This window comes from Delphinus delphis, chromosome 20 (genome assembly GCF_949987515.2).
Source record: "Delphinus delphis chromosome 20, mDelDel1.2, whole genome shotgun sequence".
Classification (NCBI taxonomy): domain Eukaryota; kingdom Metazoa; phylum Chordata; class Mammalia; order Artiodactyla; family Delphinidae; genus Delphinus; species Delphinus delphis.
In genome coordinates this window covers 51,000,112-51,072,200 of record NC_082702.1, presented here as the reverse complement: position 1 = coordinate 51,072,200, position 72,089 = coordinate 51,000,112, and positions in this window count along the sequence as shown.

Below are 72,089 nucleotides of genomic sequence, written 5' to 3'. Positions count from 1 at the left end.
TCCATGAAAATCCATGCTCATTTCAAAAGTGCGAAGATCCCAGACATTGTGATAAAAAATGTCTGGTGTTCAAAGCCCGAGTTCTGTACATTCGAATGCACGTGTGTGTGTGTGTGTGTGTGTGTGTGTGTGCATACATGCATGTGCTTGCTTGTGTGTTGAAACTGCCTTGTGTCTCAGTTTTTACATTAACGAAATATTCATTACAATGCCTAGGATCAGGTAGGGTGTAAAGTAAACGGGGCCACCTATGTAAAGGTGAGTCCCATCCCTGACACTCAGAGTGGTCCACGTGGCAGTGCCAAGCCTTTCCATGAATTCAGATCCCTGCCCTGTGTCTTGACAAGCCTTAGAAATTGTGGGGAGCGATTCCAGGGCAGCATAATGCTGCTGTTCCCCATGAGGGGTCCCTTGGAACAGGGACCTAACCTCAATATCTATTGTCTCCAACACCAAACTCTTCATCTGATACTGCAGTCACCTCTGACCGTAGCATCTAGGCCTCTCTCCCCTCACCTCCTGGACCACAAGCTCATAGAAGCAGCTAAATGGTCTGCCTCTTTCTCACACTCAGCATACAGAACACAAGCAATGTGTATGCCCCGGAATCATTCATTAGGTGCTTTTTGAATGAGTGAATAATACACCACCACCTTCTCCTACCATTTAACACAGCAAGACGTATTACATTCGCTGATTTAATATCATGTCTTTCCAGGCAGCATCTATATGCTGGTTTTACCTGGTGCCGTGTCCCCAGGCTGAGCACAGTTCCTGGCACACCCTAGATGCTTAATAGATGTCTGTTTTGTGAATGAATGAAGGAAGGAAAAAATGAGTACGCCATGGAGCAGCTCAATGAATATTTGATGTTTCAGGCTAAATAAAACATTTCCCATCTGATGACTTGGGTAAACTGGGGTATATGTATCAGCTCATTAAGTCCATGGCAAAGAATCAGTCATTAAACTTGTCTCCTCATAGAATATGATTTGGGGGCTGTAATAAACCCGGAATGATGCAGGCATGAATTAAAACTTTAGTGGAGGCTTTCCGAAATAATTCCATCCATCTACATACATTCCATCCTGATTTTAAGGGCCTTTTCTGTAAAGTCTGTTTTCTTCACTCCCTATCCCCACACCTCACCCCTCCTCAGGGACAGACCTGTCAATGCCAGCATCCCTTTTCTGTAATTTTTTTTTCAAAAAAAAAAAAAAAGCATTACATGGCACATGATTCACTTCATAGACACAATCCAGGCTCTATGTTATAAAGGGGAGAAAGCACAAGGGGCTCACAGAATAAATGTCGGAACATTACCAAATGTTAGCGAGGACCTCTCATCTCGTCTGATGATGGTGAGAATATAAAATGGTAAAGTTACTTTGGAAATCTGTTTGCAGTGTCTACTAAAATTAAGCACACACTGACCCTATCACCCAAGAATTCTATCCCTGGGAATATCACCCACTAAAAAATGGGTGCATATGTCCAAAAAAGACACACAAGAATGTTTCCAGATGATTTATTCATCTTAGTCAAGAGATAGATGTACGTTCTCCGTCCAGTGGAATACGATAGAGCAGTTAAAGAGAACAAACTACTGCTACAACAGTACTGCCCATTTCCACTTAGTCTGGAAGAAACTCACAGATACTCTCTTGAGTGAAAGAACCTAGAGACAAAAGAGTACCTACTGTGTAAATCCATTGGCAGAAAGTTAAAAAAAAAACAAGCAAAATTAATCAATGATGATAGCAGTATGAATAGTGGATGGGGAGGAAGGAGGCTAAACTGAGAAGGGGAACAGGACGGCCTCCTGGAGAGCTGGAAACACTTTATATTCCTGATCTCAGTGGTGGGCACATAGGTTACCTGCATCGTCAAATCAGACACTTAAGATTTCCTGCTCTGCTGCAGCTATATTGTTTCTCATTTAAAAAACTTAATTGCAGCAAATGTCAGGGTTCTCTAACTGTACCAACATCTCTAGACCATCTTTATTCATTGGTACACTCTTCTTGTTACTTCTTTTTAGATATCAGTGACTGGCTTTGACTAGATCTCCCAGGTATTATTTTAATAGTTCTGTTGCTCTGATGGCTGTAACGTGGACCTCTCAGGTCAGAGGACAGTCACTCTAGAGCAGTGATAGCTTGAACTCAGGAACCATGTGACTCAGCTTCACGTTCTGGCTTGGCTGTGGACCTTGAGCGCGTTATCATCACCTTCTTGAGTCTCAGTCTCTTTATCTAGGAATTGGAAGCAGTATCTGTATTCATAGGGATTGGCGGATATATGGGAAAGTGGCTAGCTTGGCACAGAGTAAAGTGCGACTGATCATTGTATTAGAAGTAGTGGCTGTAGTGGCGTGGAGAGTAATTGCAGAGGTACTAACGGGGTAACTGCAGTCACACTGGCCCGGGTACGCTGTAGCCTCGCTTGCTGCGTGTTGAGCGGAAGGCATCACAGGGAGGGGTGTGTGAGTGCCCTAAGTGGTAATAATACTACTGTGGCCGTATCACGTCAGAATGGAAACCTCTGAGCTCGGCTTGGAAAAAGGAGAACCCGGCCTGCCAGACATTTACTCCTGGATCTGGAACACCCCATGCTTAGGGCATGACATCTATCCATGTTCCTGGTGGCACCCGAGCCCAAAGTAAAGCCAGATGTCCTGTGCCCCAGTCTGAACTGCAGCCTGTGGTTCCGTGGGCAGATGGCTCCCAGCATTCTCCATAATGATCCCCTCAGTGGCCTGCCATGGGGCAGTTGTGTGATGACTGTGTAAAAAAGGAAACCAGAGGTTAAACCTTGGTGGAATCCATGTCTGGTTAGATCATTTACGTTCATAATTACTTTCCGTCACCACACTGGAGCATGTCTGGTTGTTCATAATGGGAAAAGTGATTTGCTGTGGCGTCCACACGGAGAAGGCGGTGTGACTCACGGGTTCAGGCCCAGCTCAGGGAATGCAGTGTGGCCGAGTCCCTGCTTGGGCTGATTCAGTTGGTGATGTTGCCACTCTTCCTGCCAAGGTCTCCAACACTCAGAGACAAGAAAGACCATGAACTCAATCAGGACATAAAAGATAGGTTGGTATTTTTCCCAGCAAGTCTTTTCATTGTCAACAATGATGGAAGCTGTCATTGGAGTAGCACCCACTACATGCCGAGCACTTTATGTGTCGTGTGTCACTGTGACCTCACTCCTACTTCGTCTGTCTAGGTACAATCATCTTTATTTTAAGGATGATGAAATGGAGGATTATAGGAATGAAGTCAAGCTTGTAAGTGACAGAGCCAGAAATCAAATTCTTTCATGTCTTCCTGGGCTTTCCCAATGGAACCTGGCAGACTGTTCGAGAGTCTGGCTTTGCATTGGCTATGACCAACCTCTATACTCAGAATCTCCTCAAGAATGATCACCGTGCTCTCCTCAAAGGACCAGTGTCTGGATCAGGCTAGTTATCCCCCCAGTTCTGTCTGCCAGCTACCAATCCCCAACCCAAATATCACATCCATTTGGGAAGGATTGGAAGTTTAAGGTGAACCCTTGGTTTTTACAAGGGAGTTGACCACATCAAGAGCAATCCTCAAGGAAACGTGGAGTCAGAATAACTCAGCTTTTTTCAGGTTAAATCTCACACATACTTTTATTCCTAGAAGATTCCAAGAAGAAAAGAAGAGATGGGAAACCTCATATTGGCTCCATGAAAATCCATGTACACATCCCAAGTGCCGTATTGGTTGGAGATTGATGATAGAGGCCAATAAATGAAAGTAGCTATTCTTGGCTCTCATGCTTAGCACATAGGGTGTGTTCAGTGAACGACAGTAATTGTTCTTATTGTCATTCTGTCAAAGAAGGGTATTTGCTTTCATCTCCTGGAGATGAGCTGAGAGACTTCCTACAAGGATTCAGCTTCTAAACAAGACTCAAACCCCCAAGAGAGTCGCACATGCCACCGTTTTGCACAAAGGGGAGTTTCCACCATTGCCCATGGGCTGCTGGTTCTCTTGGACCAAGCTGCTGCTCACTTCGCCCATGGAATCTTGGGAGTAGTGTGTCTTTCAATCACAGGACAGAATCAAGCTCTGGATAATAGTATAGAATACCAGAAAAAAGAGACCAGAGCACAAGCATTTGCATAGGAGCAACTCACACCTCTCTTGCGATGGAGTTTATGTCTGCCTGCCCATCTGGGGCTGCCAGGAGCCACTGTGCCTAGCTGATGCAGGGGTGTTCTCCACCAGACCATCTCCAGGTGAGTCAGAAGTGCACTTACACAAACAATTTGTTTGTATAAGGTGCTGTGGTTGCCTGCAGTTGCGGCGACTGTACCTCGGGAGACACTTGGAGCAGAACAAATGGCAAGTTTGGGTGTGTTGCAGTCACATCTCCAGATTCACATCTGCTTAGAATATTTTTAGCTCAACACATTTCTTGTCACTGAAGCTGAGCGGGAGCTGTCACAAACAATTCGAGATAGGACCCGGCTGGACTCTGTTTCCAATTTTCCAGCAGCCAAAGGCCCACACTTCAGGACTAATCTGGGTGATTCTGGAAAAGATGAAGTCGTTGCACATTTCATCACTGGGAAGGCCTGCCATGTCTTGTAAGTCCTTTGATATTTACATAGATCAGGCTTTGAAAATAATGAACTCCCAGGAAATATGCAGTGGACACGCCTCCCTAAGTCACAGAGAAGAAAATGCTTAATGTTAGGGAAAGAACAGAGGTCATGGTTTTCAAAGCGCGCTCTGTTGGGAGCTGACATCTGCATCACTTCCAGGAAAAGAGGGGTCTGTTATCAAATAATGCATACATATTAGAGCCCCACCTTAGAGGTCCCCAAAGTGCATCAGCAAACAAAAAGTTCTAAAGTCCAGCAGTCATGAAACCTTGGTCTCACGATTTTCCGAAGGTTTTGCTCATGGAAAGTTTTTTTCTCAAGGAGCACCTGTTAACCTGCAGTGACTTCGAGGGGACGATCGGCCAATGCAACAGCTTCCATTGTCGCAGAGACCTAGGAAACACATTCCCTCTCGGTTTGCAAGTCCTCAGAGATGTCTCCCAAGCAGCAGTCCTACTGAATAGATTCTAGTTGGCAAGAATTATTTCACACGGGTCAGATTTTCAGGAAAGGAGCTAAGAGGCTGCAGTAGAATCACCTTCAAAAATACGAGACGTTTTGGACATTTTGTCATTGCCATCTGTCTCAGTCCAAGTAGCACGCTGTAAAAAAAACACCGCCACCTGGGTGGCTTAAGCAACAAATAGTTACTTCTCACAGTTTTGGAGGCTGGGAAGTCCAGGATCAAGGCTCTAGAAGATCTAGTGGCTGGTGAGGAACTCGCTTGCTAGTTCATAGACGACCCTCTTTTCACTGTGTCCTCACATGGTGGAAGGGGTGAGAGAGCTCTCCAGGGTCTCTTTTCCTTCCTTCTTTCCTTCCTTCCTTCCTCCCTCCCTTTCTTCCTTCCTTCTTTTCTTTCTTTTTATTGAACTATAGTTGATTTACAATGTCATGTTAGTTTCAGGTCTACAGCCAAGTGATACAGTTATGTATTTTATATATATATATATTCTTGTTCATATTCTTTTCCATTATATAGGTTATTTCAAGATATTGAATACAGTTCCCTGTGCTATACTTTAGGTCCTCATTGTTTATCTATTTTACATATAGTAGTTTGTATCTGCTGATCCCAAACTCCTAATTTATCCCTCCTCCACCACCTTTCCCCTTTGGTAACCATAAGTTTGTTTTCTGTGTCTGTGAGTCTGTTTCTGTTTTGTAAATAAGTTCATTTGTATCATATTTTACATTCCGTATATAAGTGATATCATATGATATCTTTCTCTGTCTGACTTACTTCACATAGTATGACAATCTCTAGGTCCACCCATGTTGCTGCAAATGGCATTATTTCATTCTTTTTATGGCTGAGTAATATTCCATTGTATATATGTACCACATCTTCTTTATCCATTCCTCTGTCGATGGACATTTAGGTTGTTTCCATGTCTTGGCTATTGTAAATAGTGCTGCTGTGAACATAGGGGTACATGTATCTTTTTGAATTCTAGTTTTCTCTGGATATATGCCCCAGAGTGGGATTGCTGGATCATGTGGCAACTCTATTTTTAGTTTTTTAAGGAACTTCCATCCTGTTTTCCACACTGGCTGCAGCAATTTACATTCCCATCAACAATGTAGGAGGGTTCTCTGGGGTGTCTCTTATAAGGGCAATAATCCCATTCATGGAGTCTCCACCCAAATGACCTAATCACTTCCCAAAGGCCCTGCCTCCTAATACTGTCACAATGGGGACTGGTTTCACATAGGAATTTTAGGGGGACATCCACATTCAGTCTATAACATCATCCAAGTTAATATCTCCGAAACTAAATCAAAACTCTAGGTTGGAGGCCAACCATGACCTTAATAAAGTCCTAAGCAGGACCTGGGTTACTGACCTGGATTCTGGAGTCATTAGAATAAAGTCTAAATCCTTTATAACAAAGGTGTGACCTCAGGCAACTTTCTGAGCTTCCTACAGCCTCAGGATCTTGATCTTTAAAATGAGGACAGTAATGACAGTAGCATCTGCCTGTGTGGATCTCGTGAGGATAAAATGAGACCTACAGCTGTAAACACTGGGCCTGTTAGAAGCAGTGGATAAATGCTGGATGTTAGAGCTATTTGCTGTTTCTTTTCCTTATTCTCTAGTCTTCCCGTAGTGATGAGGGCTGAAACACGTTAAATAATGAAACAACGATTTTATTCCAGGGCAGTGAGGGAGGAGGGACCCCAGGACGTAGAGTGGGTGGTGGCAGCCCTAGAAAAGAAAGGAAAGCAGGCCAAGGGGTGGGACTTGTGCTGGTTGGAGAGGGAAGCCGGAAGCAGCCTTGAGGCCTAACAGCCACGTAAGAAAGGAAAGGACGTGATTGCCGCCAAAGCAAGCTTGTCAGACACTGCCACAAAATGCCACTGGGATGAATGCTATGAAATGCTGGGCGTACCTTCAGGGAAAGGTAGAAACAGCTCCGCACTTCGGTTGCTTCATTTTTCTCTTGCAATTCTAGTTTAGAGTTTTTTTCTTTCAATAAGACTTTGCTACCATCTGGGCCTACAAGTTTTTCAAGGATACGCAGGTCTCTCCTTTATGTATATTACATGGGAGCTTGGTCTGCAAGCCTGAAAAAGTGGGTACTTACCACCTGCTCAGAATCTGTGCAGGCATGTGTGGATGCGGCACCAGACGGGACAAAGTCAGAGCTTGCCTTGCGTGTTAGTTTTGCCTTGACAAATGACCCCAAACTGGTGCCTTAAAACAAGAGCTAAAATCAGCCTGTTGGCAGGCCATGCTGTGTCTGAGGCTCTAGGGGAGAGCCCTCCCCTGCCTCTTCCAACCTCTAGGGCTAGTGGCTTCTAGGGCGATGAGGTGGTCCCTGTGCTAAGTGTCTCCACATATTAGCTCGCGGAATCCTCATGAGGCTGAGTGGGGTGGGGTTAGTGCTATTGGAAGCCCTGCTTTGCAGGTGGGAAGCGAAGGTTCAAGGATGCCGTGGCACTTGGCCACATTCATGGAACTAATTAGCGGTAGCATTAGCTCTTGAGTGCAGGTCCAGGTGCTTCTGACACCCGTGCTCTGAAACTTTGTACAGGGTCACAGCCATGCACCACGATTCTTTGGGCCCTGCAGCTGCTCACGCAGAGACCAACATTCAGTCAACTTCCAGTTAACTGAATAAAACAAGCCAGGCTGTCCTTACCTCGACAGCATTTTCTTTACACTGCTCAGAAGCCCTCCTGCTTTCTTATTTTCCCCATACCACCTCCAACAAATATTCCTCCTACCTTCCCCTTAGACCTGACCCAAAATTTACGTTTTCCAGAACATTCTTTAACTGGGGATGGGCCCTTCGAAGTCTGTAAGAGCAGCGCTATGGCAAAAAAAAAAAAAAAAAAAAAAAAAGCAGGCAAACAAAGTTTGAAAACTAGCCCCACAATCTGTCTGGCCCTGCTGGCCACAGGCCTTTCTTCCCTGGGTTCTTTCCCTCAGCCTCTGCTTTCTTCTTCCCTGCAGAAATCTCAGAATCCAAAGAAATTCATGCTTGCTCAGATGGCGTCTTTCCTATTCGTAGGATATTGACCTTCTCTATATTTAAGACGATCCCAGGACAATGTAAACATCCCCTCCCTCCCCTCCCCATCCCACTCTTATCCTGCCTGGCCTTACAAGAAGCAGGAGCTGGGGTGCATTTGCTGCTTCTGGCCCAGGAATAGAGCTCGGGCCCAGGTCTCGGAGCTGCTGCAAGAGGCTGGTACCACATTCATTTCTGGGCCTAAATGCACACCAGTGGCCGGAAAGCGGTTCTTCTTGCAAGTGCCACGTATTGCCTTGTCTCTGGAAGGGACTTTCTGCTTTATTTTTAGTTGAAAAATGACTTGTGCGCCCACCCTTTCACCACCTCCTGAGGCATTCATGCTCCTCGGCCATCAGGAGTCGGTAGACTGCCCACTCTGTGTACACAGTGTCCTGGACGCTCTGGACTAAGTAGAAAGATCTAATGGAGAAAGAGAGGCCTGTAGAGAAAGTCAGAAAGCGGTCACTATACTTGTCCTTATATCCAGTCTCACCGCTTTCCCAGGCTGTGCGCACCGACAGAACAGGGGCTGGGTGGGTAGGTGGGTTAGCCTGGGAAAGATTTCGTGGATATCAGTTATCTTTTGAAATTTGCTTAGAAAATGAAATGGGGGAAAGAAAGCGGATAAAAGTAGCTAAGCCTTCTTAACAGCCCTTGGCCTGAACACTCTCGGCCATTTTGTAGATTGAAGCCCAATGGGCCCTACACAGGTGCGACTGGAACTCTCTCTGCTCTAGAGAAGAATTCATTTAGGGAACTGACAGTACTGCCAGGGACAGAGTCACTGATTCATAATCTTTCCACTGATGTCCTGATGCATTAGTTCAAAATATTTATTGAGCATCTACTGTGTGGTATACCATATGCTAGGCCCTGAGGCCATCATATAGGTCAGGGATCTACGCGCATTTTCTGCAAAGGTCCAGAGAGTAAACGTTTTAGGCTTTGTGGGCCATGAGGTCTCTGTTGCAACTACTCAACTCTGCCATTGTCCCGGGAAAACAGCCATAGGTGGTTCATGAACAACTGGCAGAGACTGTCTTCTGATGAAGCTTTACTTATAAATACTCATCACGAGCCAGATCTGGCCATGGACCATAATTGGCAGTCCCTGAAATAGATGAGCAACATAGAGCTCATATTAATTGGAGAAGACTGTATTTTCTTATTTTTTTGTTGTGTGCCAAAGTGGGATAAACAGGGACAAGAGGGAGTCAGGACACGGGGGGGAGAACTGACAGTTTCCCAAAAGAGGAAACACTTTAGCTGGGTCTTGAAGAATGACTTACAGTTCATCAATTTAAGGGGAGAACAACATTTCAGACACAAAGAACACCGTCTGTAAGGGTCCAAATGTGTGAAAGAGCGTGTGACCTGTTCTGGGAGTGGGCCGAAGCTCTTGGTGCACTTGGAAAAATGGTAGAAAGGAAAGGGGTAAAGCAAACACATTTCTATCACGAGGCTGATACAGTCTTGCTTTTGCCTATTGCATCAAAAATGATAGAACCGTCCCAAATCCAGGAGCAGAGACCCGTGACTGCAACTACCAGGGCAACAGCCCCAATTTGGACCATAATTTAACTCTATTGTATTCCAGGTATTGAACTAAGACATTCATCCATTTTAAAATTTAATCCATTCAAGAACACTGTGAAGATGGTAGTGAGATCCATTTTACGAATAAGGAAATGAAACCATACTGATGATGCAGTTTGTGAAAATTCACATAAGGCTTCCTTGGCAGAAGTGGGATTTGAACCCGGGTCTGAGTGACTTCAAAGTTCATGCCCTTAAGCAGGAGCTCAGCTGTTCTCAAACTTAAATATGCATAATAAAAACTTGGTGGGGAGGGGTTCATTAAACGCAAATTCCTAGACCTGCCCCCTGAGGGTTTTGAATCCCTCGTGGAGGAGGGCCTGGGTATTTGCATTTTTAGCAGACACCCCCAAGTGACCTTGATGTAGGTGCTTCTTGGAGACTACACTCTGGCCAGTAAGTTACACTGCATCCTAAGCTCACATCCAAAGTAGGGTGACCAGCTGTCTCAGTCTTTACCCAGAAAGTCCCTCAGCCTAGGGAACCCGGGACAGCTGGTCACCCTACAAGTCTCACTCAGGTCCCCACATAGCATTCCCAACACAGTGCCTGGCAGGTGGTAGACCCTTGAAAAATACTTGTGGAACGAATGAATGAGTGAACACAGCTCTCAGTGGAAGCCCTGGGTTGATTGGCAGGGCTTCCCTGCAGCAAGAGATCTGCGGGCGTCTTCAAGGCCTAACTCATAGGGACAGCTTCTCCCGCTCCCCTGCGGAGTTAGTCACAGCCCCGGAAAAAGTGATGCCTCATCGTGTTCCCATTTGCGCTGACGTGTTCAGGCACCGCTTGTCCTTAATGCAAGAAGAAAGGAGAAGGAGACGGGAGTAAATCTCTTCTGTCATGATTACTCTTTCCGCCTTTCCACTGCCCTTTCCCCAAACTCTCAACCCTCCCCTCCCCTTCCACAGAGAGAGTGGTGGGGATTCCAAGTGGGACCCTGATACGGGGAGACTTTGCCTGGGATCCCTTGGTGACGCTCTTTGGCAAGTCAGTGACCCTCTTAGGACCTGAGAAACAGTACTGTCAAGCTGGGTGGGGCAGGGGTTGAACCCCTTTCCTGTGTATCTCACAAGGCTGGCTTGCATGTGGATAGCATGTGCTATGTAAAACAAACACAGCTCAGATAATAGCATGTAGAGTTATCACGAACACCCATCCATTTATCATTCACCTACTCAGTGGGTGTCTTGAAGTGCTGGTGAAGACCCAAGTAGGGCCCCAGGATTTTGGAATCTCACTAGTTCAGAACTTTTGTTCTCTGGGGGAGAAAGGCAGGTAACAAACCGTCACACACACAGGGGTGTAATTACAGTCATTGCAATCATGACATAGCCTCCAAAAAGAAGAGCACTTTGTCAGACCCCATAGTAGAGGAGCTGGCCCAGTCTTCGGACTGATGGAAGATTTCCCTGAGTAAATAACACTTAAGCTGAGGGACAGAGCTTGAGCTGGAGCTAGCCAAATGAGGAAAAGGAGGAATGGCACTCTAGAAAAAGGGAACAGCGCATGTGAACACACTTGTATGAAGGGCACAGAGCTTTCTAACCTCGCTTTCTTCCCTTTCTGTTCTCTTCGTCTCTCGCTCTCCTCTCTTCCTCCTGTGTCTTTTTCTCCTTTTCTCCTTCATCTCCTTCTAATATTTTTCTTGTTTGTCTTCTAATGTGGTGAACATATAGTGATCTCTCTGCTGTCGTTGTTAAATAGATATCACCCCCCGGGCTAGAAAACGGGCTCTCAGTTCACATAAGTGCTGTGCACTTTCCTTCCAAATTTCCACCTAGATACGCCCCAACACAAACGACAGCGTTCAGTGATGTGAGAGAAGATACAAGACCCTAGGGGACACCTCATCCTATTGCAAATCACTCCAGACCAGCATTTCTGGTCCTGACCTTGTACCAGCTCCCAAGCCCTCTGTGGGCTCCTGAGGTCTTCAGGTGGGCGACGCAGCCCCAGTGGAATCCGTTCACCTTGCAGATCTGGTAAAGAGTTTGGAAGGCATTTCCCCGGGAGTAGAAACAAGTGGCATCTTCTTGGAGAAACAGAACGTTTTTCACGTCGTTCACTCTGATTTGTGCTCCATTAAAATAAACCTTTGGAGTCAGCTTCTGGTGCGAGCCTTAGGACTCTTCTAAATGTATCGTTTCCACAAAGACGTTTCCATTGTTATTCCCCAGGCACCATGGATTTGACGCCCTGGTATTGGAGTATGAGTTTTGCAGCTATTTATTTACCAAGAGGGAAACAGAACAGCGGTTCCATTTGTTACTCTTAAATTTATTGTCAGTCCTTCTGTGTGGTGTAAAATTTTTAGTCATCTTCAACAGCTCTCAGAAATAAGCATTCCAAATATATTCGCCTACTGTACAAAGATGTGCTGAAACCACTCCTCGCAATTTTTGCAAGAGAGGATGGGAAATAGTAGATCTAACTGGTGGGAAATGAATCTTGGGAAGAAAACAAAAATCCAGGGCCTTCGTAAAGCTTAGAAAATCTCAGGAATTGCAAAGGTGCCCCCTGCCATGGCCCGCTGAAAAGAGCCTAGGTTAATCACTGCAGATGGCGAGGGAGGGGACAGGAGGATTTCTGAGGACTGTGACAGCAATCAGGGGTCAAAGGACACTTTCTCTGCTCAGCGGTCACAACCAATGGGCCCACTGGGTCTCCTGTCCACACTCACTAGCTGGCAACTTACACCCATCCAGCTCTTCTGCCAAAATAAAGGGAAATGGCCTGACATTGGCCGCAGAATTAGAGTCACTAAAACTCAAGCAATCTGGAAGTCCCCAAACCTTTCTGCCCAGTGGGAGAAGCTTCCAGAAAACAAACAGGAAATGGAGCACAGGTTCCCAACCGTTTCACCACCACTGCCCCCCAATCCCCGCCAGCCAAAGGTATGCTGGATCTGGCGGGCGGCAGCTTACGGGAGCTGCCCGAGCACGTCTCTTCCCAGCTCAGCATGCTGAAACCCCTTAACTGGTACTGTGAAATCTGCCGTGGTGGGAGTATTTACACCAGGAAAGTTGGCAATTGCTACAAATCGGACTTCAGCTTTTCTTAGGGCATCATTTTGCCAGCACAGCGATGCCTAATATCGACCATTATTCATTCTCTATCCTCAGATTGCATATCTATTTATTCATTCACGTAACCTGTGTTTACTGAGCGCTTACTGTGTGCCAGCACTTGGGAGTGGGAAATCCAGGCCCCATTTCATCTGAGTGAAAACCGTTCAGAGAAACAAGCCCCCTTGCCCAGAAGCTGTCAGTGCCAGTCCTCTGCCAGGCACTGGGGATGCAGAGTGAAAAAGACAAGACCCCTGCCCTTAGGGAGTTTACATTCCTTCCATTTAAAAATCTTCATGTATTATAAAATTCTTCATTCATTTTCCATTTGTGTAAATGACTTAAAAGCCTGTAAAACTGCCCATCAGAGCTTCGATCAGTTGAAAGAAGCAACGAGGTCACAATGAACTAAAGTCCTCTCCCCAAAAGCAAAGATATTTTATATGACATTGGGCGGAGGAGATGTCTTATCGCCAGTTAGATTTCCATTCATATGACTGATTATCAAAAAGTATCCCAGATGAACCCCTGGAGCGGGAATTCCAGTTCCCACTTTATCTATGAGAAATCTAAAGAGGTGAACTGGCAGAGACAAGGTTTCTCCTCTAGGAAATGGGATAAGCATGGAGCTTGATGCCAGAGACCCCCAAATGGAACTGCGGGTGCTGTGGAAATAGGAAAGTGCTTTGCAAATGCCAGCGCTAACTGCCATGAGTATTAGATGTTAGCGTTATATTACTACTATGATTAATCGTATGACCTTATGAATACCAAACACGATCCTAGACTTTCCTTTCTAGGATAAAGAACCTATGTTGCCTTTTTAGGGCTTGTGCCCCCATATCATCCCCCCATGTGTCGTCTCTTGGGACAGTGGGATGGGAGAGGGGAAAAGGGGGTTGGAGAGCCGGGGTTTTCGGTGAGCACTAGTGGTCTGTAGTGCCTGAAATGATAAGCAGAAGAAGATTTCATTGGCTCCCCGGATCCAGCCATCAGGCTTGAGCCAAATCAGAGCCGTCACGAGACCCTGAACCAGAGATGAGCAACAGCTGCTGGAAACCGAGGCTTCTCATCCCATCCACACAGTAAACCGCTCTTCCCAGCAAAACAAAATGTTCCCGTTCATAATTATTTATTTTTTTTAAAAGAAAGTCATGCAAGGCGTTAGAGTGGTGCTGAAGCTGGTTGTGTTCAAAAACTCCAAAAATGATAACAAATGTTTTTTATTTTGTTTCATTTTCTTTTCCAAACCATATGGACATGCCAGCTCCATGCATCACTGCTTGTTTATTCTGGAGCAGCTGTCCGCACCCTGATAATGCTATAGTATCTCTCAAGTGCAGACTGCCGAACCACAGTATATGGAAATCATCTCTCAGATTGAAAGAAAAAAAAAAAAGAAAACCCCACTTCACGGCAGATTCCAACCGTGAACTTCTGCAAGCAAGGGGGTCGGGGAAAGGGGTGTAGAATCCTATTAATAGGCTTAAAACTCAGTCTTGTTTTAACCAGGATAACGTGTGACTCGTCTGGTTAATCACAAGTAGTATTTGACCTTTCGAAAGGTACAATTTATGTTGCGTTGCCAAGTGCAACTTGCTGTTTTCTTCTTTTAATTACTAAACTCTGATTCAGGAGCCAGCCGCAAGAACACAGTTTGGAAACTCGATTCCCTATAGGTTTTAGGCGCTTTTTATGTATTTGTTTGTTTTGACCATGAAAAAATAACCACTCATGACAGGGGTAACCAGCCAAAGACACACATCTCAGTCTGCTGTCCTGGAATCACCCGAAACTTTTGTTAGAGTCAGTTGACCAAGTCCAGCCCCTGCATCCTACATGGAGAAGAATAAGTTAAGCAGAGGATCTGACCACAAAGATAAGTCCTCCAGTTGGGAGGAGGCGGGCTCTGTGAGAACAGACTGTTGTACTTGAACTTGGCCTCTGCGGAACAAAATCCTACCTGCTGGAAGGATTGTTGTCCACATATTCTACCACAAACAGCTGGGAAGAGGGCTAAGAAGGAAGAGGAAGGCAAGTCATGGGTGAAGCCTTGCTAAGCACAAGACACATGCATTGTCTCAGCGAATCCCCACCGGCCCTCAGTGAGGTGGGTGAGATTATCCCCATTTTACAGCTGCAAGAACTGAGGCTCAGTGTCGGGGAGCAACTTGCACAAGGTTGTTGTGGGTTGGGTTGTATCCTCAAAAGAGATGCTGAAGACCTAACCTGCGATACCCATGAATGTGACCTTGTTTGGAAAAGGGTCTTTGCAGATGTAATTAAGGTGCAAGTTCAGTTAAGGTCATACTGGCGTAGAGTGGGCCCTTCATCTAACATGACTGGTATCCTTGTAAGAGAAGGAGAAGAGACACAGAGACAGACACACACAGAGACGAATGCCATGTGAAGACACACATGTGCACAGAAAGGAGACAATGTAAAGACACACAGGGGGGCACCATGTGACATTGGAGGCAGAGATTTCGAGCAAAGCCATGGATTGCCTTGCTGGCAACAGTAGAAGCTAAGAGAAAAGCATGGAACAGATTCTCCCCTAGAGCCTTCGGAGAGAGCAGGGCCCAGCCAACACCTTGATTTCAGACTTCTAGCCTCCAGAACTGTGAGAGAAGCCGTTTCTGTTGTTTCGAGCCACTTAGCTTGTGGTAATTGGTATGGCAGCCCCAGGGGACTCATGCAAGGGTTAATACGGTTTGGACACACTTTACAATGGCTGGATATCCTTTACCTAAAGTGATAAAGAGAAACACGCTCTGTGCAGGAATTCCAACACATTTCAAAGAATTCCAGAGATAAATGGGAAACACATGACAGGAAATTGAAGAACTGGGGAACTCCCTCCATGCCCCACTTTCTACCAGGTGCCGAGGCTCCAGAGATGAGTCAGCCGTGGTCCCTGCCTTGGAGAGCAGTGATCCAGTGATGCAGGCGTCATTATGCTGGCCTCATTCTTAGGGCTGAGGTCCCTGAGAATGGAGATAGAACCGTAAAGCGGCTAATGGGAACTTGGATGACAAACCCCCGTGCAGGCAGGAGCTAGTGACATCTTCTTAGAAGAAGGATGCTTCAAGCCGTGCCTGGCGGCTATGTGGGAGTAGATCTGGTGACAGGAAGGGGTGGCAACTGAGGAACAGCTCCAAGTAAGGATCTCTGGCAGTGACATCCACATTAGGTAGGTCGGGCGGCCCTAAAGGGAAAGGCTAACTGGTGCCGAAGCCATGTGTGGGCAAGAAGGAGGAGGCTTGAGCCTTCCCCAGAAGGCCTGGGATGGCAAGGTGATCAACTCCATGGGGCTCTGGTGGCCTGCTGCGGGTTTTACAGACAGACAGGCAGGATGCCCGAGCTGGTTCTGAATGATTAATCTAGCAGGAGAGGAGCTTGAGAGCCAACTGCTGTGTCCAGACACATCCTTGGACCCTGGCTTTCTCAGGTTCGTTTATTTCTGCAACCGGTCAAGCCGGTTCAGGGGCTGGGGAGTTACTGTCATTTATCTAAACCCGTGGGCTTCCAAGCCGTGACATATCTATTTGCCCTCCTCTCAAAGGACATGACATCATCTCAGCACAGACACTTAGATAATGTGCCCCATCATCACATTTGCCAAGAAAAATCCAAACCAAGGAGAAAGCCCACACCAGTCTGGGGGCCTCTGGGTAGTGGGTTTATGCATGTAGAACCGTTGTCCCCATGTGAAGAATTCTCTGGGGGCGCTTCAAAGTCTTAACATTCACTTAGCAAATTAGCAAACGAAGTTTCTTCCTCACTGCATGTTGCAGTTCTGACTTCTTCCTGGGGTTAAGGCTTTACAACACTTAGTGTGAATACTTAAATCTCCATGGCTATTTTTGTCATTTTTTTGAGCGTCTCTTTATGCCAGGCACTATGTTAGACTTTTACATAATTTTGAACAGTTGTACGTTATCTCATTTAACTCTAAAAGCATCCAGTGTTATGATCCCTGTTTTATAGAAGAGGAGACTGAGGCTCAGAGAAGTTAAGGAACTTGTTCAGGTGGACCAGCTGGAAGGTGACAGAACACAGGCCTCCAATACTGGTCCCTTGATTCCAACCCTGTATTTTGACCCGCCATGTTACCTTTTCAAAAGATTCAAAGATGAGTGATGTCCTTTATTTTCTGGACCATTAAAGAACAGGCTCATGGTCTGCCCATTTATTGGCTTAGAGAGGGAGAAACTCCTCTCAAAACAGCATGCTCCTCTGAACCCTATTAACTTACAGATTCTTGTGGGAATTTTCCTATTGCCAAACACACACACAACACACACACACACACACACATACACACACACACAACTGAGCCCCTAGCAACATCCTCAGCCTTGGAAAGGGTCCCAGAAACAGCATGAAATCAAGGTTACCAATCTTTTAACCCCCTGATCTAAGAAAAAAATCCTCATAATGTGTTTCAGGTGGTGACATTACCCATCTCTCCCGCTCTAGGTAGTGATTGCTTTGCTGAAAAGTTGTGTGTAATTAATTATTGGTGAATCCAACGTGATTTAAAATTCACTAGCAGAACTTCTCTTAAAAGTAGTTCTACAGTGTCTTGGTTTATAAAGTGAATAGTCCTCTTGTCCATTTACAAATTGTGATTTTTTTAAAAGCATAATTATAGGAAGGTGGTAAATCCCATCTGCTAAACGGTGGTTTCTTTTTTCCTTCCCCTCCTCAGAATTATCTCTGACTTAAGGTGTATCAATCCCAAAACATTAGGGAATGGAAAGCTTCTAAATTTCTATTAGGTGTTTAACATAAACTCTTTAAACGAAGTCACCTCCCATTGGATATATGCATTCCACATCTTTGGGTCTCAGTTTTCTTTTAAAAAACTGGATGAAATATTCTTTTCATTGACTTCTGTTTCTCATAGTCAAATGCTGTTACATCTCCCAGGCTCTCCAAGACGGAGTTGGTGGATATAGAAGTCTAGCATTAAGCTAGAAATGATGAAGAGAGTCCCTTTTCACCACACACACACACACACACACACACACACACATTATGAATTCTAACCAGGAAAGAGAAATGAAAATAAGCAGATTAGGTACTTCCCTGGTGGCGCAGTGGTTAAGAACCCGCCTGCCAATGCAGGGGACACGGGTTTGAACCCTGGTCCGGCAAGATCCCACATGCCGCGGAGCAACTAAGCCCATGCGCCACAACTACTGAGCCTGAGCTCTAGAGCCCGCGAGCCACAACTACTGAAGCCTGCGCACCTAGAGCCCGTGCTCCTCAACAAGAGAAGCCACCGCAATGAGAAGCACACGCACCACAATGAATAGTAGCCCCCACTCGCCACAACTAGAGAAAGCCTGTGCATAGCAACAAAGACCCAATGCAGCCAAAAATAAATAAATAAAAAGAAAAGAAGCAGATTACTAAAGCCACCTGGTTTAGAAGATGTCTCTTACACAGACCAGTACACCAAGCTGTATGTAATTCACTTACTAGAGTCCTCACTGAGAGGAACAAGGAATCCATGGAAAGAGCAGCCTTTAAAAGAGCATACCCGGGCTTCCGTGGTGGCGCAGTGGTTGAGAATCTGCCTGCCACTGCAGGGGACACGGGTTCGAGCCGTGGTCTGGGAAGATCCCACATGCCGTGGAGCAACTGGGCCCGTGAGCCACAACTACTGAGCCTGCACGTCTGGAGCCTGTGCTCCGCAACAAGAGAGGCCGCGACGGTGAGAGGCCCGCGCACCGCAATGAAGAGTGGCCCCCGCTTGCCGCAACTAGAGAAAACCCTCGCACAGAAACGAAGACCCAACACAGCCAAAATAAATAAATAAATAAAATTAAAAGAGCATACCCTTTCTACAGCTCCAATCAACCTGATTCCAGATGGAGCCTGCGAGCTGGAGGAGCTGCTTCTGGGAGGAGGGGAATGGGCTTTCCAGAGGCAGACCAGGCCACGCCTAGTGGGGTGTTGGCTTACAAGCTGGGTACACTGACAACTACGCAAATGCTAGTAACTTGCCACCAGGAAGCAAACACTGGACAAAACTCGTGAGGAGTTAGATTTGGTTATGATTGCTGGATGGGAATCCAACAGCTGATCAAAAATGGCAAAAGCTTGAGTTTTATTTAGTTCTTTAGCTCTCCCCAGTTTTTCTATCTTTGTCTTCTCTGAAATAGCTAAAATTAATAGCTAAAAGCATAACTCTACACTTTACTGTGTTTCCTTTACAAAATTTCCGGGACTCTCTAGGCCTCCCTTTCCTTATGTTTAAAGAAAGCATAACGTTGCTGTGAGGATTAAATAAATACACATTTAGGACCATCCCTGGTCCACAGAAAGCAGACAGTACCTTAAATGCCCTTGTTTCTGTTGTAGTAGTGGTGATGGTGGTGTTGATGGTCGTGGTGATGATGGTGTTGATGGCAGTGATGGTGGTGGTAGTGGTGATGGTGGTGGTAGTGGTGATGGTGGTGGTGATAGTGGTGATGGTTGTGCAAGTTGTTCCTGTGATATCCTTGGAACTAAGACATATTCTCATTCACCACCCTCGATTCAATGTCTACTTTCCCACCAGCCTCTAGATCCACTCAACCTCTAACTATCATTCTTCTCTCGATGTCTCCATATGACTGCCCACCTGATATAAGAATCTCTTGCCATCTCCCCTCTCCTTATTCCCCTTTCCAAATCGAATTCTCCAACCCCAGGGCCACTCCACCTGCCCCACTGAATCCAAACACTCTATTAAGGGTCCTCTATCTCTGCTATGTACCTCTATTTTTTCTTCTTCCCCTTTTCCTCTTTTTAGAGTCACTATGGCTCTTTTCATTTCAATTCATGCCAAGGCCACTGACTCCTGGGAGCCAGCTGGTGTGAGAAGGTAGCCTCACACCAGCTACTCCCTCATGGTTTCTCACAATCCCCCATGACTCAACCCATACAGGCAGCCACCTGCAGGATGACCCCCAGGGTCCAACATCAGCTTTTTATACTCCTGCAGGGTCTTAGTCCAGCTACAATGGTGTCAGACACTCCCTGCTGGTGCCAGGTAGTGATCTCGCATTGCTAAGCTCCCTGTGAACACGGAAACCCTGGCTGAGAACACTGCCCTTCACAGGCTGAGAGAACAGCCCATGGTACTTAGGACAACACAGTATTTGATAGCACAAGCCTGAAGTCAAAGAGGTCAGGAGTTACATCCCGATCCTGACACTATTGGATGACCTTGACCTTGATGGGTTAGTAAACTCGAAGTATCAGTTGCCTCATCTAAACAATGGAGATACTAGAAGCTACCTCTCAGGGTCAGTTGAAGATGAAATGAAACACTATATTTAAAATGCTGAGGTTGGCATGTAACATATAACAAATGTTCAGTTAATATTTCCCACAGTTATTTCTCCCTCACTTAAACGTACAAAGCATAATCCAGCAGTACCCTTATTAAGGGTCATTCCTCGTGTCCAACCTGACAGGGATTCTGACTTCAGATGACAGTCCCAGTAATGGCGGCCCCAAATGAAGATGCTGAGACCTCTCAAATAAGCAGAGGGACAGGGAAAGGTACAGTATATGGAGATGAGATCTAGAAAAATAAGAAAAGTAGGCCCCACTTAAATTACCTTTACCCAGCATTAATCACAATGAATGTAGCAGGAGGTCTATTTTTGTACCAACATTAGAGGTCAAAGCCAGTGGAGATTTTGAATTCTTTTTTTCTCCTTCTCAAATTACTCAGGACTCAAAGTAGAAAAGATGACCTGTTGGTTTGCTGACTGGAGATTTTAGGCAAAGTCATGAGGCACTGACGTTTCTCTCCCCAGGACAGAGTAAGGTGAAGCCTTGTCAACCACCTGGCTGATGTCATGGCCGTTGACAGTTGATCCTAATAATGTCGTCGGCAGTGTAGGCCAGGGGCTCCTGTACCATCTCCTCTGGCTCCTGGATTTCCCATACAGACTGTCTCCATTGATCGGATATAATCGAGTGATGGCTGAAATTCTGCTTCTCCGTGGGCCCTATAGGCCATTTCTTTATGACATGCCCAAATTGTCCATAGCGCATTCAATTTGTTTTAATGGCCAACACAGAGGCAATTAAGCGGATTGACTGTGCAGCGATCCAAATTGTCCATTAAGAAGGTGGCCAGAATAACTGGACCAAAGGCATGTACCCCCCCATCCACTTATTTTGGGATGTCTAGTCCTGGCTGTGCCTTTAATTTCCTTAAAACCCCCGTTAACTAGTTGTGTTTAATGTTGACACTACAGATTTTTAGAATGAAGCAAAGCAGTTTGGGAAAAGAAAGAGGGATTTTTCCGATGATCCTGAGCCTTCCGATCTGAGTGAGGCAAGAGGAAGTAGGCACGTCATTCAGGTTCTGCAGGTTTATGAGGATACGAGAAATGAGATACATTGGTGCTGTTTGCTCCTAATCCTCGTTTTATGAGGGGGAAGTTATCTTCCCACATTAGCAGCCCCAAGGTTATGATCTGCCTCTATAATATGTACCTGCGTTTGAACAACTGACAATTGACTTCACCTGTTCCTACTGTGCTAATTCAATCCTCAAAGGAAAACTACTCTTGCCGGAATTTTCAAGATGAAAAATGCACCCATTATATTACTGAATACAATTGATCTTTGAGCACATGCGTGTTTAGATAAATGCATTTGATCCCTTTGTGAAAATGTCAGAGGCACTGTGTATACGCAGGCTGGTTTGGTAGGGAGGGATAGAGTGTATCTGCTAAGATGCTTTCGCTGAGAAGTTTAACAGTAGAGGGCCAGTTGTTGCCAAGAGAAGGAGGCGGAGATGGTTGGGATCAACCTGATGTCTCAACTTTCATGCTGAGGGTGTTTCATGTTCCTATTTTCTCTTTCAACTGGCACTTTTCCTTTATATATTTGTCATCAGTAGTCATTGGGCAAAATCAAGAGAGAGAGCAAATTAATAAATCCATCTCAGCTTCTTTCCAAGTGATACATTTCTCCTACCATTTGCTAAAATGAATAGTATCTTACATGGATATTGTGGGGTTTGACTTTCAAAACGTATTTTCACTACAGTCTCATTTGGAATAAGTGAGGGTTCCTTCTAAGATAGATACGGTTATCTCCACGTGATGAAAATGAGGGATTCACCATAGTTATCGTGATCAGTGGCAAACAGAAGAACCAGGCCTGCTGGCTTGGAGCCTGGGATTGCCCTCAAGATAGACCTGGGTTTCCTGACTGACAAGCGGTATCCAACTGAGACTAAGGAGTAACCTGTAGTCACACTGACCGTCTCCGGCCAAGAATCTCAGTCTAGGAGGAGGACAGGTCATCTCGGCCACCCCATCCCCAATGTCACAAGTCCCCTGAGCCCAGGCAATTTTCTTAGAGGCGACAGGTAGCAAGGTGAAAAGTGAGGTATCTGGATTCGAATCCAGTCTGCGTCATTGACTAGTCACATCTCAGCTCCTTGTTTTCCTTACCTATAAACTAAGGGTAACAACAGTATCTACTTCACAGTTGTTCTATTTTCTCTCCTTTGTGATTTCTCTCCTGTTGACCAGTATGTACTGATTGGACCACCATGAGTACCTAATAGCACTCAGTAAATATTTGTTGAATGAATAAATGAGAAATAAGCAAGATTGAAATATCAAGTGCCTGGTATGTAGTCATAAATACTCAATACATGCTCACTACTGGCGGTAATAGTAATGGATTGTATCAGAAAGGTAGAGACCTAGTTCCTGCGTCTCTAAAATGAGCTAAATAATATTGCTCTCTTAGGATTATTGGATACTCTAGAAAATTCTGTGCAGAATGCCTGGCATGGAATGTACTCTCAGTGTTTCTGTAGCCATTATTATCATTATTATTATCATTATTAATATACAAAGCTCTGGGATCCCTCCAAGACTTTGTATGCCAGCAGAAAATGGAAAAGGTTATTAGCATCCCCACTGTATGCTCACCACATGGCAGAAGTTTTACCTACAACACAGTAACTAGCCTATGTAGAAAGTATTCGTATTCCTGATTTGTCGGTGAGGGAGACTGAGGCTCAGACCTATACGAGGTCATGGCTGTGGGACTTGGGTGCCATTGTGCTCTTCTCTCACGTCTTAGGTTTTTTTCGGACAATGTGTCACCTCACTAGTGGCTATTGCCCGTCATCACATTGAAGTGCATTGTTCTCTAGGCATGAATGAGAGAGGGAACTCTGGGGCTTGGGGAAGAATTATGTTAAGATGGTTCTGGTTGCTCCCCCATCGGTTTGAGGAAAGGGCAAGAACTCTTTTTTTTTTTCTTTTCCATGGAGGGGCATTTTATTTTAAATATAGCAGTGTGTGCATGTCAATCCCAAACTCCTAATCTATCCCCCTACTTACCCCCTGGCAGCCGTAAATTCCTTCTCTAAGTTTGTGAGTCTGTTTCTGTTTTGTAAATAAGTTCGTTTGTATCATTTTTTTTAGATTCTTCATATAAGCAATATCATATGCTATTTGTCTTTCTCTGACTTACTTCACTTAGTATGATAATCTCAAGGTCCATCCATGTTGCTGCAAATGGCATTATTTCCTTCATTTTTATGGCTGAGTAACATTCCATTGCTTATATGTACCACATCTTCTTTATCCATTCCTCTGTCAATAGACATTTAGGTTGCTTCCATGCCTTGGCTACTGTAAACAGGGCTGCTATGAACACTGGGGTGCACGTATCCTTTCAAACCATGTTTTTCTCCAGATATATGCGTACGAGTAGAATTGCTGGGTCATGTGGTAACTCTATTTTTAGTTTTTTAAGGAACCTCCATACTATTCTCCATAGTGGCTGCACCAACTTACATTCCCACCAACAGTGCAAGAGGGTTCCCTTTTCTCCACACCCTCTCCAGCATTTATTGTTTGTAGACATTTTGAGGATGGCCATTCTGACTGGTGTGAGGTGATATCTCATTGTAGTGTTGATTTGCATTTCTCTAACGATTAGTGATGTTGAGCATCTTTTTATGTGCCTCTTGGCCATCTATCTGTCTTCTTTGGAGAAATGTCTCTTTAGGTCTTCTGCCCATTTTTTGATTGATTGGGTTGTTTTTTTGACATTGAGCTGCATGAGCTGTTTATAAAGTTTGGAAGAACTCTTATCTAAATACCTGGCGTATAGCAGGGACTCAGTAAGTAGCTGTAGGACGGGTGATGAGCCCCTCCTCAGACAGAGGGAGGGTCAGAGGGTTAGCGTTCTCAAGGCCTAGTCACCTGCGTTGGGCCCAAGCAAAATCCCAGAGGCTCCATATGAGACACTTGAGCACAGTGGCTCTGTGTCCTGACATCACTATCATAAACACTTTGAGGACGTAGCTCCTAGTTTCTCTCCATTTAGAGAGCAAATATAGCTTAGTGGCCCTGAGTTAGTGCCTTCCCTTCTGCCCTTACACGTGGCTCCCCCATAGTCCGTTCAGCAGACGCACAGTCGTCCGCATTTGTAGAGTCCACGGCAAATTTCCTAATATCTGTGAACCACGAACCACCTTATCAACCCTTCTCTTCTCTTACGGTGGCACAATTAGCCAGATGGTAAAGCTCTTTAAAATGAAAGAAAACCCTAAAAGAATATTGATTTTCTCCAGAGCCGTAATAGTAAATGTACCATTCCAAACTGGAGAGGGGACCCGTTTGGAAGGGACCCAGAAATCTAAAACCATCTGCATGCAGTGACATTTTTTTAAAAAGCATCACAAAAAATTACATCTATGGAAATAAAAAATTAAAAAAATTATATATATGGAAGCTTATCTATCATTAAATTACTCAGTTTGGATTTCCACTAATAAAATAGAAGGACTTGTTACTCTATTAGGCAAGTCACTCCCATTATTAATTTGTTAGATAAATGGCTTCTATATCTTGGAACTTTAAATGAAATGGAATTCACTAATCCTAATTGCTTTGCCTTCTACCGGAATTTTTTCCCATTAGTTCAGCATGTTGTTGTTTTTTTTCTCTCTCTCTCTCTCTTTTCCACTTGAAGAGAGGAGCCTTCTTCAACTTAAAGCCTTCGGGTATACTTCATGGGTTTATTAATTATCAGGTATTCATTCAGAGGGGTTAATTAAGCAGTAACTTTCTGTTGACTGCGGTATACAAAGAATAAAAGGCTGGACTTCGCCCGCTGATTAAGCTGCTAGTGACATGCCTTCATCTTCCTCCCTGTGGTTGGGGGAAATAAAAGTCTTTGACCAGTTCTGGTCTTGAGTTCCAAGGCCACTTAGGAGGGCAGTTAAATCCAGTTCATATTTACAACTCCAGCCACCTTGAGATCATCCAAAAAAGAGAAGAGATTCCCACTTCTTGGGGGAAATTTTGTTCTTCTCTAATAACCACTCTTCTTTCTTTTTAGCCCAAAGCTTAAACTTTTGCATTCTTCCTTTTTTCAACCAGTCGCTCACGATGCCTTTCTTATACTATGGCTTCCAAAAGCCTATGGCGTGTTTCTGAGCAGCAGAAGAGAAAGAATGAGTTTCTCCCCCAGCTCTAGGGAGTTTGGTGGAATTAAAATAAGTCACCATGATAACTCCACAAGCAGGCAGGAGTGGTGGGAGCTTGGATTTTCTTCTTGATCATTTTCATCTCAGAGTACATCTACTCAGGTTCATGCTCAGTGGTTGTAGTTCCTAAAAGCAAAGTCTGGATAGAAGCACAGCATCCATGCAGGGGTGGTGGGTCCTTTGAAGGTTGACCAAACAGCTCATCAAGCAGGAAAAAGAAAAGAGATGACTGAGCATCCTCTAACAATGCTCCGTTCATCCAGCTTTTAGGAGGGAAGAAAACAAAACCATTTTACTGCCACGGTCTTGAAATGTTCTAGAATGTTCCTCCGGGAAGAGAGAGGAAGGAAAGCTCATGAAAAACCTACTCACCAGAGGCTCCTAATGCTCTAGTTCACCCTACCTGAAAATGAGGTGGCAACAGAGAAAATGGGAAACGGCACGTCTGGGTTGGCAATCCCATCCTCCATCTTCCAGAATAATTCAAACCAGATGGTACCTTACCTGGGAAGACACACAGCGTATAGTGCAGTGGCCACAAAGTGGCTCTGGCATGATTTGCACATGGATTTGAGCCATGGCTCTGCCATTTATTAGCTGAGTGATCATGGGCAAGTTATTAAGCTCTCTGAGGCCCACTCGCATATGATCTCATTCTTTCCACATTCTAGTTGACGACATAGGCATTTCTCCATATCATAGATGAGGGAAAGAAGGAATGCAGAGGTCAGGTAAATTACCCAAGGCCACACAGCTATCTCAAATGTCGATATGAAATCGAATAAGATGTATGTAAAATTTTGGGTACAGGACTGGTCCTACTAATTACCTGATAAATGTCAGTGGTTCCTATCATTATTACATCACTCATGCCAACTCAGCCAGCTTTTTCTTAGCTTAAATATTGTCTTCTTCTGAAAGAAATAGGCCTTTACAAGGTGACAACACCTTTTTAAAAAATATTTCAGAAACGAAGCTAGTAAGTTTTTCTGGCATGGAGTTCTGACCTCTTAACATACACACACACACAAATAATCTCGCTCATAAGTCTTTGTGTTTTATGAGATTTACAGGGTACCAAAGTTATCCAGAGAAGCCATTCTCTGTATATGGAAATATACACATAGTATCACATAAAACCACTGCAATATACACCTCGAGAAAGTACATCATCACACTCACACTGGAGAACAAAAATACACGTGCCATAGCGACTGTCTTCCAAGGGTATATATGGAAAGGGGGCGACAAGAGTAACTGGTGGAGAAAGCTGACAAAGACTCCTTCGGCCAAGCCACCCAGGTCAACATCAACAGTGGTCACCCTTGTGACAGCATATGATCCTCCGGTGCAGCAAGATGTGACGACAGTGGCCCTTTACCTCTGTGGTCGTCCTCTGCAAAATCCGTAAACCAGTAGGACCATGAGGAAAACCAGACAGATGGCAGCCGAGGACCATTCTGTAAGATGCCTGAGCGGTCCTCCTCTAAACTGTCCAGGTTATCGAAACCAAAGAAAGTCTGAGAAATCCTCACGGCCAAGAGGAGCCCAAAGAGACACGATGATTACACATAATGTGGGATCCTAGATGGCATATCCCGGAACATAAAAAAAAATTAGGTGAAGACTAGAACAAAATCCAAATAAATCACGGACTTTAATTAATACTAATGTATACATACTGGTTCGTTGACTGAAACAAATGTGTTATCCTCACGTGTGACATTGATCACAAAGGAAACTGCATGCAGGGGGGCATGGGAAGGATGATCTGGGAATCCGGTACTATCTGCTCAATTTTTCTGTAAATCTAAAACTGTTCTTAGAGTCTATGATGATAGCAATAAGTTTTCAGTACATTTTAAAGTGCTCGTAACAAACAGAGGCATGCCTTACCGACTCCATGGCAGGCTCCCACTCTGTACCCAGATTCAGGGGGACCACAGTCAGGCAAATCTAGTAAGATGAGTGTTCACGACGACGGTCTTCTGCATGTTCACCACCTAGTCTGTAGTCTATCCTGGAACCCATCTGGCCAGTAGGAAGATCCGTAGCCTTAGGGTGCCTCTGATATTGGAAGTCCCCAGTACAAATCTGGCCTCTCTACTCCAGAGCTGAGTCGGGGAGACGCTGAGGCAAGAGGCCATGCTCGCTTATGCATTGAAGTATGGTACAAATATTTATTAGATGGTTGTTCTTGCCAGGCTCTGTGTTTTGAGTAAGCCCCCACCTTCAGAAAACTTAGTCCCCTGGAGAAGTCAGGGAGATGCCCTGCTACCGGGTAACACCGAAGTTGTGATCTATAAGAGGAACCAAGAGAATAAGCGGTGACGGGCAGGAGGGAGATGTAGATCTCCACGAGAACCAAGGGGAAGGGTCTAGAAGGACGGTGCTCACATATGGGGTCACTGGTACACAGACCTGGGGTCCCTCCCGTGAGCCCGCAGCCCTCTCTTTAGCTGCCTCATCCCGGGCCTCTGGGGAAAAGCCAGCCTCAGTTCAGCATTTGGGAGAACAAAGGGGAAGCAGTTGTGACCCAGAGACTACAAATGTTTTTCTTAAGCAACCGCAAGGGACAGCCTCTTTGGTGAGCGCACTTACCAGATGGCTGGGGCTCGTCAGCTGCTTCCAATCAAATCTTGCACCACTGAGTCGGTGGATCCCACACACTCAGCAAGATTCTGCTGAGTGCAGGAATTAAAAAAAAAAAAGACAAAACACTTATTTTGTTCCATACCTAGAAAGTGTGCTCTTGGTGTTTTGGGGGGACAGAATCCAAAACCAACAAGACCGTATCAGAAGAAAGTAGTGGAAAACGGACCACAGCACCCTGTCCTGGGGCATGAGTTTTGTCTTCAGTTTATGGTGTTAGGGTAAAGGCAAGCAGGGGAGAAAACTGGTTCTTCCAGTCGAGGCCGGGTCGGGGGGGGGGAGGGGGGGGGCACTGCTTTGGGGAGAGATGGGGGAAAAGGAGAGGGGAAGAGAGAAATGAGGACGTTTGCAAGGTCACGGGGTGCCAGAGTTCAATTTATTATTATAAATATTTTGCAAATTATAATTTATCTTGCTGAATCTCAATTATAATTTATCTTTTGTCTTTAAAAAGGACTAAATTCATTGCATCATAAATATATATATATATTAATAAATATCATATAAGTGAATGCAGATATATGTATTGTACTTGATTACTGATATCAGATAAATCAGTGTTCATGACAGCAACTTTGGAAAACACTGGAGTGGAAATTTAAAAATATATCATCCATACCCACCTCTCTCCACATCAAACGGTTTCCTTTTAAAGACACTGCTGGAACAACTGTTCTTCTGGGAAGGGGAGGAGGCCAGTGAGAAATGAGATAATTTCTAATGATGTGGTTGAATATGATGAGGCTTTTTGGTCCTCACACCTCCCCGTACACACACGTCCTAAAATACAGCTCCTGGGTTGGAAATGCTCCCTCCACCAAACAAAAATAGTGGTCACCCTCTCCCTCTGAATCTCCCTAGATACAGGTCATGCCTTTGGGAATTGGAACAATGCTTACTGAATTGAACACCCCCAGATGGCACAGAGGCCCTCACGAACAGGGCATTGCAGAAACGCCCAAGTCTGTTGGAGACGTTCAGTGTCATTCAGGTCTGAGCACCTAGTACGTCCTGGAGCCACCAGGCTTGTTCACACCTGCTTAATCTTTCCAAGACATAGAGCAGGCAGATTGGTTCCTATAAGACACTTATGCAAAAGGCAGGCAAAGCTCTGCTGTGGGAAGAGTCTTATGTGTGCCCCACCCCGGGCCATTCCAGACAGCAGAGGTGTCAGGGGACTGATAGGAGCTTTGGTGTGGTTTATACTCAATAAAATGCTTAGATTTTGTCTCCTCCTCCTGTCTCCCTCCCCCCCCCCGCACCAAATCACACAAACAGAAAGTGAGGCCCAATAATCCTCTTATCAATGCAAGTAAAAAGAATTACTACGTTAGCCACCTCCTGATATCCAGTGCTCTCCCAAGGCCGAGATTAAAACTCTGTAAGATCCCATTTCTGCATCTATAAAATGGGGCAAAATACAAGCTCACAGGGCAGTGGGAGGTTTAGAGATGAAGAGATGCAAGTTTGCAAGACCCCTGGTACTTGGCTTGCCCCAAAGTGGGAGCTTCCCTCCCCTGTCCTCTTTCTAGTCTGCACAATCCTGATCCAGCAACACTCTTGTGATAAAACACAGTTTGGCAGGCTGTGAAATTGTTAACGTTTGGATTCGGATGATGGCGAGGGAGAAAATTAAATTGCACGCATCTGGAGTAAGACTGGGAGCTCAGGAATGATCTGCCAAAGGGAAGCTTGATTTGGAAAAGTGGTCCCTAGTTTTTACGACTTCCCAGTACAAAAGCACCACTCGAAAGGGTCAGAGCTCGGGACGTGCTGTAGTTGAACGTGACTTAGTGATGGGAGGCCTGGAGGATGAACACTGAGCCTCCTTCTGAGGAAAGAGGGAGAGTAGGGTCCAAGGAAGGTAGGAAAGCACTGCTCTTTCCGGGAACTAGAGTGGAAAGCCTCCTTCCAAATCCAGGCAACTTCTCCTTGCCCAGAGGTGACTTTGGAATTTGTGTCTTTCTGCAGCCATTGGTTAACAGTTAGAAATCCATCCATAAAATTTGGTCAGAAAGCTATAATTTTCCCTCTGGAAAATTGCCCCGTTGTGTAGAAATTTTGCTTGTTTGTTTGTTTGTTTTAATTCTTGTAAGATGCTAAAAATAGCATGGGACTCATTGTTGACAAGGGTAGCTAAGTGTTTCTAAATCAGGATGTCAACTGATTTTGCTGCCATTATATGCAAGCTTTCTCTCGGAAAGAAGCAGTATGAAAAGGGTCGGATGCAAATATACTATCCTGTTTATCTTGTATTGATTCAGTCAAGACTTTCCTTGGTCATTTAAGCCTGCCGAAGGCATTTTAAATATTACAGGATCCCAACGTATCTATCTTATTATTCACTCCTGGGGCCCAAGTCCCTCTGCTAGTGTGGTTCCCAGTCTATAATAGATGACCAGTAACTATGGAATGGGAGGATGAAGGAACGGTTGCAGCAAGTAATGACAGAACTAACTGTAAGCGGTTCCAGGGTTCTGGCTATTTCTTTCTCTCTTCAACCCACCACTCAACATTCCATTTCCTAGAAAAACGCTCACGTTATGCCAGGTGAGACTGGATTACGTGACCTCTAGGCTAGCACTGGCTTCTCTTCCCACATCCTCTTCTTAAAGAACCCATCCGAGAACTTGCTCCCTTATCCCTAACTTGTAGGAGTGTTTTCGAACTCCTCTGATTGTAAGAATCACCTGGAATGCACACTGAACACACAGCTTCCCAAGTCCTTCCTGTGGAGCTCAACCTCAGCTGCATATTAGATTCAACAGGGGAGCTTTTAAAACTGCTGATGACCAAGCTGTCTCCCAGACCAAGCTCGGGGTGTAGGATCCCAGTCATCAGTGGCTTTAAAGCTCCCTGAGTGGTCCTGCGTGCGGCCAAGCTTGAGTACCACTGTCAAGATTGTGATTCAGCAGGTCTGCTCTGGGACTTTAGGGACCGTGTGGAAGTGCCCCAGGTGATTCTTATCATCATGGAGAGATTTTTGGAAATATCGGGCTACAGTCTGGGGACCAGATCAAGCACAGTTTCTGAAACGTGCATCAATTTCTCGTACGACGGGTCAGTCCCCTGTGTACAGTTGAATGGTCCGGTGGCAAACACCTAATTAAGTTGGACCAATCACATCCTCTCACCTGGGATATTGGAAAGGGAATCAGTGGGTTGCAGGTGGTGTCCTTTGTAAGAAAATATAAAGTAAATTTGAGATGGGATAGTCATGTCTATTCCATTACATGTGAAGCTGGGGGAAGGAGGCAACAGACCCGCTGAGAGAAAGAAGTAGTCATAAAAAAGAGAGAGAGAGAAGGAGAAAGATGTCCTTAGATCTTGAAAGCTTTCTTTCTGCTCCTCATTCCTCATTCTCATGAGGCCGAGGTATCTGTTCTACCCATAGGTTCGTTCGTTATTCCTTAATTCTTTACACCTTCTATGTGTTTCTATATATTTCTTTATTATTTTCTAGATTAAGTAGGTTTTTCTTTCTTACCAATTCAGATATAATTGTGATGGGACATACTCACCATTCTTCCCAGAGCCCAACGAACAATGGTGTCTGCCCCGGGATTCACATTTCCTAATCACAATGTTTCTTTTTTCTTTTACAGTCAGGTTTGTGGCACTATAACTTATCAACAACAAAACTAACCTTTTGTGTTCCATTATGTGACCTTTGACAAATGTGACAGTGGTGTAGCCACCTTTATATTCACAATATAGACTATTTCTATCACCCCCAAAACTTCCCTCTGCCCACTTTGTACCTTCAGCTTCTGGCATTCACTAATATCGTGTCTGTACCTCTAGTTTTGGGTTTTGTTTTTTTTTTTTCCTTTCCGTAATGTCACATGATTGGAATCATACAGTTGGTGTACTTTTGAGTCTGGCCTCCTTCACTTAACAGTGCTTTTTTTTTTTTTTTTTTTTAACGGTGCATTTTGGACTAATCCACGTTGTTGCACGTATCAGAAGTGTTTTGTTTTGTTTTTTGTTTTGCCCAGGTGTATTTCACTCTATGGCTATACCATCATTTGTTCATCCATCCGCCAGTTGAATGACATTTGAGTAGTCTGTTTTTTTCTGGGTTTTGGTGATTATGAATAAATCCATCGTAAACATTTGTATTCAGCTTTTTGTGTGAAAATATATTTTCATTCTTCTTGCGTAAATGTCCAGGGATGGAATTACTGAGTAATATGTAAGTGTATGTTTAAATTTATTAGAACGTGTCAAACTACTTTGCAAAATGGCTGTACCATTTTGCACTTCCGTGAGCAGTGTATGAGAATTCCAATTGTTCTTACTCTTTTCGGCACTATCTGTTGCCACTTTGATTTTTTAAGTTATTTTAGCCATTCTAATAGGTAATGGTGTCTCATTGTGGTTTTAAGTTGGATTCCCTTTTCTAATGACGGATAATGTTAAGCATTGTTTCGTGTATTTATTTATCATCTCTATCTTCCTTGGTGAAGTGTCTCAAGATATTTTCCCCATTTCTTTGTTAGGTTGCTTTCTTATTATGGAGTTTTGAGTGTTCTTCGATAGTAATCCTTCATCAGGCATTTATTTTGCAAATATTTTCTCACAGCTTTCTGCTGGTTTATTCATTTTAACTGTGTCTCCTGAAGGGGAGAAATTTTTAATTTTGTTGAGGTCCAACTTACCAATTTAAAAAGAAAGGATTGTATTTGTTGTGTTGTATCAAAGAAATCTTTGCCCAAGTCAAGATTTCCTCCGATCCCAAGGTTTTCTTCTATCCTTTCTTCCCATGTTTTACATTTAGGTCTATGATCCATTTAGACTTAATATTTGTATATGGTACAAGTTATAAACCAGTGTTCATTTATTTTGCATATAGTGTCCAATTACCATTTGTTGAAAAGACTATCCTCAGTTCTGACTTGTTATTTATACCTGTTTCTTTAGCTATTTTTAGTAGCTGCTTTAGGGTTTCCTGCATATATTTTTAAATTATTGCAGTCAACCTACAAATACCACTTTAACCCTACCTGTATAATGAAAGAATCTTACAACAGTAAACTTCCAATTCTTCTCTAAGGTAGGTCTGCATACCTGGGCCTCAAAGGTGGGTTTTCTGCCCGTTTCTGTGCCTCTTCTCCGTGGCAGCCAACCTCTGCATTGCATCTGTGATGGGTCCTGTGGAACAGCTGTTTACCGCCCTTCTCCCAACAGTAGGTCTCTGTTGGTTATGAACTCTTTCATCGCCCTCCCCGGATACAGAGGGATTTTATATTTTATCCTTCTCTGAGCCTCAATGAGTCTTTACCTGTGCCCTGGATGTTACAGGGTTTGCTCTGCCTCTCCAGGTAGCTTAAGGATTTTGTTCAGTAGGGGGAAAGGGTTCATTCAGATGGGGCTTCCTGCCTCCCCGCGGTGGCCGTGATTTCTCTCTCCCAGGCCTGCATCACGTAAGCAGGCTCACTCTGGTCTACTGCTGGTCCCCAGCCTTTCTTGTGAGCATCTGGTGGACCAATCTGGAAATCCTGCCAGTGAGTGAGAGCTCCCAGTGTGTCCGTGGCTCCTACTGGTCCCATATTCTCATGCTGGCCTAGGCTCAGTCTTTGGCAATTTATTTAAAATTTTAAGGTACCTTCTGGTGTTGCTTCTTCCCACGGCCTGCCATGTGGAAAACTGTGCTCCCAGCCCCCTTGGAGAGGCCTGTCTTTACTTGGAAATTGGGCTACTTGGTGGCCCTGTAACTTCAGCTCTTTCACAGGTTCAAGAACAGTAAATTGATACAGCCACTATGGAGAACAGTATGGAGGTTCCTTAAAAAACTACAAATAGAACTACCATATGACCCAGCAATCCCACTACTGGGCATATACCCTGAGAAAACCATAATTCAAAAAGAGTCATGTACCACAATGTTCATTGCAGCTCTATTTACAATAGCCAGGACATGGAAGCACCCTAAGTGTCCATCGACAGATGAATGGATAAAGAAGATGTGGCACGTATATACAATGGAATATTACTCAGCCATAAGAAGAAACGAAATTGAGATATTTGTAGTGACGTGGATGGACCTAGAGTCTGTCATACAGAGTGAAGTAAGTCAGAAAGGGAAAAACAAATACCATATGCTAACACATATATATGGAATCTAAAAAAAAGAGAAGAAAATGGTCAGAAGAACCTAGGGGCAAGATGGGAATAAAGATGCAGACCTACTAGAGAATGGACTTGAGGATATGGGGAGGGGGAAGGGTAAGCTGTGACAAAGTGAGAGAGTGGCATGGACATATATACACTACCAAATGTAAAATAGATAGCTAGTGGGAAGCAGCCGCATAGCACAGGGAGATCAGCTCCATCCTTTGTGACCACCTAGAGGGGTGGGCTAGGGAGGGTGGGAGGGGGGGAGACGCAAGAGAGAAGAGATATGGGAACATATGTATATGTATAACTGATTCACTTTGTTATAAAGCAGAAACACACCATTGTAAAGCAATTATACTCCAATAAAGATGTTAAAAAAAAAAAGAAATTCCTTAATTTAATACTTTGCCATGCGCAACTTTGCCTCAGATCCAAGGATGCTAGGATTTACTAAACACATCGAAATCACTTAAAAAAAAAAAAAAAGAAAGAAAGAAAGAATAGTTCACCTGGATTTTTCTTGTTGTTAGGGTGGGTGAAGAGGTTTCTATACCCAAGGCGGAAGTGGGACCCCTTCTTTACACAAAGACGTTAAACTTCCAGAAAACACCCGCTTCTCTCTTAGACACATACAGGATATAGACCAGATCAACAAGTCACTTCAACGTTCAGCTCATCATTGAACAGCTAATCCAATCAAGACAGTCTCTCTGAATTATATACCTAAGTATTGATTGATTGAACCTCATGAGCTATTTACTGATATACAGATACACAAATCTCATTTTTATCATTTCTTCCAATACATTTCTAGGTAGACGGTTTTAGCTTGGAGTTCTTTTAATGCTATTTTAATGCTGTGTTTCTTCCCTTTTTAAAATATGGTAAAATAATTTAGTACTTGTATTAGTTTCTTACGTCTTTGATAACAGATTGCCACAAACTAGTTTTGCCTAAAACAACAGAAATTTACTCTTTCACAGTTCTGCAGACCAGCAGTCTGAAATTGAGGTGTGGGCAGGGTAGCCTGCTTTTGGAGGATCCGTGTTCCATGCTTTTCTCCTGGCCTCTGGTGGCTGCCAGCAGTCCCTGGCGTTCCTTGGTTTGGGGATGCATCACCCCAATCTTTGCCTCCATCTTTTTTTTTTAATTGAAGTATAGTTGATTTACAATGTTTCAGGTGTACAGCAAAGGGATTCAGTTATACATACATATACATATGCATATATATTCTTTTTCAGATTCTCTTCCATTATAGGTTATGACAAGATATTGAATGTAGTTCCCTGTGCTACAGTAGGTCCTTGTGGTTTATCTGTTTTCTATATAGTCGTGTACATCTGTTAATCCCAAATTCCCAATTTTTCCCTCCCCGCTTTCCCCTTTGGTAACCACAAGTTTGTTTTCTACCTCTGTGAGTCTCTTTCTGTTTTGTAAATAAGTACATTTGTATCACTTTTTTAGATTCCACATACTAGCGATATATGGTATTTGTCTTTCTCTGTCTGACTTACTTCACTTAGTGTGATAATCTCTAGGTCCACCCATGTTGCTGCGAATGGCATTATTTCCTTCTTTGTTATGGCTGAGTACTATTCCACTGTGTATATGTACCACATCTTCTTCATCCATTCACCTGTCGATGGACACTTAGGTTGTGCCCCATCTTCACATCGCCATCTTCACTCTATGCATCCTCTTCTCTTATAAGGACACCTGTCATTGGTTGTAGGGTCCACCCTAAACCCAGGACCATCTCATCTTGAGGTCCTTAACTTATTTATATCTGCAAAGACCTTTTTTCCAAATAAAGTCACCTTCACAGGTTCTGGGGGTTAGGGATCAGATATATCTTTTGTAGGGCCCTACAGTTCTATTGATTTATGTCTACCCAGTCACACGTGTTGTTTTCATAGTTGTAAGTTTTGTATCCACTGAGTCACTGTTACTTGGTGAGCAGAAGCTGGGGGGAAGCCTTGGTCATTAAGATGGCTGCCAATATTTGCCAGTTTCACCTAGAACCAAATGATTTAATCAGTGAAGCCATTTGCTAATATATGTGTGTGTATGTGTATATATATATATATATATATATATATATATATATATTTTTTTTTTTTTTTTTTTTTTCCTGAAACACCCACCAAGAAAATCATTAGACATACTTTGGCTGGACTGGGATCTTTAGTGGGTCTGTAGTTTCAAAGTGAATGGGGCACAGCATCACCAGAAAGCCCACCCAAAATTAAGACGAAACTGAATTAAGAGTAATTAATAGCCCAAAGTTAGTTTATGTTGACCACCACAGACAACTTATGTTTGGCAGGTATAGACTCATTTCTCTGGTTTATATGGTCATTAAAATGAAGCACCATGGAGCCATAATGATCTGAATAATTTAATTCTGCTATTCAGGGATGAAGAAGAACTGAGTTCATATCTCAGCTAATCCATTTATAAGGTATGGGACCCTACACAAGTTATGCCATGAGTCTGTGCCTCACTTTTCCCATCTGTTAAATAAAAATAATATTACCTAGGTTCTCTCAGTGTTGTCCTCAAGATTCAATTAGGTGAGACCATGTAGGCAAAGCAGGGGCAAGTTCCAAGCACTAATAAATGTTAGTGACCCTCCCCTTTGACCCCATATTGCTATTCATTAAATTAACCTTTCCCCACATGAACTGATTACGTAATGCTTTATGGCATTTTTCTGCTCATGCAGAAATGAAAGCAAGAAAGAGGCCTGGAATGGAAGTCAGGAGAAGTGGACTCTAACCCAAAGACCTCTATAACCCAGCTGTTTAGGCTGCACAACTGGGCTTCCTTCCCTGGGCCTCAGTTCCCTTAACCACAAAACAAAGGGTTCCAAAGTTATCCACCATCTCGCAGCCCCTTGCAACCCGGACCGCACACAATTTACATATTGGTTGGCACAATAAGTGTCAGGGATGCATCCAGACTTTCACACCATCAGTGATTCACTGATAATCTCCTAACTCAGAGAGTAAAACCAGCACAATCGGGAGAATAAAAACCAGACCTCTCTTTGCCAGGAAAGAAGCCTTGGATTTGGGGGTAAAACAGATGCAGGACTACGTGGGTTTTCCGCCAGGCCCAGTGGATAGTGTATTCAAGGCCTGTCTCGTCCCAGAAGAGCTGGCACCACCCCAACCTCAGCCCCACACAGACCAGCGTTTATGGCCTTTCCGAAACCTCCCAAGTATGTATTTCATAAAAGCAGGGCCTGGTTCAAATCCCTTGTAATGTCTCCAAAGGGAAAGAATAGAGTCAATAATCAGGGCTGTGTCTGTGTGTCGTAAATTCCCCAATCCCCTATTCCCTCTCCCAGCTAGCACACGCGGGCGCACGCACACACACACCTAAACACAGCCATAAATATATACACTCCCATTGAATAGACTGGGGATTCAAATTACAGTTACAGTGTAATAAAACTGACTGATCTGTGGGGTGTGTGCAGAAGTGTAAGTGTGTGTGTGTGTGTGTGTGTGTGTGTGTGTGTGTGTGAGAGAGAGAGAGAGAGAGAGACTTACAAGCCTCTCCATTACTTGAGAGATCCCTCTGGGACACTGAAATAAGCTGTCTTCACTGAACCGTCCTGGAAGCTTCTTATCCCTGGATGCAGGGCTGGCTACCTAATTCGCAGGCCCAGTCTTCAAAACTTAAGAATTTCAAAACAGCACCAGCAGAGCCTGAAACCAAGTGTGAGATGAGACCTTCTCACTGTCAAGACCACATGCGATTGTGCAAGTCACACTCTGGCTTATTAACAAACCAGCGGGTCTGGATCAGGTTCTCATACCCTGCACCGTTTCTTTAGGATATCTTACACTGAAATGGGCTCGTGGAGGTGTGTGACATCACAGAAACGGAGTGGTCTTTGGAAAGAGGCTGGCCTGGGTTTGAATCCTGCTAGACCACATACCAACGGTGTCTCCTTGGACACTTCCATTCCTCGTTTTGAACGTCAACATCCCATCTATTAAATGGAGACAGGGTGAGTCATTTCCCAGAATTACAAGGAGGATTAAATGCAGCAAGACGTATAAAACTGCGAGGACAAAGCCTGGCACACAGTAGGTGTTCAAAGGGCCCTTCTTTGGGGCACAGAACTTGCAGATCTGTCCAAAGAAAAACCACACTATTAAAAATGAAGCTATTGTAATTGAGGTTTGCCAGGGGTCGCTGGTGATGAGGACCGAGTGGGATTTGAAAGCCTGACACACCGTTTTCAATGTCCTTTCTTTTACCTCTAATGAGGTTTCTCCCTTGGGGGTGGGAAGGGATGACCTTCGAAAAGGCGTCGGAGTTTGGGGGCTCAGGCAGGCATCAACTAAGAGTGAAGACAAGTTGTACGGGGAAAGGGGGAGGGGAGGAAGAGAAAGAAAGAAAAGTTAGCGCTGGAATCTGAAGAGTGCCTGGGTTTATTTTCTTGGCTGGGACGGAGAACTTTCTGGCAGCCAGGTTCTTGGACCGCAGCCGACGGCTCCGCGGCTCCCATTGGCCGGCGCGCAGCTGTTGCTACGCGGGTGGACCAATGGCGCGCGAGAGGCGTTCTCGCTCTGCTCTTTCCCGGGATGGCCGCGGGAGCCCCGGGGACTCGGCAGGAGCGGGCCTCTCGCCGGGGCATTTTTTTCTTTCTTTCTTTCTTTCTTTCTTTTTTTTTTTTTTTTTTTATTTTAAAGGAGGGGCCGGCACTGAGTTGTGGGCGAGCCTGGGCGGGGCGGACGCCTCCCTGCGCCGCGCCCCGGGAGGTTGGTTCACCTGACCGACTCGTTCCTCGGGCTCCCTCGCCCTCCAGCCTTTACACCGCCTGGGGGAACAGGGTTGGACGCGCGGGCTGTTTTATTGTATTTATTTATTTTTCCCTCCTGGAGCCTGTGCGTGTTTTATGTTTTAATAACTTTATCAACTCAGTGAACTTGCGCGAGAGCACCGGCAGCTTCTCTCGCCTCCCTCCTTTTCCCCCCTGTCTCTAACAGGCCTCTGGGTCACTTCCAAAAGGTAAATTGCACCCCCCCCCCGAAAGTACCCCCCCACCCCGGTCTCCACACAGACACTGGTTTTGGAGCATTTGGCCTTGAGGAGCACAGTTTTCTTGCTGCAAAGCAGGGCCTCAGTTTCGAAGTTTTTCAGGAGGGAGATTTCCTGGGTAAGAGGGAAGGAGAATTGAGGCATAGGCCGCACTCGGTACTTTGGATTAATAATAACATCAGTAGTAAAATAATAACTATCACTTGCTGTACCAGACACTGTACTGAACAACTGTATTTATTACTCTGTATTAGACGCTGTGCTTTTGCTCTGAAGCAATTTGCCATGCTTCATCCTATTTAAATCTTGTTATAGATGGGTAAACTGAGGCACCGAGCACTGAGGCACTTTGCTCCAGGTGGCCAGGCAAAAGCAGGACTCGAAGCCGAGTGTGTCTCTGGCTCCAGAAACCTTGGTTCTACCCACTTTCTGTGTTGTTGCAGAACTCTAAGATAGCCCCTGAGGTATGGGGGATCCCGGGTCCCCCATCTAGGCATGCGTCTCAGTTGAGTCCATGCCCCGGCCCCCGCCAGGTAGAACCAGCCTGTAAAAGCGTTGCTCTAACACACGGCTGCACTTGACATAAACCCACCTGCGTGCTGGGAGTCACTATTTCCCAATTTTGTGGAGAACCCCCCAGTTCAGCATAGGTAACAAAATGTGTTTCTTTGTCCTACAAAGTTTCTTTTTTTCTGTGTTTTCAAGGGGCTTCCTTCCAGTTCTCCTTGTTACGGCTTCACCGTTGGCTGGCGTGGTCAATACGGCAGGCAGAATTACCCCAACTCACAGGTGAGCACGGTGAGCCCAGAGACGCAGTGCCTCTGGCCAAGGTCACACAGTAACACAGTGGCGGACCCAGAGCTGGAGTGGAGACTTCCCCTCCTCTGTGTGCTCCCTAGCTAGCGTCTCTGTTCGCCAAGAACTCCATGGCCTATAAATTAGGAATTTAAAACAACAGCAAAAGGTAGGGATCAGGAATGCAGGAGAGAAAAAAAAAAGTCAGTGAGAAATGAACTCAGTCCTGTTTTTTGTTTGGAAACTGCCTGGGAAGTGGCCGCATAGCTGGGAGCAGGACTGTCTGGTGGAGGAGTGTCTGCTGGCAAAAGGCTGGTTTCTACCTGGCAGAAGGCTACCTACCACCCTAGCCCTTGTTTTGAGCCTGGCACTGCAGCGAAGCATGTCTGTACTCAGTCTGCTGTTGCCTAATAGGCTGAGCAGAAAGGCCCGGACTAGCCTTCCCTCTGCCCTTTCCAGGGGGAGAGGATCTGGTCGTGCTCCCCTCTTTCCCTCACCCAGCAGAAGCCAAGGGGTGTTTCTCTTCTGATGACTTAAAGGAGATGTGTCTGAACTTCCGTACCCAGGGTTACCCGGCTGCTGAGAGCCTTTCCAGCTCCACGCGTCCCCAGAGATTCCCTGGGTCCCAGAAAGATAGTACTGTCTCCTTCCTTAAATCCCCCTAGCTTAAGAAGCCTAGCCGAAACCCTGCTCATAATCTTTCACCATAAAGTTTATCTTCTAAAACCTACGGAAAATAAAAATCAGGATTGGGGCAAAGCAGATTGTTGTGTTTGTAGAGGCTGATATAGTTGCTGACTGTTTTCCCTGGTATCCCACTCTTAACTCTTTAGGCAGCCTGGAATTTGAAAGAATGTTTGCAAAGCTGCTTTCTTCCTGAACACTAACCTAAATCCCTCTGGTTGCAACCTCTGCTCCTTCCCAAGCCTTGCAGGGCAGTGAGACACCTACCCACACAATGCTGTGTCTCCTGCTTTCAGTGTTCTTTATAGCCAAGAGCCACACAGATGTCCTTTCTCCTTCCACAAGCATTTCATTATAGGGTACTCTGCCTCTGTGGTGGGCACTGGGGACTCCCACCCCAATGCTTGCAGTCAAGTGAGAAAAATCTATTACCCAAACCCCATCACAAGCCCAAGCTTAAACTGCTCTCCATGTTACAAGAGAGACATACATACATGACACCATCACAGAGTATAAAGGAACTTAAAAGTCATTTATAGCAATCAAGACAGGCTTCCTGGAGGAGGTGATATTTGAGCTGAGGTTTCATGGATGGACATAGTGTAGAGGCTGGGGTGAGTGTATGATAGGAAGAAGAACCAGCATAGGCACATGTCCTCTGTTGGGTCTGATATCCACGTATCTGCTCAGAACATTTAGCAGGGCTTCTTGCAGTCCAATCCATTCTCAATGGATGGGAAATTACTTTTTTATTGAGACTGGTAAAAATCAGCTTCTCTAAGAACATGAGTCTTTCACCTAAGACAAGAAATCGGGACCGCATGTTTAGGCCTGGTCTTGCTAGGTGGGTGTACAGGTCACCAAAGGGATAAAATTGACACTTTTTTTTTTTTTACTGCTTCCATAATCGGGGAGCAGGAACACTGGAGTATTCGATTTCTGCCTTGGCCCAGTGTAATTAGTATTATGAAGAAGTGTTAAACTTTCAGTGCCCCAGAACTGAGAGAGTTCACCCTCAAATGCCTCCATGGTTTATGAAGTGCTGAGTGGAAGCCTGGTGCTCCCTAAGTGTGACACCTGGGAACCCTTCCAACCACACTGAGAGATAGAACTGTTCAACCCCTTTTTGCAGATGAGAAAAACAAGGCCCAGAAAACCCCTGGGTCCTGACTTCCAGTGTGTGACATGAATACGGAATAGGATAAAGTCCCCTTTGACGGTTCACAGAATGAGTGTTTATGTCACAGGCTCACAAAAGGTCAGGTTTGGACAGCAGTGCAGAGCAATTTGTTTTTCAATTCTTATCCGGTGTTTGATCTGCAGATACCCTGCACATTTTGCAAGTTCTCTTTGTGATGACCTGCATTGGTACCTGTTTTCGCTAACTGGAAGAAATGTGAAGAGGGTTTTCGCAGTTAGGGAGAAAGGTAATTGCTTCTTAGCGGGGGAAACCTGTGTTAACACCCCTGACATGTCCAGACTCGACCTCAGTCTTTCCTTTAACAGGGAATTCACTGCCTTTTTGATGAAGCCAGGTTGACTTTCAGGGCTTTGATGATTCAAAAAAAAAAAAAAAAACCTTCAGCCTCAAGACCTCTGAGCAAAGACATTCATTAAAGGTTTGAACCAAGCTGGTGGGCATAAATAGCAATCAGGTGTACTGGAGGTGACAGAAGCCCTGCCAGTAAAGGAAGAACCCAGGATACCTTCATAGAGGTCCTCATCTACGTGTCTCAGAGCCCTTGAGGGGCTACACCCCCATCGCTCCCCACAGTCTCTCCTACCTTCTTAGGAGTTTGAGTTATGATGTTAAGGAATTGAGTCAACCCTACTTCTCAGTGGTCTCCCCGTGGAAACCCTTCTAGACCTAATACCACCAAAGTGAGTCTCTGAGGTCACCTTTCCAGGCTTTGTGCGCGGGTTGGTGGTGAAGGACCACGGAGGTGCTATTGTCAGACACCTGGAGTCGGCTTCCCAAGCCCACAGGATCCCGTACTGTGCTTCTTGTTGCCCCTCCAGTTGGGTGCTTCCCTGATGGATATGAAGTAGCTTGAGCCTCTCCTAAGTATCAGTCTCAGAAGCCTCTTCACATAGAGCCTTCCTGCTTCATCCATCCGTCCATCCATCCGCTCCACACATATTTACTGAGCTTCTACTATATGTGACACTGCGGGGATGAAGTTGGCAAAGCAGTCCTATCCTTGCTTTCAGGACACTTACAGTCTGGTAGATGGAAAAAGACAATGTTGAAAGGACCGGGAATGAAATGTCAAATTCCCATGATTACGCAGGATCGGGTTTCCTCTTCAGACAATTCCTCTGGCTCCTGAGAATGAAATAGGGGACGGAGCAGCGGGAAGCACTCTCCATCAGCTGCTCACACCGCTAGCGTTCAATCCATCACCTGCTGTTTTAAATTTCCTGCAGACGCCACACGTGCCCTGAAGTTACTGCGTTTGTTTCCTTCCTTCCCAGTGGCTGAACTGCCTTCACTCCACTAGAATGAAAGCTCTGTGAAGGGAGGAACTTTCTGTAGTTGGCTCACTTCTGAACCCCCGGTGCCAGCAGAATCCCTGGAACCAAGGGGGAGCCCCGTCATATTTGCTGAGCTAATGAGTGACTTTTACCTCAAACCTGAGCGAGGTGGGAACGCTAGAGGCACCTGGGAGAAGGTGAGCAGCAGCTCCAGGAGGCAGTTGGGTGCACCTGTACCTATGGGGAACGTCCTGCCGTTGGCATGTGCTGTTGTCACACAGAGAGGCTGCAGTCTGCTCCCCAGGAATCCTTTGGGGATTTGGAAAGAAGACTTCTTTGTTTTCATAATTTAATTACTGCTTAACAATTAAATCCCAGTTCAGAGATAACTTCTTGAATTTGCAACTGAAGAACTTTTTTTTTCTTTTACTCCCCCACCTCTCTTCCCAGAAATAGGTGCCTAGCCTTAAACCCGTGTACTTAGCAGCTGGCTGTGGAAGCCCATGAGTAATCTCTCACCTTAATCAAGGAAGGGAGAAATGGAAAACTTGATCCCCAGGTGGCTTCATAGGAACGGAAAAAAAAAAAAAAAAATGGAGGTGCTGGCATCGTCCAGTGCTTATAATATTTTCCTTTTTTAAAACAGTCATTATTTTTGTGCTAGCAGTGTGCTTTGTAATCACTGCTGAGCATGATTTCTACATCAGCAAAGCATTTTATTTATTTTGAGGAAGCCGCAGTTGAGGTCAAGTGTGGGTAAGGGCTTCTTTCTTAAGGCATAGCACAAACAGCTCAGACCCCAGGAAGGATCAACATGCGTAGAGTCCCTGTTGCCCTTGGTAACATCTGCTCCAAAGATTACATCTCCCATGTGGTGAACTGCAAAGGGGGAAGGGCCACACTCTGAAGGGGTTTGACCCACAAAGAAAGAAGCAACATCTTCTCGTGCTGTCAGGGCTGGAAGGGAGGGCTCTGAGCAGAGTACCCGCACCCACCCTGTCTCTGTGGCATGGCGCTAACTATTAGGGATGTCGTCTCTCATCCCCACATTGCAGACAAGGAGGGGGCGGTGGGATGTCACTGGAGGAGATGGAAGATGGATAGCCCTGGACGTTCCTCTGTCCTATTGACACAGACACACCCGTCTCTCTGTCTCACTGCCTGCATCACCTTCAATTTGGCCAGATGAACATCATGGGGGAAATTTCATCTGGACCAGGAATCTTAAAACACTAACAAAAAGAGCTGGCTCCTGTGAGACATGAGGGTGGGACCATTAGAAGTTGGGAGCTGGGGCCATTAGGAAGCAGCCAGGCTATGTCGATGCACAGGGGGATTTCTGCTCGATAATGGGAAATGTGAACACAGGTTAGTGCTGTGATTACCGCATCCTGGAGGGGGGGCCCTGAGAGGCCAGGAATAGATTTAGACTCACTCGAGCAAAGACTGGGGGAAGGGAGGAAGGTCACCTCTTCAGATCCTGGCGAAGGCGCCCATGTGGTCAGAGGCGTTCTTCTCCACCGTGCAGATGGGAAGGGTCCTTTCGAGTGTCACACTGGGGAGTGGCACAGGAGTATTGTATCCTCAGACCTGGGAGGACTAGACCCTCAATCAAGACTGGGGCAGATTAAATGCAAGCCCAGAACAGAACTCTTGAGAGAGCTCAGGGAAGGCTTTGCTACACACTGCGATAAGATGGCCGAGTCCCCCCTGCTTCTGGGGGGCAGTTTGGCAACCTCCATCAAGAACCTCAGAAAACTGACTCAAAGACACAAATTCATTCTGAAAAAATACTTAGATATCCACACAACGATTTATCTAAGAAAGAGCATCAGTGTGATGTTTGTAATGGGGAAAAATGGGAACTAATCTACATGACCAACAACAGAGGAAATAGCTAAATCAATGGTAGCGCATTCCCGCAGTGGCACTTAGCAAACCTTTAACTATGAAATCATGTTAATGACATGGAAGAATGATTATGGCCTGTTAAGTAAAAAAATGCTGGTTACACTAAGAAAGCCGATAGGATATGATCACAACTCAAGGGAGAAAAATTTTGGTCCGAAAGAAAACAGACCAAACTGTTAGCAGTGGTTCTGTCTATCAGGAGGAGGATTCTGGATGATGTTTTGTAATGCTTTCCTAGTGTTCAGAGTTTTCCAAAGTATCTACTTTCGTAAGTGTTAGTACGTACAATATAGGCCACTCTCCCTTCCTTATCTTTCTTACTCTGCGTTATTCTTCTCCACACCGGTGTTCACTGACATCCTATGTATTCAGTTGTTTATTTTCTGTGTGTCACTGGTGCTCTGTCCTCTAGCATAGAAGCTTCCCAAGGGCAGGGCTTTGTCTTGTTCAGGAATCTAAATCCCCTTCCCTCCCTGGCACACAGCCTTAGACAGAATTCAATAACTATTCACTGAAAAAGTTGATGTGCTCTTTCGATAATCATAACAATGGAATATTATTAACATATAAAGGAGAAAAGTTGGAATTGCAGAGAAGGTTATGCTCGCCCCTGCCCCCGCCGTTTTCATGACCATGACAAAATCAAACCAGGTTACAGGATGTACTGAGCTTATCCTCTGTCGTGGCAGCTGATTAGCGGTAGCCATTGACTGAGTCCCACATGGGGAAGGGTAGTAAGAGGCACTCCATCAGTAGAAAGGTTCCTTTGATGACCCTAGAGCAGATGCTTTGAACCATGGGACTCCATTAAGAAAAGACTCAACCCTCAGGACTGAAATTCCCTGGGTAAGGCCAGTGTACACTAAAGCCTGGCATTGGCTCTGTGAATTTGGTCATTCCATTTATAATGTCCACCTTTTCCCCTGAATAGCTGTTGTCCAGTCACAGTAGATGCATCATAAGTTTCACCTGAAGACAGGTTTAGAAGGTACATGGTATACAGAAAAGTTCTCAAATACATATTGATTTAGAATCCTGACTCCACACTTCTTAGCTGTATGACCTCACTCAAGATACTTAAACCTTCTTAATCTGTGGTTCCCTTACCTGAAAAATAATCCTAATCTTACAAGGTTATTCTGTGTATGAAATGAGACTATATAGAAAAGGTCTCACATAGAGCTAAGCATATGGCTTTCCCCACATTCACATTGTGCACCAGCGTGAAAATCTGGTTTTCTAAGAATGAACTCAGTAATACTGACATACAACAAATACCAGTTCCCACATTCGTGAAAATCAGGGCATAAAGTCCTCTCCTTTGAGCTGTGAATTCCTCTGTCCCGTTGTGGTCTGCCGGCCGCTGACATCCCTACCACCTGAAGGGTTTGTTAAAATGGGGCACGGTTACAGATTCCCTGGCCTCACTGGACTTCTAAGTCACAGTGTCTAGGACTGAATCTGAAGAACCTGCAGTCTTAAAGGCTCACCAGGTGATTCTTACCCACATTCAGGTGTGAGATCCATCGCAACTCGTATTTCTAAGAACACGCAGAGGAGCCTGTAGCCTTTTTAAAGTCACGGCACAAAGTTTGCTTCCTTCCTCCTCTTCCAGTCTAGGGTTTTCCTTCTCGTAAGGGCGACATCTCAGAGTGTGGCCTTACGAAAGAATACAGACATTTGCCATGTAGAATCTGAGCTCCCTCCAAATACTGTTCAGTGACAGAACCTTGACATGCCAAGACTGTGTCTGCAGGGCTGTGGTTAACCACACAATAGTCCTGACTGCCCAGTTCTCGTTGTGAACTCATAGGGTCTTTTTAATATGCACAAATGATCTAATGGAAATCTAAATTAAAGAAAGAACTGTCCCTGTTTTCACACCTCCCCACAAATTAATCTTTTCCCCCTTTTCTCCATATTCCTCCCCTCCAATCCTTGAATACTTAAGTTTTACAAATTCAGAATCATTACACTGATACATTTCCAAGATACGGTTCTTCTTATTTCATCATCAGTATCTTCCCCACTCTCCCTTTTCTGCTGTTCCTCCCACACCATAGAATTTCTTTCTTTGTAATAATTAAACCTTAACCTCTCTGTGAGGCTTTGCCACTCTCAAAGCAGTTTCATGCCCATTTTCTTATGAACAGAACCAGCTTCATGTATTCAGATGTTAGCTTTGTTCTTGCTTATGAAAAGCATCTCAGTCGAGATTTATCCAGCAAAATGCTTAGGAGCTTGGGCTCTGTGCCTGGAGAGACACGAGTTCAATTCCTGCCACTTGATACTGGTGAATTCAGACAAGTAATGTAACTTCCCACAGCTTCTCTCTCTTGTCTATGCAGTGTAGACAGTCAGCACCCAGCCCACAGAGTAGCCTTGAGGATGAAATGAGATAATCCCTTATAAAATGCTCAGCACGAGGCCGGCGTAGAGTACGAGTTCCATTAATGTCAGTTATTGTTGTCATTAAATATATCAGATAAAGACTTTTAACGACTATAGGAAGTGAGAGGAAGCCACCTCCATTTGGCCTGAACTGACCCCCAAATCTAACTCAATCCGGTCCACAGTTTTCAACCCAGATTAGAAAAGAAAGAACCACATTTTGTGCGGTGCCCTTCACTGATTATTTGTCTAACGGAGACATTCTAATTCCATGTTATGTGACCACATCATCTGGGACAGAAAGGTAATTTTTGAGATCTCCCCCCCTACCCCACCCCCGAATAAAAAGCAGATACTTGGCATCTCTGGTTAAAGTGAGATCCAAACTTTTCAGAGTTTAGAAGTGTTTGGAAGCTACTTCTCGTAGTCGTCGGCTGGGATCTTTTCGGACTGGGGTGGAGATGGGGGTGAGGGCTTCTTGTTACCAGACTTTTCGTGGGCAAGCATGTTCATGCAGGTCTCAACAAACGCCCTTGGTTCCAAGAGTTCAGGCTCAGGTAAGCTTTGGACAAACACCTGAGGCTCTGAGAGGCTTAATTGAAGTGAGCCCGAACCTAAATGTTTTATGAGGTACGCCCATCACTGATTTTCTTGGCCAAGTTTTAGGTGGCCTCATTGTGGATGTGCTCCTGTGAGCACCTGGGAAACTCAGGTCTCCACCGTGGAGCCTTGCTTTGGTTTGACTTCACCACACCTCCGAGAGCTGCAGACCACCTGTGTGCGTCAGTGCTCACGGTGTGATCACACCTGGACCTGGGAGCCGTTTCCCCCTTGGTACAACTTGTCTTGAAGTTCCGGAAAAGCCAGGCCTCACCTTCCCCTTAGCGAAGTCCTCCAGACTGGGACCAACTTCTCTCTCAAAAGTAACAAGTCTCAGGAACAAGGGAACCCGTAAGACAAGCATCTTGCCAAGCTCCCGTGTGAATCGGGAGTGACACAGAGCTGGTCTTGTGAAAGGAGACACAAAATAGCTCAGCTGGATGGAGCGCACGTGGCCGTCGCAGAGAGAAGCTGATTATTCCACCAAGATGTGCCGTCTTTTTTGGTTTGGACAAACTTCTCCCCACCCAAGTCCAGAATCGTCTTGGAAACTTCTCCTCAACTACCCACAACCTCCAGACGGTAAATCCCTCAGGGTCTTATTTGGTTTTTGTTCACAGGGAGAATCATATGCCAACAATACTATTAAAAACTGCATACCCTGAAAGTTTGAACGGAACAACATCTATGATTTTCAGAATGTTCTTTGGACCGACAGGAAACGAACTGCAAAGGCACAGGTCAGACAACAGCAGGCTGAAATTCCAGTCCCACTTTCACGTTACCCTTCAGAATGTTCTGGATCAGTCACACTCCAGTCAGAAAGAAGAGTCAGAGCTGGGAGCTCAATGGCAAAAATTCAATATGGGACCTTGTATTACAGGGTATGAAGGTGTTGCCAAAAGGCAAGCAGGGTCTGCGGAGACAACCGGAGATGGGCAACGGCTGGGGTCTCCTACTGCCCTTGGGGCTAGAGAGACAAAAGAAGGAAGTGGTCTTATCCAAACTCAAAAGCCGGAGCTGGGTGACAGCAGCTTGGATGGTGGAGGCTTCCTGGGTGGGAACCATGGAGGAGAGACAAGCTTAGCTGGAGACGCTGAGGGTGACACAGAGAGAGGGCAGGAAATACCCTGGCTACCCTTCATCTCCTGCTCCCAGACTCCAACCAGTGCCTCTTGTGACCGAAAGTAACCAGAAGCCAGTTCCCAGGGGAATCTGGGAACTACGGTTTTCAGGGGTCAGCATCCCCAGAGAATGGGTCTCACGGAAAGTTAATATATGAGCAGTACCCACATATGACCGAAGCCATTATATGTCATTTTTGTACTTGTTACATAAGGGCAAACTGAAAAATCAGAAAGCCACGGTTATCGGCAGGCGGACTCTCAACCGCTGCGCCACCAGGGAAGCCCCTCACATATATTATTGTGTCATCTCTGTACTACCAATTTTGCATGTTATTCCAGGTGCTTTATTTTCATCCTGCCAGTGTGTACATGTAGTACAGTCTCCATACAAATTTCTGGTTTAAGAAAGAAAGAAGGCCAACTCGCTCAAGAGCACACTTTTTGCTAAAAGGAAGAGAGGCAGGAACGTAGGTGGTGAGCAAGCCTCCTTCACTGGACTGACGTCAGGCTCCCACGCGTGAGCAGCTCTGAACGTGCTGCGTTAGTGTCAGGCCAAGGCAGACGCACGCAGCTTCAGCGCTTCGTGCCACGTGTGCCAGTAAAGCCATCCAGCGGCTTTTGTCAGGGTGATGTTGACACATGTCAGATACGTTAACATTTCTACTGGAATGACTCATTCGTAGGGAACAGTCAACTCGGAAGGATGACAGAGGGGAGGGGGAGAAGCATTTTATAGTCTTTCAAGATTTGAGGACCAGCTCGACTTTCAGGGGTGTTTTAAGAGAGCAGTCACGGTCTTACTGGTACGGTGTCATTTGTTTGATAGCATCGTCGTTGCTGTGATGTGTCTGTCGCCTTAGCTTCACTAACTTAGAGGTCTGGAGGAGGTCACTGAGCCACTGGGTGGACACGGGTGGGCCTCCCCTGCTGGCTGCACCCCTCCCCCGGCCCCCAGGCCAGGTCCCTCTCTTCTTCAGCGTATCAGGAGGGAGTGGTACCCAAGCCTCCAGCATCTGCCTTGGACACGCCTAAGGCTTCTTTCTCTTATGCTTCCCCAGAGCTCAGCTCACCCTCCTCAGGTAGATGCTGATAAGACACACTAGGCTGACCTCTGGGGTCAAGTTCAGGGGTCCTGCCCCCCTCCCCTCTCCGCATAGTGAGACCTCCGTTACCATCATCGCTGTTGCTTGCTCTCGCTTTGTTTTGTTTTGGGGAAGATTTGACTGTGGTTTTGGCTGTAAAGGAACCAAAAATGAATTGATTAATTGCAATTGGATGTGACACTACTTAGAGCCCCAGGCGCAGCCCCTTCCTCCAGGGGCCTCCGCAGTGCTGCCTGGCCTTATGCACCCACACCTCTGTCTGCCGGGAGGGCAGCTCCTCCCTCCATGGAACGACCTCACAAGTGGCTCAGTCCCAGGGTCCATGCCTGACTACCCGTGGGACCCAGAGGAAGGAAAGCGCCTGACATGTACCCAGGCTTAAGAGCAGCCTTCCAACTCTGTCCTAGTGTTGACCGCATCCCAGGTGGTGGACGATGGGGATCTCCATTCTCTTCAAGATTACACATCTTCATCCCCATCCTTCCACCCCCCACGCACATAACCCCAGACAGGTGATCAGGATGCAGTTGTCCGACAACCAGACAGTTCCCCAAGCCTGAGCCATTGAATAGTCAAGAGGTGTTTTCATAGGTTATCAGCATAATGGTCTAGGGTGGCCTTCGCCCAGGTTCTGTTTTCGCAGGGACTCCCTCAAGACAAGATGAATACGTACTAAGCCGTCATTCTGTTTCATACCCTTTACCAGAAACACACTGATACCAACAAGGACAAGCCATGATTCAGTTTCAGCCACTTTGGGGATAACTGTCTACTTCTTGGGAACTACTGCAGCCCGCACACTGAGATCTATACGTGCCACGTCACTTAGAGTGGAAGGCAAGCCATCCCAAGGACGTCTTGGACATTTTTGATATTGTCAGTTATCTTTACAAGATGCAGTAACAGTGTAAATAGACAGTTGGTTTTGGTTTTTTGGATTTTTTAATGGATGCGTCATAGAAAACAAAGGGAGAGGGTATTATTGGAAACCGTAGCTCTCCCTGAGAGACTCTTTTTCCGTGCAGCCAAGTCTGGTTTGCCCTCATCTTGCTTCCCTGGGATTGCAGGGCAGGTCTCTGTGATTTCAGGGCGCAGGCTTTCCATGACACCACGTTGCCTGCCATGCAGTCAGGCGTTGTTTGTCAACCACCCCTAGGTTCGGTGAAGCATCGCTCAAGGCAGTGTTTTGAATTCTACCATCAGTCGTTAAGAAAGGCCGCTTAGTGGAACAGACAGCTTCAAACTAACTTTCTCCCTCCCTCCCTCCCTCTCCCCGTTCCTCCCTCCCTCTCGCCCTCCCTCCTGCTCTCCCTTCCTCCCTTCCATCTTTTTTCCTGCCTGCCTTCTTTCCTTTATTTCTTTTTTAAATTTCTTTTACCAGTGTTGGTTATTTATCTGAATCTACTATAAAACTGAATCTACCATCATCTGTTACCTAAGGTCACCAGAATTGATCTTCTCACAGACATAAAGGCGTCTGTAATTCATTTCCTGAGCTTCTCCTCCAGCTGCTGTCACATTTCTTTCCCTTCTCCTCTGCCCCCTAACAGCCTGAGTGTAGTTTAGGGGAAACCTTCTGAGCGAGCTCCACAATGTGTCCTCTCTTTGCCATGAATTCAAGATATCGGAACCCTCTTTAGGTGGGGTGATCATTTCCCTGGTATATGCCTCCTGTCCCTACATCTTTCAGGTGCTCCTTTGAACTCTCAAAGGTGACCTGATCTGATAACTCACACGGTTACTGTCTTCCTAAGAGACCTTTAAACTCAGTTCAGACTCCAAGTGCATGGCTTGTGCCCGGCAATCTCAAGCCCTCCCGAAGATTTCCAGAAGTGTCCGAGTTCCCGGGGTGCATCGCCTTGTGCTCCTCCGTGGTTTCCTAGATTCTCTGGTTCTCTCAGGGATCAACCTAGATGCAGAATTCAGCTTTCATTGTTGACTGAGAAACTCCAGTAACATGGATTCCGTGAGCACTTGGGTATATTTTATTTACACTTGGGGCAAGTGCTGGGAGTGGCCACATTGTGGTTTGTGAGCTCCCTCCCCCCATCTTACTGGTTCTCTTCCTCCTCCCTGCCCCTCATCCTCCCTTATCTCCCCTTCTCTGCTGAGAAGCAATAAACACATTCCTCTCTCTGCCCCCTGCAGAGCGTTGCTGTTCAAATCAGGTCCCTGAGGTCCTCAGCTTGTATCCCCCCCTACTTGCCAAGGAAGTTTTCTAAAGAAATGTCTTATTCTCCGTGAGAAAAAGTCTGAAGAATTCTTTCTTTTTTCTTCGTTTAATTAAACCTACCTACTTACCTACCTACATTTGATTTAATTGTCCGTATCTCCATTCTCACTGGCACGTGGGCAAAAGTAAACTTCGGCAGAAAAATATGGGAGAAAAGAAGAAGAGATGAAAGCACGAAAGAATCGACAGTCATGGGACAGGAAGAGAACAGGAGAGAGAGAAGGAGAAACAAAGGGAGGGAGTGGGGAGGGAGTGACCCTGGATGCCCAAGTTTAAGACAGTGGTTTTAAAACTGTCCTGCGAGTGGGTGTTCCTGGGGGTGTTGCTAGCAGTTTAGATTCGTGAAGCCTCACCTCACAAAGGCCTTGACCTGGTAAGTTCCACAAGGACCACACTTTGAAAACTCTCTGCAACGTGCCTAAGCTTAAGGGAGATAGTAAGATTATATGAAACTAAACGCAACTGAATTGGGAAGGATTATGATTATTCCTCTTTTCACCAGTTTACTTGAACTGTGTGGAGAGCGTTCTGTCAGCCTTGATATCTACTTTTGGCCTGAGAATCTGCAGTCAGCTTAAGTGGCAAAGTATTGAACACAGGCATTAGAATATCCAGCTCTTTTTCAAATCCACCCTTAGCTTAAACAATATACACGTTAGCCTTAATCCAGTATGTTTGCAGACAGAGACAACGTCAGGACATCCAAGACATTGTTGGCCAAATTCCTCGGACTTTTTGGGGACTTCTTTTAAAGAACATGACAGAGAAGTCGTCATGAAATAATACATGGAAAGTGCCTGGTACTTTGCCAGGAACTGAGTGTTATTACAATGAAGGGACCGTGGTTTATCTGTTGGAGACAGAGAACGGCAAGCTCCCTGGCATGTGATGTCCAAGGTACCTAGTCAGTGTCTCACCTACGAGGAAAGTACCTACTCCAGGTGGTGAGCAGAAAACAGAATGACGTTGACACAGCCAACTTCGTCTGTTTTAAAGCTGCCGTTGCGAATGTTTTATGTGATCCCTGCTGTTCTCTTATTCCTTCTGCAACTGTATTCAGGCAGTTGTCCCTGCCCCCTCCATGCCTAATCTATTTCTGACCCCCTTCGTCTTTCATTAACAGAGCAGAGCCTGACTGGAGCAGGCCATCCAGGCAATCAGAGAGAGCTCTCCAGTCAAATTCCAGGGACAGAAGACGATGCCCTTTGCCTTAGTACACTGGGGCTGCTATAACAAAAGTACCGTGGATAGGGTGGCCTAAACAACAGTTACTTCTTACAGTTCTGGAGGTGAGAAGTCCAAGATCAAGGAGGCAGCAGATTTGGTGTCTGATGAGAGCCTGCTTACTTGGCTTTCACCAGAAAGGGGCAAAGGAGCTCTCTGGGGGTCTTCTTTAAAAGGGCACTAATCTCTTTCATGAGGTCCCCACCCTCATGACCCAATCACCTCCTGGAGGCCTCACCACCAGATACTATCACATTAGGGATAAGGTTTCAACGTATGAATATTTGGGGGCAGAGGGAAGGGGGCATAGACATTCAATCCATAGCACCCTTAAAATTCACATGGCTCACACATGGGCGTCAGAATAGGACTGAGAAAAGAAATCCCATAGCAAAGAGTCTGTATGAAATTATTGATAGTTCAGCACATAGTGTATACATCTTGAAGAACCCTCTTAACTAGATAATCCCTGGCCTGCCATCTTGCTGTCTGATTCTAACCATAGCCCAAGTTACACGTCATCCTTTTTGTAAACTCTGGTTTCTTGGTTTCCCCATCTTAGTTTTCTGCTCAGAGCTGGCTGCTGCCCCGTATTCTTCTACATATGTACCCATCAAAAGGGGAAACCTGCAACCATCACCCAGAGAACTATATTGTCTTTTCAGGAAAACCCAAAGACCTGCATAACATGGTGAACGTCTTTTTCATTGTGCTTTCTTCTCTAGACCTTCATCAAGCCTGCTGCAGTGGATCAGCTTCATTCCCCAGGAATACTAAAGAGCCTTCGTGAGGGTCCTCCCGCGAGTCCTCAGTCTCAGTTCTCACAGGTATGAAAGAGGTCACTGGCTTTTACCTTCTCGAGTCTGTAAAGGCAGCTCTTGTTTTTTGTGTCAAGGAGACGTTGAGGGTCTTATTAGAAGCCAACCAGTGACTATGTGTGAGATCACATGTGGATGAACAGTTGTATAAAGGACCCATACACAGGTCAGCTCTCTTTGTATCCGCTCCTGATCTGGTATTGAAAACAAGTTTGGGTAGGATCTCCTTCACAGGATCTCACTAATTCAGAGGCCACTGGGCTCATGATTTCATCACCTTCCATGCACATGTTAACTTTCAAACTCCCTAAGCAATAGCTTATTTTGAGTCCCATAATTCATTGCATATACAATAGTCATCACAGGGGGAAATAATGCTTCTGGTGTGAACTTAGCTTGGTGTGTTTCACGTACTACCTGATTCATGGGAGTTACTTAAAATACATGAGGGCAGAATAATGTACCCTTCAGAGAGACTGTCACACTGGCTTGCTCTGTACTTGATAGATAAATGTGATTTGACCTGTTGGAGCATTTTTGCGGTCTGTTTGAGAGGGCTTGAACCGTACATATCCTCGTGGCCCATACCTTCCCCTTGACCAGGAATATGGAAAACACACTTACAGCCTCCGTCGTGTTGCTTAACTCGTCTTGGGATGCTTCCCTCAGTATTGGTGGTAGTCTGACGTGACATATCTGCAATTAAAGGGTGATGTCAGTTGACACAGTGCCACAGAGGCCAGTTAAACATTGTTCCTTAGAAAATAAGAGCAGGATTCAATCCCGAAAACATTGGTAGTGGTCCAGGGACTGAGTCATTTGGCTCTCTCGGAGCGTCTGAACTAGCTGGAACGTGTCAGGAAACCCAGGTTCCCTTCACACCATGGAAGAGGAAAGCAAGAAGCAGGAAGATGTGCTTTCAAAATAACGCACTGCTCTAGGGAGCTGCTAATTCTCTCACAATCCAGGGCTGATCTTCTTCACGGGTATTAACCCCTTGTCCTGCGGCGCGCCAGCTGTGCTGGGTGGGAAAAGCAAGAGCGGCACATCTACATGATTGTAATACTCAGCACACTGTTGGGCACTTGGATATTTTTTTTCTCCTTTGCTTATTGCAAAAGAGCTGGGAATTGAAAGATTAACCCGGTTTAATTTAAGGGAACCTCCCATTTTGATGGGAATACTTGGAATGTATTATAGACTTGTTAAAAAAAAATGCCAAAAGTCTACCCAAATGACTCTGTAGTTATGATTGCAGATTTGAAATTTCCCACAAAAATTAAAATACCTCATGTAGAAGAGAGATGCTCTGGCTGCCCCTCTAAAAGGGAGAACGTGATTGTGTTTCTACATTAGTTTTCTGTTGTTGCAGTAACCCATTACCACTGACTTGGCTTGAGACAACACCAGTTAGCTGTCTTACAGTTCTGCATGTCAGAAGTTTGACATGGGTCTCACTAGGCTAAAATCTGAGTGTGAGCATGGTTGTGTTCCTTTGGAAGTTCTAGGGGAGAATCTATCTCCTTGCCTTTTCTAGCTTCTAGAGGCCGCCTGCATTCTTTGGCTTGTGACCCTTCCTCCATCTTCAAAGCCAGCAACAGTGGCTAGAGTCGTCCTTCTTACATAATATCCCTCTATTCTGCTTCCTTCTTGCACTTCGCAAGTCCTTTGTGGTTATACTGAGCCCAGCCGGAGAATCCAAGATAACCTCTCTGTTCTAGAGTTGGCTGGTTAGCAAGCTTAATTCCATCTGCAACCTTCATTCCCATTTCCTATGTACAGTAACAGAGTCACGTGTTCTAGGCATCAGGACGTGGACATTTTGGGGGGCGGGGGGCGTTATTCTGCCTATCGCAATTTGTCATTTTTTCTGTAAACCTTATCAAGTCAATTCCAAATGCAAATGAGTCCTTTCCCATCTGTTTTTCTACAAAGGAAATACAACTGAAATTGATTTCATACAACAATTACATAAGTGAATGTGGAGCTATACATTTATAGTAGAAGGAGAAAGGTGTTTGTTGTTTTCTTTTAAATGTATTTTAGTTAAGAGCCAAAGATTCTTAACTGAAAATTTGCGGAAAGTACCGCTATAAACAGATGACTATTAAACTTAAATCATCATCAAGTTAAATTAAGTTCAGTTTTACTTAGATATTTATTAGGAGTGAAAGCAAACATAAATGTTGAAAACTCAAATCCTTGTTTCTTAACTGTCTCCTCGTTTTCCCACGATGTACTTCTGGCTGTTCAGAAGTGATTTCCTAGATTTTATTAACCTGTAACAGAAGGGGACAGCTAAATCCATTCCAGAGAGTAACTCATTTGTAACCCTGTGTTGCAGCTCCCCCAGCCAAAGGGGTTAAGGAAAATAAGCATGAACTCAGAGAACCTTGTTGCCTGGGACCCGAAACAAGTTACTTAAAGAAATGTAGGTGACCTGATCCATCAGCAATACGTAGGCTTCCCTTGGTAAAATACCTGCAAATAAATGGAATGTATACATTCAAAAAATATTTACCGGCACCTGTTTTATGCTGAGTGCGGTTTTAGGCGCTGAGGACACAGTCAGATACAGTCATGGAAAAGGCAGGCAGGATGTCTCCTCACATGAGGTTTACTTTCCTATAGGGAGAGCTAGATTAAAATGATTTTAGAGAATGTATAACAGGACACACACACACACACACACACACACACACACACACACACACATCAAGACACAGACATCACAAAACAGATGGCACAAAGTGAATAATTCAGGAGAATTTCATAAAGTACTATTTATGTAGGTGTGGGCAGGTTCAGGGTGAACCAAGGACCCTGGCAGGGAGCACACGGCGGGAATCAATACTCTACCCACACCCTTCCCCCCACCGACTGCCTGCGAGAACATCTGGTGGCCAAAACCGATTTGTAGCCTGAGGTCCCTGGAGCCCACTGTTGTCCATAAAGATCAGCCTCCCTGCACACAGAAGAGGGTGAGGCAGGTGGACTGGACCCAGAGGGGCAATCACAGCTTCCAGCACCTCCTTCTGTGTACAGATGCCTTGGAGTGAAAGACGGGGGGTGTGACCGGCCATGGGATGGGGCATTGGGGTCGATTTTAGAGTTCAAGGAAGATCTGTCTTAGGGGGGACATTTGAGCTGTGACCACAAAAGAAAAAGAAGCTATGGATGCCTGGGCAAGGAGCAGATGCTTCCCGGCAGGAAGACCCGAGTGCCAGTGCACAGGACCTGCAGGGGGTCAACCTCGTGTGCTGGGAAAAGAGTTCAGTGTGGGAGCGACAGAGGCGGGTGAGAGGCAAGTGGTGGGAGGTGGCATCAGAGAGACGGGCGGTGTCTACCTCCGTGAAAGCCTTGTCTGAGGTTGGTTTCTCCAGGAGAAAACTCTGACACGAGGGTGTGAGTGCAGACAACTGTTTAAGAGGTGATTCCACAAGGCCTGGGAAGGGGAGTGGGGGAATGAGAAGGGAAGGGAAGGCAGTGTCTTTGACCTGACTGCCAGCGGGCAGGTGGGCTCAGTCGCCTGCCTTCTCCGGGCCACACCGAGCCCATCTCATCATGCTTCCTCTGGAGGGGAGGACGTGGACTGCTTGTTCCTCCCATCCGTGGTTCCTCGTGGCCACTTCCAGGGACATCATCATCCGGTTCTTCTGGAGAGGTTGGTGGGGGGAGGTGAGAAGGTGTAGGTGTCTGCGGTAGGGTGCCCCGTGCAGATGTGCTCCGGGAGGGTGAGTGGTGGGCAGTCGGGGTGGAGCCCCACAGCCTCTGCGAACATCTGAAAGTCATTCGGATGTTTTCTGAGTGTGATGGGAAACCATCAGAGGTGATAAATTATTCACGTTTTCTCTCTGGCTGGGCTGAGCTGCTAGAGATAACAATACCAACGGGTTCTTTAAAAACAAAAAACAAAAAAAGGTGTAATTCACATACCATAAAATGCACTGTTTAAAATGTGCGATTCGCTGGATTTTAGTGTATTCACAGAATTCTGTAATCATTGCCACTAATTCCAGTACATTCTCGTCACCCCAGAAAGAAATCCCTTGCCTATTGACAGCCATTCCCCAAGGAATGGGTTCTGAAGTGGCGTTATAGGAGGGTGCTTAATGATGGTCTCAGTGTTTAGAACACGAGATATCAGTGTAGAGGAAAGAGCATCGGCTCCTGAGTCAGGCACCCCCAGTGTTGATTACTGAGCCTCTTTCCAGCCCCATATCCACGGGCAAGTTGCTTTCTTCCCTGACCTCCGTGTTCTTAGCTAGAAAGTGGAGGCAGCGGTATCCACCTTGTGTTGTTTTCCTGAAGATTCGAGGAAGCACTCTTGTGAAGCAAAGAGTGCCTGACACAGAGTCAGCGCTCACATGTTTACATACTGTACAGTAAGTCCCCCACATACGAACAAGTTCCATTCCAAGAGCACGTTCGTAAGTCCAATTTGTTTTTTTGTTTGTTTGTTTTAATTTTATTTATTTATTTATTTTTGGCTGTGTTGGGTCTTTGTTGCTGCACGCGAGCTTTCTCTAGTTGCGGTGAGCGGGGGCTACCCTTTGCGGTGTGCAGGCTTCTTACTGTGGTGGCTTCTCTTGTTGCGGAGCATGGGCTCTAGGCGCACGGGCTTCTGTAGTTGCAGCACACGGGCTCAGTAGTTGTGACTCATGGGCTCTAGGCATGCGGACCCAGGCTTAGTTGCTCCACGGCATGTGGGATCTTCCTGGACCAGGGCTCAAACCCGTGTTCCCTGCTTTGGCAGGCGGATCCTTAACCACTGTGCCACCAGGGAAGTCCCCCAGTTTGTTCTTAAGTCCAACAAAGTTAACCTAGGTGCCCAACTAACACAGTCGGCTATATAGTACTATGCTGTAATAGATTTATAATACTGTTCACAGAAATAATCCATAAAAAACAAGCATAAAAAATAAAGAGAACATTTTTAATCTTACAGTACAATACCTTGAAAAGTACAGTATAGTACCAGCGATATCACCACTGCTTTTACACTTGCTTCCAGACATCCTGGGCTTGAAATAAAGATGCCGTACTCTATACAGTACTGTACAGTAACGTACACCAAAGCACAACCACTTGTAGAGGATGCACGCGCGTGACGATGTGCGCCAGACACGTGAACTAACTTATGTGATTGGGCATGCAAACAGACGTTCAAATCTTTAAAAGTTTGCAACATCAATGTTTGTATGTAGGAGACTTACTGTACTCACGGCATGTTGTATGTAAACGTGGGTCAGTGGAACATTCGCTTCGGATTGGAAAGACAGCCACGTGTCAGTGCAAAGTCTGGGGTTTGGGAATAATGGGAGAGTAAGAAACAGAAGTGGAACATGACACTGGAAGGAAAGCTTTGGTGAGATGAGGCAGGAAGTGATGATTTCTAAGAAGGGCTAGTTGGAAGTGTTCTTTGGAGTATCATCTTCCAGTTGAGCAGCGAGAGACAGGCAAAAATACAGAGAGCGATGGAGAGTAGCAGCCCAAGGCAATAGAGAACTGGTACCCCTGCAAACTGGCTTTCTCACAAGCCGGGCCAGCTCAGGCAGAGAGCTCTGGCCTGGCTGATGGAGGGATGGACAGGTGTTAGGAAGAGGAAAGAGGTCACTCATGAGGCAGGGTATGACCCAGGAAAGAACTAGACCTGGGCTGGGCACCTACCATATATAAACCTGTATCCCTCCCCTTCTGCGGGTCTTAATAACTGGCTTGGCCAAGAATGATGTTGTAGAGCAGCTGATGCTAAGGCAAAGGAATAACCTAGAACAAAGCGGCAAAGGGGACAGTTCATCTTCCCAAATCAAAGTTTACTATTGTTTTCTTTCTTTTCTTTGATTAGTTTTTACTGGAGTATAGTTGATTTACAGTGTTTTGTTAGTTTCTGCTGTACAGCAAAGTGAATCAGTTATACATATATCCACTCCGTTTTATATTTTTTCCCATATAGGTCATTACAAAGTATTGAGTAGAGCTCCCTGTGCTGTACAGTAGGTCCTTATTACCTATTGCCTTATTATCTTATTGTCTATTTTATATAAAGTAGTGTATGTGTGTTAATCTCAATCTCCCAATTTATCCCTCCCCCCGCACCTTTCCCCCTTGGTAACCATAAGTCTGTTTTCTACATCTGTGACTCTGTTTCTATTTTGTAACTAAGTTCATTTGTACCATTTTTTTAGATTCCACATATAAGCGATATCATACGATATTTGTGTTTCTCTTTTACTATTGCTTTCTAAATAATTTCTATAATAAAACATTTTAGCCATCTTAAAGTATACAATCCAGTGGTTTGCAGTATATTTACAGTGTTGTGCAACCATCACTGCTAATTCTAGAATGTTTCCATCACCCCAAGAAGAAATCCCTTACCTCCCAGTTTTCCCCATCCCCCTCCCCCCATCCACTGGCAACTACTATACGACTTCATGTCTCCATGGATTTGCCCGTTCTGGGCCTTTACTATAAATCGATTCGTATGCTCTGTGGCCTTTTGTGTTTGCCTTCTTTCACCTAGCATAATGCTTTCAAGATTCTTCTCTGCTGTAGCATATATCAGTATTCCATTCCCTTTTATGACTGAATAATATTCCACTGTTTGTATATACCACCTTTTATTTATCAGTTCCTTAGTTGATGGACACTTGGATTGTTTCTACTTGTTGGGTGTTATGAATAATGCTGCTTTGGACATTTTTCTACAAGCTTTTCTGTGGATATATGTTTCTGTTTCTTTTGGGTATATACCTAGGAGTAAAATTGCTGGGTCATATGGTAATTCTATGTTTAAGTTTTTAAGGAACTGCCAAAATGACTTTTTGCAGTGTTCACACCATGTTATATTCCCATCAGCAATGAATGAGGTTTCCAATTTCTCCGTACCTACACCAACGTTGGTATTTCTTATTTTTAAATTTTAGCCATCCTAGTAGGTGTGAAGTGATATCAAATTATGGGTTTGATTTACGTATTCCTAATGAGTAGTGATGTTGAGCATCTTTTCATGTGTTTTTTGGGCATTGGTTTATTTTCGTTAGAGAAATGTCTGCTCAGTTTTTTTGCATATATTTTAATTGGCTGGTTTGTCATTTTATTGCCTTGTAAGATTTCTTCATAGATTTTGAATTCTAGACATTTGTCAGATATGTGATTTTCAGATACTTACTATAGTTCTCCAGGTTGTTGTCTTAGTTGGTTTTAGGCTGTTGTAATAAAGTACCACAAACTGGGTGGTTTAAAAACAACAGAAATTTATATTGTGTAGCTCTAGAGGCTGGAAGTTCTGAGATCAGGGTGCCAGCATGTTTGGGTTCTGGTGCGAACCCTCTTCTAGACTGCAGACTGCCACCTTCTCATTGTGTCTTCCCATGATGGAGAACAGAGCAGAGGAAGCAAGGTCTCTTACGACCCTCAAAGGGCACGAATCCCATTCATGAGGGCTCCACCCTTATGACCTCATCTAATCCTAATTACTACCCAAAACCCCCACCTCCAAATACCTAAGCTTTTAGTGGGTAGGGTTTCAACATATGAATTTTGGGAAGACACAAACATTCAATACATAACACTTACCTTTTTCACTTTCTTAATGGTATCCTCTGATGCACAGATTTTAAAATTTTGATGAATTACAGTTTATCTAGTTTTTTCTTTTGTTGCTTGTGCTTTTGGTTTCATATTTAAGAAACCATAGCCTAATGCAAGTCATAGAGATTTACTCCTGTATTTCCTTCTTATAGTTTTAGCTCTTACCTTTAGATTTTTGACCCACTTTGAGATAATTTTCTATATATGGTATAAGGTAGGGGGTCCAGCTTAATTCTTTTGCACTTGGATATCCACTTGCCCCAGCACTATTAGTGGAAAAGACTATTCCTTCCCACTGATGGTGTTGGTAAGCTTGTTGGAAATCAATTGACCACAGATGTATAGGTTTATTTTTGTACTCTCAGTTGTATTCCGTTGATCTATATGTCTGTCTTTATGACACTATCACACAGTTCGATTTTGATCATTTTTCAATAAGTTTTGATATCAGAAGTATGTCTTCTAATTTTGTTTTTCTTTTCCAAGATTTTGACTATTCATGTTCCTTTGCATTTCGTTATGAATTTTAGCATCAGCTTGTCCATTTCTGTAAAAAAAAAGAAAAAAAAAAAAGAGGCTGTTGTAATTTTGATAGGGTTGTACTGAACCTGTAGGTTAATTTGGGACTGTTACCATCTTAACAATTTAAGGCTTTTTATCTGTGATCACAGCATGTCTTTTCATTTACTTAGGTTTTCTTTAATTTCTCTTAGCAAAGTTTTATAGTTTTCAGTGTACAAATCTTACCCTTTCTTGGTTAAATCTGTTACTAAGTATTCTTTTTCATCCTCTGGTAAATGGAATTGGTTTTTAATTTCATTTCTGATTTGTCATTGCTAACGTATAGGAAAGGAACTGCTTTTTGTTTACTGATCTTGTATCTGCAACTTTGCTGAGCTTGTTTGTTAGCTTTAATAGCATTTTTGTGGATTCTTCAGGCTTTTCTGTATATAAGATTATGTCATCTGTGAATAGAGATAGTTCTACTCCTTTGTTTCAATTTGGTTGCCATTTGTTTATTTATTTATTCTTTCATTCATTCTTATGATTGCCCCGGCTAGAACTTCCAGTACAATGTTGAGGAGAAGTGGTGAGAATAGACACTTTTATCTTGTTCCTAATCTTAGAAAGTGTCCAGTCTTTCACCATTGAGTATATTGTTAGCTGTGAGTTTTTCATATATGCTCTTTTAATTTCATTAGGAATTACAAAATGGTTAATTTTTAACTCCATATATCTATAGAAATTTATTATCATCAATTAAGTAGTTATTTCAAATACAATTAAGAAAGTCAGGATGTCTGATTTTTTTTTCATTTTATTTAAAAATGCTTCGAGTAACTAGTTTCATATATGCTGTTTATCAGGTTGAGGAACTTCATTTCTATTCCTCGTTTGTTGTGTGTTTTTATCATGAAAGATGTTGGAGTTTGTCAAATTCTCTTTCAACGTTTATTAATATGATCTTGTGGCTTTCTCCTCTTTATTCTATCAATACAGTATATTACATTGATTTATTTTGACCAACCTTGCATTCCTTGGATAACTACCACTTGGTATTGATGTACAGTCCTTTAATGATGCTGCTGGACTCAGTTTGCTAGTATTTTGTTGAGAATTTTTGCATCTGTATTTGCAGGTGATACTGGTATATAGCTTTATTTTTTTCCATGTGATTTCATTTGGCGTTAGAAAGTGTTCCCTCTTTTTCTATTTTTTGGAAGAGTTTGAGAAGGATTGGTGTTAATTCTTCTTTAAATATTTGGAAGAATTCACTAATGAAGCCACTTTGTCCTGGGTTTTCTTTGTTGGAAGTTTATTTTGTTTAATTACTGACTCAGTATCTTTCTTTTTCTTCTTGAGTCTTAGTAGTTTGTGTATTTCCAGGAATGTGTTCATTTCATCTAGGTTATTTTGTTTATTGGCATGTGACTGTTCATAGTATTGTCTTACAATCCCTTTTATTTCTGTAAAGTTGGCAGTGCTTTTGTTTTTGATTTTAGTAATTTGAGACTTCGCTCTTTTGTTCTTGGTTAGTCTAGCTAAAGGTATGTAAATTTTGTTGATCTTTTCAAAGAAACAACTTTTGATTTCATTGATCAGAGTTAATTTTTGAAGAGAGGTTTTTCACTTCATGACAACTGCTTCCAGTGTTGGGAGTTTATACTGGTTTCTGCAAGTGTAGATGTACTGTACTCTCTGAGGTACAGTGTTTTTAAAATAATGGTTCTGTTTAAATTTGGTGAATGAAATTATGCATATATTGACCTAAACAGAAAATTCTCTCCCTTCGGTTAAATAGAGTTGGCTACCTTCTGACAGGTGCAGCAGCCTTGGGATGGTAATAAGGGAAAACCATCACTGAGGACACTGAAATTTGTTACAGTCATTTTAGTATTTATCTTCTTTGCCAGAAACAAGTTCAGTCAAATATAAATCTCCAAACGTAAACATTTCCTTTATGCTGTGACCTTATTCTCAAATGCTTTTTCAACATTTATCCTCTGCAGATAGGATATGTGTGCATATCCTTTTTCCTTATGAGGCCCATCTCATCTCACCCCGTAACCCCACGGAAGTCTCCCTCTGAGGTGAGGCCAGGCAACCATGCAGCCATTCTCTTTTCTAGAGCTGACTTATAGTCTGCCTCCTCTCCTTTCACGGTCTGCCCTACCATCTAGCCAACTCCCGTCCATCCTCTAACATCTCTCAGAATAAAGAAGAATCAAGACTGTTTGACTTGTTTTCATCAGGAGAATCATGTTGAGGGGGCATGAAGTACGTGGACCTTGATCCGCTAATTAGAGAAGAGAGAAGACATGGTCTTGTGCCCAAGGCAAGTCAGTCATGCATGAGGAATGGTCTGGGCAAAGGTTGAGTGGCCAGAAAAGATGGACTGAGAGCGGGTCATCACAGGACACCTCACAACGTTGCCTTATAGTCTAAAACAGCTGTCAGCTCCCGCCAGAGTGGTCCCACAAAAGCACAGTAGTCTTTTGCACCTCTAGCCCTTTTGTCTCGCATTTCCCTCCGGTGGAAATGAAGATGAAAACAAAGTGGAAGGACCTGAGGGCTTCACCCCTGGGGATCCAGTGGAGACTCCATGGGCATCCCATGGCAGAAACTAGCGATGACTGATGCTCATCTTGACGTGTGTTAGCAGGAGTGAGTCCTACATTTCATGACTTGGATTTTGTGTGTGTGTGTGTGTGTGCACATGCACTAGACTGTCCACGTGGACAGGTACCAACAATTCCCCCCATTCCTGTGCACACATGCCACTTGTTCTGTCAAGAGGAGGAGTCCTCCTCCCTTGAACGTCAGCTGTCCTTCTGACTTGTGTTGACTAACAGAATCCAACAGAAGTAAAACTCTGCCTTAAGAAGTCTGGAAGCTTCCACTTGTACCCTTTCCTGATCCAAGCGTCATGGAAAGAAGATTGGGCTAAACTACTGAAAAATGAGAAAAGATGTGGAGAGAGAAGGTTCATGTGTTTATTTGTCGTTGAAAAAATTTGAGGTGATTTGACTTCTAAAAAACATAGCTCTCATTTTGAAATGTAAGTGGAGCAGCTGTGTTTGTGAGTGTTGGACCGGGGCATGGCTGAACGTTGGCCTTTAAAATCAGATCTGCAGAGACTACGCGTGGATTCCAGAAACGCTCATTCAGGACCTGGTTCACGATGCCTTCAAAGTGTCTCTTTGTTTTCAGGATGACGAACATGATGTTTCTTAGAGAAAAGATAAGACAGGACCTGGGCCAGATGGTGGTCACCTCCTTTGGTCTCAGGCACTGCTTTGTATGGAGAACTCATCCACTGCCCAGGCAGGAGTTATATTTAGAGACGCTCATGTTCTGCAGAGTTCTAACAAGATTCCAGCGCAGCCACAAACAAGTCCAGATCTCACGTTCCATTCTCCTCTCTCACTCATCACCCCAAAGGAGAGAGTTAAGGGGCTAGGCAGGGGCCATTAGTTTTCCCAAGTCTCCTGGGTAATTGTCAGCTGGGTCTGGAACGCGAAAGAGAGAGTGAAAGAGAGAATGGGACGCTGCAGGGCCTGACTCATCCCAGCAAAGAGGGATGGGGCTGTGAGGGGGGAGCCAGGTTTACTGATGCATTGATTCAGATTTATTTCATTTGTCGTCACCCTTCGTTCCTTGCACAGACGTCTCTCTATTACCAATCAGGTAGGCATTGGGAAATGTCTTCAAATACACTAATAGTAATCTTCAAAAAACCTCTGAAAGCTAAGTATTTTTGATCTCATTTTACAGTCAGATTCAGAGAATAACTCACCAGTGACCACAGGTTTAGTCCTTGCCAGAGCTAGAAATCTAGCAAAGTCTGCGTATTTCAAAGGTGGCATTGACTATCGTCTCTAGTGTTTCCCCAACGTAAGTGAGTTGCCATATTCAATTACTCATATATTTTAACTTAGTTAGTATTTTAAAAATTTACTCACTCTTTAGATAAATCTGTTTTAATGAATTTTGCAAACTTAGCAGAGAAAAACCAACATTACTTGTCACAAATAGAAAGGGGAAATGAAAATAAGGCCCATTTATTGGCTTCTGACTGGATGAGAAGCCCTCTCCAAGGTCTTGAACCTGAAGCCTGATCTCTCTGTTGAAAAGGGAAGCTAGCAAGCATTACCCGGAGGTGTTAGAAACATACTGACACCCAGCTGAGATTTTTCTCCTGCGTGGAAGAGAAAGAATGGAAGAGAATTGAAAAGGGCAGTGAGCTCTCAAGAGGTATCAGTGTCCTTCTTTGAAGTACCATCTAAAACCGGCTCCTATACCACCTTTGGGTAACACCACCTTTGGTATTCCTTCCCTCATGACTTCCTTTAAAAGGGGTCTTGGAAGCGACAGACAAGAAGCAGCACATACAGGGCTGTGTGAAGAGTATTATGTTATCGTGGTCTCCAACCTTTTTTGACCATGAACACTTATAAATTTCTTGACCATACTCCCCCATACACATTTCTATTTCCTCTTCTAAAATTAACATATGTGCAGTGGTATGCTAATATTCTATGCATATTGTCAAGCATGCAAAGGTAGGAATTTAGAAATTAATGCGCTAATTAATTGTGCAATTGCCCCAAGGAAGGCCCTGCATCGCCCCGCTTTGGAGACCCTGGTTTTAGGCGACGGCCCAGGAAGCTCAAAGAGGGGGCTCACAACACAGCCACAGAGATGGATTCCAGGCTCAGAAAAGGCTCTCTGGAGGCAGCGTCACACCACGCGGTCCTGGATGAGAAACGGAATTCAGAGCACACAGGGCGGTGGAGCCTACTGGGCGTTCACTGAGCAGCCAGAGCCTGGTCTGCAGAGGAGGCAGCAGGGAGGCGGAGTGGGAGGGGAGGCTGAAGGGAGAGCATCGAGTCAGTTCTTGGAGAGGCTCCTAAGCAGAGCTGAGTCAGGGCTGTGGCCGGCGCTGGCGGGCAGCCCCTGAAGGGTAGCGGGGAGCGGCAAGGTTCTTCCTGTGTTCACGGCCCCTACCCCACCCCGTGGACAAGGCGGCGGCCTCCCAGCCTCCCTAGCGAGGCAGCGTGCGTCGCTCACTCGTTCATTCCTTCAGCACACGTTTACTCCAGGCCGCCTGGGTGCCGGGCACAGCGTGGGGGACGAGTGGTAAACGAGACCCAGGTCACCAGGGAGCTTCCGGTCATGTGGAGGAGACACACTAAAACAAATAGATAAGGCAGGTCACTCATCATCTCAGATTATGGAAAGAAATAACAGGAAATACTAGAGCACGATGGCAATTGGAATAGCAGTGCCTTAGATGAGCTTGTCAGGGAAGGCCCCTGGGAGGGAGACACATAAGCCCAGATGTGAACAATATGAAGAAACCGGCTCGCGCAGGGCTCGGGCCACAGTCGACCAGGCTGTGGGAGCGTCAGAGATGACGACCATGAGTATACAAAGTCTTGGTGTGTTTTGGAAACAAACAACAAAAAAGAGTTAGGGAATTAGAATAAGAAGGAGAGGGGATGAGGTGTAAGATGGGTTTCATAAGACGTGCGGGGCCCTCATGCCCTTGTGGGGAGGTCAGAGGGCATTGGGAAGCCGCTTTCGGCATCGGTAAGGAGGGACGCATGTCACATCCCATTTGAACAGCTCACTCTGGCTGTCCGGAGGCCTGGTGATCACCGTAGTTGGTCTCTCTCCAGAGAGTTGGCTTGGGCTATAGATGTTAACGATAAATAAAGAAACAAGTCGACATTCGAGTGATATTGTTGTCAGAACTCAGTGATTATGAGGGGGAGAAGAGTAGAATTTGGGGAACGACACAGGGACCAAGCTCATGATACCCCAGGGAAAGCCCGACTGCACAGGAGAACAGGGGGACACAACCTCCCGGCAGGACAGGGGAACCATCTCGTGTCAAGGCAACTACATGCAGCTTCTGGAAGGAGATAAATCCCTCAGAGGACCCAAGGTATCCTCAAGTCCAGACTCAATGGGTGGCCTCTTCACATATCTCTTTGTCTCCAAAAACACATGCACCCCTGATGCTGCCTTTCAAAAGAACATCGAGCTATTAAAAACTCTAATGACAACTGGAAATGTGGTATTGATCAGTGGTGTTTTCTGCCAGTCACAGCGACTCAGAAAGAGCCCAACGCAGACATGAATCATCTTTCACATCACCACTGTCACCCTTCAAGAAGCCATGTCTGCGGGGCCACTCATCACGCAGTTTGGGAGACCATCTGGGCAAGGGGTGGGGTGCACTCCAGTGGATTACTCGAGCCAGACCACCCCTTGGTGGGAACAGAGAATGGAAGGTTCCTTGGCTGTTCCCATGAAGCTGACCCTCAGCCACATCCAGCCCCAAAGTTTCTGTGTTTCCTCGTTTCCTTCTTCTGGTTTCTTCCACTGATCCCAAGTACATAGCGCTTTGAGCTGTCGCAAACGGAGGAAAAGAGAACTGGCATGTGTTCAGCAAGAAAACACCAGCGTCCACCAGTGGTCTGAGTTAGCAGCTTTCCATGGCTTATCTCACTGGAGGCTCCTGGGCAAAGTTTCAACACCGGGAATATTACCTCTGTTTTATTAATAGGAAACAGTGAAGTTTGGTGGTGTCAAGAGATTTATCCAAGAGTCTCACAGCTAACAAGTGGTAGGTCCAGCTACATCACAGAGAACGAGATCATTGGTGTACAGTTATACATTCCATTTGCCAAGCAAGACCTTCGCCCTGAGCCCCAGGAGGAAAGAGTCAGGAGGCGAAAGACCGTAGCAACCCTATGAGGACGGTTCTCCTGTAGCCCCATCACCTGAAGTCATCTGGATAGAAAGGGCTGGGATTTGAACTCAGGCATTCCGGCTCTTCTCCCTGCCCTAGATTTGCTCAAATTTATGTCCTTTTCACTGTACAACTTTGAACGCAGCGTCACTTAGAAGACAGTCATTCCGAAGCCAGCACCAAGCCCCTTAGTAGGACTCAAGAATGAGATAATCCAATAAACGTTTTGTATAATGAATGTCACACAAACCCAGCCGACTGGGGTCCACACATGTTCACACACGGATTGTCAGTTACACCGCAGGAGGCGTTAAAGAGTTGTGCAGAAAGCATGGGAGAGAATTGGAGGTTCTCAGGAGATTTCTCTTTAAGGCAAAAACGGTCGTGGTGGGGTGCAGAGCTCATGGCATCTGTGATCACTGACCGGTACAGGATGGCCTCAGGGGTGAGGACTGTGTCTTGTTTATCTCGTATTCTCTGCTGCCTGACACAGTGCCTGGTACATAGTAGGGGCCCAGGTAGTGTTGAATGAACCCACACCTATGGCAGGAGGATGGCCGTATTGATCCCTGTGGACCCTGCTGTCCTGGATCACGAATGGAGCCTAGAACCCTAGCAGCAAAGTAGGGTGGAGGGCGCCGAGTGGAGAGACAGGAAGCCGCCAAGTGCTCTGTCGCTGAGGGCTGGAGAAGGATGCTCAGGGCCCAGGAAGAGAAGCTCTGCGTCCCTTTGCGCAGTGCACAGGTGCCCGAGCAGCTTGGAGTGAAGGTTTGGGCTCTGTGCCAGGGCGGGAGAAAGAGAAACAAGGATTTGAGGGCGTGGTGGTGGGAAGCTTTCTCTCCAAGGGCCCAGAGCCTGCCTGGACCTCTTTCAGTCCTGTGCCGACGAGACCCTGAAGCCTTCCACCCGCTCTCACTGCCCCAAACGGACCCTTCTGTCTTCCTCTCGATCTGGACTCTGAGTTGTCAGCCTGGGCTCTCCAAGATCTCAGCTTCGAGCTCTCTGCTGGGACCAGTGATGGAATGGAGTCACGAGGGAAGAGAAAGGACCCTTACTGACCACTCGTTATGTGCCCGGCACGTGCTAAGCGCTTTACCTGCCTCTTCCAGTTCTCACGATAACCAGAAGAGATGATGTTGTCCTGGGTCCACGATGGATTACATGACGGTCAGGGAAGATCTACAACTCACTGAAGACAGCCCAGCTAGTGGTCTGTCTGAGCCTCAAACCTCCCCCGACAGAGCCGTGTGGGCGTTCAGCCACATGCGTGTTAATTGTTGGGCTGGCGATCGGTAGTGGTAGTGGTGGCGATGAGGAAGGTGACAGTGATCATTTATCCTGTTTCATCACGACAATGCTCACATATTTATAGATAAGGAAACTGAGACTCACAGAGGTTACAGAGTTTGCCCAGGATCGCATAGCTGGTAGATGAATCCTTTAAAGGCACCAGGAACCTTTAAAATGTACCACATTGCTGAAACACCCACACCAGCGGGGATCACAGGGTGGGGGTGGAGGGTTGAGTTTAAGAAAACACACTTTTCCCTTATCCCTAGGTTGGTGCATTCAGGCAGATTGCCCTCAGTGTGGTAACCAGTGACCAGGGCGGTGAAAGAGGTCTGACTTGTTGGCTTTTCCGCTGCCATCTTTCAGGGGCCCCTTTCTTCTTATTCCAGGGCCTGGGGGTGTCATCACAGACGGGAGGAAGGGAAAGAACAGTGTGACCGGAGAACCAGCTTGGTGAAGAGCGCCCGGGAGCGGGCAGTCCATCTCGGCCATTTCATATCGGTTTTCATCTCTTATTGATCCGTCTTATTTTCCTTCTACAGCAGGAGCATCCCTGCCGTCTAGCTCATCAGTGGCCTTTAAAGGTCTCCTATTGATCTGTGAACCTATTGTCTCGCTTTGCATTATCCCTCTTGGAGACACCCGTTGCTCTTTGGTCAGGTTCCGTATTTAGTTTGCGTCCTCGATGTGGCTTCTTTTCTGGGAGCAAGGAGCAGACATCTGGGACCCGAGGTAGCAGATGGATTTGAGTTTGTAATGCTTCTGGCACCTTCTTTTGTGGGGGGAGGTGTCCCAGGAAGCCCCCGACTCCAAAAAGTGGCAGAGAGTATTGCAGAGGAGTGAGGGTCTAGCGAGAACCTGATGGTCCTTCTCTAAAGGAGAGTAAGAGTGAAAACGAGAACTTCCATTTCTCGAGCACCTTCTCAATGATTCAGCCTCACCATAACCCTGAGAGGTAGTTTTACAGGTGAAGGAACCGCAGCTGAGAAATACTTAGTTGTTTGTCCAGACACAGTCGGTTTCGAATCCTGGTTTCACTAGTAACTGCCTGCGTGTTGAAATAATGTGGCAAAGGTTTCACAGAGCTTCCGCTTCCCCGTCTCCAAGATGAGGATCACGGCACAGCAGAGTTCTAGAGTTGCCGTAAGGTTCCCCTTGGGTAATGGATCTGAGGCCCTTGGCAGAGTGTCTAGCAGAGAGGAGATTCCCAGTGGATATTTGATGAATGAGGTGAGACCCCCTTCACCCCGCTTCCTTAAAAATTCATCTATCGCGTCCCATTCCCCATTAGACGAAAACCTATTTCTTCTTTCCGAAGCTAACATTTCATGTGAAGTCTCGATTTCAGGTGCAGAGAAGATGTATTTGAAAATGGCTACAGTGCCTGCC